We start from the raw sequence: 72,089 nt of genomic DNA, 5'->3' as shown, positions 1-72,089 counted from the left end.
CTTTTTTGCTCTGGGCTTCACCATTTATATAGCTGGCCCTGTTTACACGATTGTATGGTGGGCCAATTCTCTAAAAAGACTGCAACCAGAGGATATCCTGGGAATATCCTCAAAGGTTTGATTTTTCTTCAGCTTTTAGAGATTACTATAAGATGGTCACTAGATTACTGACTTAAACTATAGAATCTTTTAAATTTACTACTGTAAATAGTCTTTTTACTGTAAATAGTCTTTTACTGTAACTGTTGGTTTACAGTTTAAATTTGTGCTTAATTGTTTGGAATGAAGTAGAGAGTGAGCCAGTTGGGTACATCTGGTGGTTGGTTGCATGGAGAAAGGAAGCACTGCTCTTTCTATTAGGAATGTCTTGTCAGGGAGCTGCCCTGTGGCAGGAATTGTAACCTTTTCTCTTGTATGAAATGATGAGATGGACTTTAGAAGACCCACCAGCTGCCATGACCAATTTTTCCCATCTTTTGCTCTTGTCAGATTAGAAGAAATTTTTCCTTTGTGCAAGGTTCTTCTAGCTGGACTGAGAATTTACATGACATGTATTAACAGGAGAAAATAAAATTTAATTTTGTATTTACAGAGAATCCAAACAGACATGAAATTCCAAAGTCCAACAAAAAGGTGGCTTTCAGAACATTCTGAGCAAAAGAGAGGGGTGGGGTCTGAGGACAAAAAAGGAGAGAAAGGTCATTAGCAGGAAGGCAAGAAATGTTTGGAAAACATAGTTTGTCTTGTTATACAGATAAATTTCTTAGGTAAAAAAGAGACTGTTGAAGGATCTCTTCCTGGTACAGGCTCCCCTTTGCAATGTCAATATAGGCAGTTGAGGGGGTGCTGAAGACCAAGATAGAATGCCAGAAACAGCTTTGTAATCTGAGCCACAATCAGACGGAGCACAAGGGCCTAAATATCAGGCTGTTCAACAGGATATATCATCTGAGGTGAGGCAAGGCAAGGCTATTTTTTTCCCCTTCACCAAAATGTGTAATGGTATCCATGTTTCTTCCAAAGCAGAAGTAGGCAATGACTTTCTGAATGCAATCAGATAATGTCCTATCACTTCAGTACCCATAGAACACAGACAAGAATGAAGAAAACAGAAGACAGGAGCTGGTCAGCAACACAGAAAAACTTCTAGGGTTAATAATGATTAGAAAGTGCAGAGCATTTTGGGTGGTGGGTAGATTCTCCTTAAGAATATAATTAGGGGCCCCTGGGTGGTTCAGTTGGTTAAGCGTCCAATTCTTGATTTTGGCTTAGGTTGTGATCTTAGGGTTGTGAAATGGAGTCCTGTTGGGCTTGGCACTCAGCTGGGAGTCTGCTTGAGTTTCTTTTCCTCTGCTCCCCCCCACAACTCCACTCCCCACACCCCTGGCTTGCTGGCACTGTGTGCACTCTCTCTCTCTCTCAAATAAATGAATAAAAGAAAAAGTATTATTAGTAGAGGTGCCTGGCTGGCTCAGTCAGAAAAGCATGTGACTCTTAATCTCAGGGCTGTAAATTTGAGCCCCACTTTGGGTATAGAGATTACTAAAATATATATATATATAAAATATAATTATATTTAATAAAATTTAAATTTAATTAATATATTATATAATTATATATAATATATTATATATAATTATACATATAAAAATATATATAATTAGTAAAATCTTTGTATCTAAAGCAAAGTTAGAGTGATTACAGATTATTGAGTCTGAGAAAATGTCAAACAATGATAAAGGACCTGACACAAAAAAATGACCTTTAGGCCCAGAGCAATGTGTAACAAGAACAGTAAAAGGATCCCTGAGAGGGTCAGCTACACTGGGAGACTCAAGCTGGAAGTTCAGGCTATAGCCAAAGATGACCATTCCCAAAGCCGCACCTGACTCCAAGTCCTTGCTCATCCCTTAGAGGAGGTAATTTGTATTGCATGTGAAAAATGCTGTAAGTCATTTGCAATTTGTTTTTAATTATCTTATTAACTACATAATAAGTACTATGTGATTCACATTCTACTTCGAGTGTTTATTATTTAAAAAATTCCTCCATGAAGTCTTGTCAAAGACAAATGAACTGCAAGGATCACACTTGACTACTGTCACTGAAAATTTTGTGCCCAGGGAGGTAAGGAGATTCTCGTGGAATGTTGAACATCACCTTTACCAGACTCATTCTGAGGTATTGTGTTAAGCACTGCACAATGCCACTCTGTCAGCAGGTCTTTTAATTTATTTATTGAAATGGGCCCCATGGTATTGGTCTATGTGAGCACAATTATAGAACTGAGTTATTGAAATTCTACCTCTGGATCAGTTGGCCTCTCAAAGTCCAACAAAAATGGGTGGAGCAATTGCTGCAAAAGGCCAGTGGGGAAAATGAGGACCCTCTAGGAACCCTACCTTCAGGGACCCCCATCCTTATATTTCTGTAATAAACTGTACATATTTTTTCTTGCTATATGACTTTATCACACTATATTCATATAATATACTGTTTACATTATTAGTATTTTAGAAATTGAATGTTATTGGGATTTTTGTATCCTTTTAAGTAATTAGCTATTATGTAGTCATTTAAACAAGTCCTGGCATTAGAATTATGCTGGCTTCATGAATAAAGTAAGGTCTTTATTCTCTCTAGCCAGGAATAAGTTAAACATTATGAAATTATAGGTTCTGTATCTGCGAACTCATTGGCTATTGATACTTTTTAAAGGGTAGTTCTGAAAATCTCATTTCTCATAATTTTTGACACATCTCTTTAAATTTTCCATTTTTTCATAGGTCAATTTAATTTAATTTTTTATTGAGGTATAATTGACATATAACATTATATTAGTTTCCAGCGTATAACCTAATGATTTGATATTTGTATATCTTGCAAAATGATCATCACTAAGTCTAGTTACCATCTATCACCCTACAGAGCTACATTTTTTTCCTTTTTCTTTCTTTTTTTTTTTGTGATGACTTCTCAGAGATCAATGTTAGTAAATCATTTTTCTCTACATTTTCAAATTTGTTATCTAATATTATATGTGATGTTCTTATTATCCTAACTTTTCTTACATCCATAGTTTTGTTTCCTTTCTCCTCCTTAATCTTGTGTATTTTTGACCTCTCTTCTTAATCAGGCACAGCAGTTTTTCTGTTTTGTCTTTTCAAAAAGTTTTATAATCTATTATTTCTACTATATATTTTTCTTTTTCTTTTCCATTAATTTTGTGATTTACCATTATCTAGTCTCTCTTCCAGGCTTTTTTTGGGTTTATCTTATTGTTCTTTTATTATTTTTTATTTTATTTTTTAAAAGATTTTATTTATTTATTTATTTATTTATTTTTTATGATAGTCACACACAGAGAGAGAGGCAGAGACACAGGCAGAGGGAGAAGCAGGCTCCATGCACCGGGAGCCCGACGTGGGATTCGATCCCGGGTCTCCAGGATTGCGCCCCGGGCCAAAGGCAGGCGCCAGACCGCTGCGCCACCCAGGGATCCCGATTTTATTTATTTATTCATGAGAGACACACAGAGAGAGAGAGAGAGTCAGAGACACAGGCAGAGGTAGAAGCAGGCTCCATGCAGGGAGCCCAATGTGGGACTCGAACCTGGATCCCAGGATCACATCCTGAGCTGAAGGCAGACGCTCAATCCCTGAGCCACCCAGGCATCCCTATTGTTCTTTTAATTAATTTCTTGATTAATTTCACTACACTTTTGTCTTTGTTAGTATTTAAAGCTATACCTTTCCTTTGAATATAGTTTTTGTTGTATTTGTTACTATATATTTTGTAATTTTCTCTTTGATCCATGAATATTGAAGGTGTTAATCTTTTTGGTAATATATTTATAATGCACTTTTGATTTGATTTGATTGTTACTAGGAAACATGACTATAAAATCTCCACTTTTAAAATATAGCTGCTTTTTCAACCAAATGCCTGATATTCTTTTATAAATAGATATAAGAAAAATGGATAATATATGTGTATGTTTATGCATATATATATAAACATATGTATGTGAATACACACATATTTCATCACTGTTATGTATTTTCTCAATTTTCTTACTTGATTTTGGCCTTTAACCCTCAAATAAAATAATTTTATTAACTTTACACTGTAATTGGATTTTTATCACTATCTTCTTACATTTCTTATAAGGATATATGTACACCTCTTTTGCTACTAGGTACTACATAATGGGTTATGATTGATACAATAACATGAATTATACTTATAATTTTGAAACATCCCTCTCTACACTAAGTGCTTAAATTTTATATTTAAGCTTTTCTAATGACATACTGTCATTCTTATCTTTTCTTATGTTTGCATTTGCCTAATATCTCTTGATTTATCCCATTATTTTCAACTGTTCTCTATCACTTGGTCTGAAGCAAATTTCTTGTGAATGGCATGTTGCTCGATTTTGTTTTTGAAGCTAATTTGACAGCCTTTGTCTTTTTATGGAAGACATTCAGTCAGAGAATTTGGTTTTTAAAATGAACCAGAGCATAGAAGAGAGACTGCCTCTGCATATGTAAGTAGATTGTGTTCCAAAGATGTGGAAATTGTTGAGGCTTGAGAACTAACTAGCCTCTTATATAGCAAGGGGTATCTATAGGAAATGCCCTAGGAATTCCAATTAATTGTTTCACGATTAAGAGTTTCACCAAGATTCCCTTGTGTTCTGTGAGGAAGAAATAAAAAGCTAAACAGGCCAGGAAGCTGAGACAAGAATCAGAAAAAAAGAAGAAGAAGAAGAAGAAGAAGAAGAAGAAGAAGAAGAAGAAGAAGTAGAAGAAGAAGAAGAAGAAGAAGAAGAAGAAGAAGAAGAAGAAGAAGAAGAAGAAGAAGAAGAATGAGCAGCCAGAAAATATAAGTCACCACTGAGCCAATTAAGGATTAGGAGATGCAGCAGGATGTCCCAGACAAAATCTATTGGAGGTCAAGTGTAGACAACTAGTGTGAGTTCTTGCACAGCTAATGTATCCCTGGTTGCCAACTGACTAACACACAGGGGGGCATCCTCCTAACACTCACCCCCCTGTTAATAGGCAGGAACATTGCAGGCTGCAAAAATAATAAGCAATGCCAAAAGCAGGGTTGGATCCAGGTTTTGTGAGGACTAAACTTAAGATAATTGGCAGTGGGGGGCACTCTTCAAGAAAAAAGAATACAAAATTAGGTACAAATTTGAATATTTATAGAGATAAGAAAAGGAATCACAAGAAACCATCGTGCCCTTAAGGTTCAGGTCTCTCTTCTTAGATCTTTTTGGATAAGCAACCAGAAACCCTCACATAAGAATGTTGTCTGATTGTCTCTGAATGTTCCTTCTCTGTGTGGAACACTAAACAACTCTTGCTCTGGCAGGGACTTACATAAGTGAGAAGCCCTGAAGATTAAGCTCAATTAGCCTCAAGGTAAATCTGCCTCTGGCCAAGAAGTTGGCTTCTATAGGAGTAGAAATTATAGGATATATGTGCTCAACTCAGGCTGATGCTGGCAGCCAGGCTGGGAATATAGAAGGCAGGTCTAGAACAAAAGACTCCTAGCAGGATGCAGCCAAAAATCAGTGAACTCAGATTTACCCATACAAAATGTCAAGTGATTTGAGGATTCAGGTATCAATACCTAATTTCTGAATTTACAGTTGGTAAGGTAAACCCTATTGATTATCAGAGAAACAGAGAGGTAGAAGCTTAAGTGTTAGAAGAAAATACATTGGGTAGCAAGATGTTATGAATGCCGAACATTTGGCAGCATCACTCACTTTTCCAAAAATGGTGAGACTGGATACCATAAAGAGCGAGGAGTTGAATTAAAGGACAATTTGGTAGACCTACACTAGAGCAATCCTAAGTTTAATCAGCTGTATTTTTTATTTTATAATTAACTAATTATAAACTTTTTATCAAAGTTCTGAAGAGAGTGCAATACAAGATTGTTGACCCTGGAAAATGGACAGTCAGTGAGGCTGGTGTAAGAAGGGTGGGTCATATGGGAAATCAGGTCATGTTATCAGTGTCCCAGCAAAATATAATGTGAAGTCATTTTGAGGAAGTTGATTAAATCCTTCACTTCAGGGGTGCCTGGGTGACTCAGTCAGTTGAGCATCTGCCTTCAGCTTGCGTCATGATCTCAGGATCTTGGGATCAAGCCCCACGTTAGGCTCTGCACTCAGTGGAGAGTCTATTTCTCCCTCTTTCCCTGCTCATTGCCTCTCTCTCTCTCTGAAAAAAAAAAAAAAAGGAAAGAAAGAAAGAAAAAAGAAAAAAGAAAAAGAAATCCCTCACTTCAAAAGAGGTTGGGGGGAATCAAAAACTTTTGATGGGTTTACCCTGGATTTAAAGCCATGGAAAAATCAAACTCATAATTTTCTGGTGAGGCACCTTGCCAGGCATTCAGGCTCTACCAGGCCTTGCTTCTGAGTCTATTACTGTCAACACCTTCCTCTGATCAGCAGGAGAGATTAGAGACCCTTCACCTATAAGTGTGGCCTGCATTTGCTAAGGAATTGAGTGAGTTTGAATCTGGTACTATATTAAGAGCTGAACCTCATCTGGAATGGTGGGAAAATGATGTCAGGTGTATTGTCAATACCCAGAATTAGGCATACTGAGCTAAGTCTAAATTTTGCATATTTGGCATGAATCCTTGGGAAGCTTATGTTTGTGCATAGTATCTCCCATGCATGTTTAGTCTGTATAAATAAGGGCACCAGACTCTACAGAAGTAACATACAGAATTTGATATATTTTTCTGTGGTTATTTATGTTATAATCATCATAAACTATAAAACTAGATAAAGGTTAGGGACACTTGCAAAATAAATTGACAACTGTAAATTTGCCATCATGTTTTAAATTGTGTCACTTTTGCCTAGGAATTTACTTTAACAGTATTTATTTTTATTTTTTAAAAGATTTTATTTATTTATTCATGAGAGAACACACACACAGAGAGAAGCAGAGACACAGGTAGAGGGAGAAGCAGGCTCCATGCGGGGATCCCAATGTGGGACTCAATCCCAGGACTCCAGGATCACGCCTTGGGCCGAAGGCGGTGCCAAACCGCTGAGCCACCCAGGCATCCCTACTTTAGCAGTATTAAGTAATGTCTGGAATATGATGTGCATACAAATGTGATAATCAAAATTCAGGTACCACTGATGTCATATACATCACTATTCTAAAATAACAAAGTGGGTACAAAGTCTAATACTAATTTATGCCCAATGAATGCACAAGAGAGAAAAAAATACCTCCAAGTCAAATTTGAAAACCAATATTCACACATTTCAAAGAACACTATATCCAAGCTCTGATTGTAGAAACATTTTTTAGAGTATTTTCTCCTCCATTAATTATGTCAATTGCTTCCCCAGCAATTTACATTCATGAACCTTGGTTTCTAAGGCATTTTATAATGACAACATAAATGAATGAACAGAGCCTTTTCAGCCTTCCCTTTATATGAAAATGGTTAAGGGCACCTTTTAAGTGTTCCCATTGTTCTATCACTGTGTACTTCCTCTGAGAATAATTGCATTACCTTTGCCTTCTCTAGGATATCCTTGAAAATAAAAACCAAGGTTTTATCTCAGAGGTAAATGTTCTGCAAATCTGAGACTGTCATCACTGTACTTCCTAATTCTCTTGCTGAAGCCCATGACCTTCATTGTCATCAATCTTGGAGAATAGCTCTCAAGCAGTTCCATTTTAGTGACTGAAAGCGAAATGTTTTTTTTCAAATCACCACAAACAAGTCACACAACAACTCTATTTATGCGTTAATGAAAAAGCAGAACTGAGATGCTTAAGGCAACCAGAGGTTACCATCAAGATCCCTCATGGGGTTTGTATTACTTCAGGTGGTATGTTACAGATGGCTCCTAAAATAATCAAATGCATTAATGATACTCTATTTTAACCTTACCTAATTCACTTACATAAGTGGCTACAGCATATTAAATATCAGCCCTGCTCCCTGGTACTAAGCCAGAATTCTCTCGTGGTCAGGGCATTCTCCTCTTGGAATGAGGTAGATGATGATAGATGTGATATAAATTACTACTCCCAGACCATAAATTACTGATGCTGGGTCCCTGCCAAGGCTCTTATCCAAGGAAACTCCAATAGGTCAGGTTGAGTACCAAGTACCCTTCAAATAGAAAGAATATGCAAATTTTAGCAATCTTATTTGTAACCATAATTCATTCCTTTCATGGATTCATTCTCACATAATTTTTCAATTAGAACACAGCCACTTCCCCACAGGACCATCTGACCCAAAATAATGTATCAGATGTAGAGATTTATCTCTCATTGAGTGCTTCATTCATTGGACCTCCTCAGAGACCTGGAAGAGATTAGTTTCATCATTATTCTCTCTTTTGTGTTATCTAGCTTGGAAAGATAAAGTTTAATATTGAGGCTCAAGGCGTTTTGGGACTTTTATCAGTTCTAAGTTTTCATTTATTTAAGTAAAACAATGTATTAAACTTCTAGTTAAACATAATACTTCTCTGTGAAGAGTACACTAACTGATATTACCAGAATGAAAACAAGGTTTTAAGTCCATAGACAATTATAGAGGAAAATAAGACAGTAGCATAAAAGACTTTCATTTAGGGAGAACATGAAAAGATAGAACTGATATATCAAGGCAGGGAGAACCCAACCTATCTAACTTCAGACAGAAATACTAATAAGTAAATTCATCCCTGAGACATTGTGCCTCGGACTTAGAGACACAAGGTTCTCCAGTGGGGAGGTATCAAACAAGGGAATTGGTTGAAAATAACAGAGGAAGGAGTTAGAACCCCTGATCTTCTTTTACTTCTGAAAGCCAGGTAACTACTTTTCTCCATGCATACCCACTCTTGGCAGGGAGTCAAATTTTTAGCTGGAGAAATTGACGCAGACACATTCTGGACAACCAATATCAAAAAGGCAGGAATAAAGGCCCACATCTAAAAAATAGAGGGTATGTGTGAGAATGTGCAGGACTTGGGATGCCTGGGTGGCTGGGACATCTGGGTGGCTGAGTGGCTGAGTGCCTGCCTTTAGCTCAGGGCGTGATTCTGGAGTTCTGTGATCGAGTCCCGTATTAGTCTCCTCGCAGGAAACCTGCATCTCCCTCCTCTGCCTCTCTCTCTATGTCTCTCATGAATAAATAAAATCTTTAAAAAAAGAAAAAAGAAAGAAAATGTGCAGGACCACAATGCATAGTACATGGTGAAATTCCTAACTGGGGAATATCCTCACTGAACGGCAGTGCCTTCTGTTCCTCTCAGCCACCCAGCTTCCAGAAGACTAGCATATTTTACCACCACGCCACCTCTATGCCTGAAAATAAGACTGAGAGGTTTAAAAGATTTTCACATTTTTATATTTGAAAGTTCACCCAGGGAGCCAACTTCCTCCCTAAGTACCCTATAATAAAAAAATGTGAGGCAAGGGACCCACTTCACTTCCTTGCATTTGAATATCCAGTTGCTCCAGTCCCATTTACTGAAAAGATGCCTATTGCTTTTTGTTTCTCTCTATCCTCATATTGCTTGGTTCTGGGGGCATATTTGGCTATGGAAGTGCATGGCTAAAAGGGAAGCTAAAGCCCTGGGTTTCTTTGCCATCAGACTTAGAAGAAGGGCCCATGGGAAACGGAGAGTCAGAAATATTGAGACTGACTCAATATTCTGAGTCAGGCCGCATGGATCTCAGGCCGCATGGATCTGACTACAAACAAATACCAAAATTTTGATAACAGAAATACAAAGTGGACCACTGCATAGCTTCCAGATTTGGGCAATCATAACAGATCTGAATAACACTGCAAAGACTTAAAAAATGAACTGACATTGGAAACACAGATCACAAAATATGGGTTAGAACTTGTGGTCTGAAGTTAATTTAATTGATTGCCTGCTAAAACAAATGACAACATTAACATTTTCCATAGGATTTAAATAAGATGTAAGAATCTAATAACATTATATTCAAAATATCCAAGATATAAGTGCAAAATTACTTGACATGGAGAATGGAGAAAGTCTCAACAACTCACAAGGGAAAAGACAAGCAATGGACACCAATCCCACGATTATCCAAATGTGGGAATTATGATACAAAGACCATGCTCCAAGAACTAAGGGCAACTTTGGAAACAAATGGAAATATAGGCCATCTCAGCAGGGAAGTAAAAGATACAAAACAGAGCAAAATGGAAATTTTAGAACTGGAAAACACAAGAACCAAAATTTAAAATATACCTGATGGACTCAATAGCAGGATATAGATAACTGATGGAAGAGTCAGTGAATTTGAACCTAGATCAACAGAAACTAATTTGAACAACAGAAAAAAAATTAGGAAAAAAAAAAAAAAAAAAAACAAAACGACTGTTCTTCTTATAGAATTGTATAAATGCCAAAAGGTCTAATTTTCATACCATCAGGATCCAGAAGGAGAAATCAGGGTCATTCAGAAAAAAAAATATTTAAAGAAGTAATGTCTGAAAATTTTGCATAATACATAAACTTATAGGTTTGTAAAACTCAGCAAAACCCTAACATGATAAACTCAAAGAAGTTCATGCCCAGATATATTAAAATCAAAGTGCTGAAAACCAAATTCCTCCACCCTCAACCCATTCACAAAAGCAGTCAAAGAAAAAAAAGCATATTATATGTAGGGAATAATGATTTAAATCACAATAGACCTCTCATCAGAAACCAAAGAGGCCAGAAAGTAGTAAGACAACAATTTTAAGAACTTAAAAAACTGTCCACCCAGAATTTTGTACCCAGTAAAAATAATTTTTTAGGAATGAAAGTGGAATTAAGACACATTTAGGTAAAGAAAAATAAGGAGAATTCATCACTGGCACACCTGCTCTAAAACAAATACAAAAGGAAGTTTTTAATAAAGAGAGAAATCATATCAGAAGGAAATGAAGAAAGAGCAACAGAATTGGTAAATATATGACTGAATCTATTTTTTTCTTTTAAGTTCTTTAAAATCTATATAGTGGTTAAAGCATAAATTATACTGCTTGGTGGGTTATTTAATGTATATGAATTATAATGCACATGACAACATAAAGGGAGGATATTCAGGCACCTATATTGTAGTACATTTCTACATTTAATTTGAAGCAGTAAAATATTAATTTTAAATTGATTGTGAAAATATAGTTGATACTAATGCTTTAGAAAAATTGCTAAAAATATACTGAGATACAAAGATAAAAGGAAAATTAAAAATAATAAAAAAATACTAGAAATCTTCAAATAATCTAAAAACATCATGAAGGAGAAGTAAATTTTAAAACCGGAGGGACAATCCAATAACCAAAAGTCAATGGTTAGACATATGAAAATATCTTAAAAATTACATTAAATGCAAGATGTCTAAGCATATCAACTAAAAGAGATTATGATAAATGATTAAAAATAAAACATTATGTGTTATCCCTAAGAAATCACTTCATACGTAATGCATAAGTATTTTAAAAGAAAAAAAAGTAGAAAAACATATCATGCAACCAGAGATGAAAAGAATGTTAAAGCAACTATAGTAATATCAGAAAAGGGCATATTTTAAAGCAAAGGAAATTAATGATGAAAAAAAAGAGTAAAATTTCAAAATGATAAAATTAGGCTTGTCATCTTTAATGACAAGCCTAAATGTGTATCCAAGTAACAAGAGAGCTTCAAACTCTATGAAGCAAAAGCTGACAAAAACAGAAGGAGAAATAATAAATAAAATTATGGTTTGAAGAGTTCTGGCCCAAAATGGCCACATAGGAAGCCCCTGAACTCATCTTCTCCATGGACACTCAAAATCTACACATACTTATAAAGCAATTCCTCCCAAAGAACTGAGGGCTGACTGAACAACTCTGTACAAGGACATAGAAAGATCACATAGAGAACATCAAGAGATACGGAGATAGTTCAATTAAAAAACCTATTTATGGGGCAGCCCCGGTGGCTCAGTGTTTAGTGCCGCCTTTGGCCCAGGGTGTGATCCTGGAGACCCGGGATCAAGTCTCACATCGGGCTCCCTGCATGGAGCCTGCTTCTCCCTCTGTGTCCGTGTCTCTGCCTTTCTCTCTCTCTCTGTCTCTCTCTCTGTCTCTCTGTCTCTCATGAATGGATGGGTAAAATCTTTAAAAAAAAAACTGTTTATGTATTTAAAAAAATTATAGTTCGATATGTCAACATTCCGCTTTCAGAAACAGGTGAAATGAGTAGACAGAAAATCAGCAAAAATACGAAAGAACTAACACCATCTGTCAACTGAGTCTAAAAGAATAGGACAAAGAGGCAGTTTCAGGGGACATTAGAAAGCATTTTGAACTGAACAAAAACGAAAATACAGCATATTAAAATTTGTGGGATGCAGCTAAAGACATTCTTAGAATGAAATATATAGCATTAATTGCTTATATTAGAAAATAAGAAAAAAATCAATAATCTAAGATTTCATTTAAAGAAATTGAGAAAAAGAAGAACAAAATAATCCTAAAGCAAGCAGAAGGAAGGAGATAATAAGAACACATCATTGATATTGGACACCAAAAAAAAAAAAAAAGATCAATGAACATAAAATTCTTTTTTTGAAAAAATCAATTATATTGACAAGTATTAGTAAAACTGACAGGAAAAAAAGAAATACAAAATACCAATGTGAGAAACAAAGCAGAAGATATCACTACAAACCACATTAAAAAGTTAGTAAAGGAATAGTACAAATAACTCTATATACATTTGCAACAACATGGATGGACCTGGAGGGGATATATAAACTGCTAAGTGAAACAAGTCTTTCAGAGAAAGATAAATACCAAATGATTTCGCTAATATGTGGAATTTAAGAAATAAAACAAATGAGCAAAGGAAAGAGACAACAAAAAAAACCCCAAACACATTTAAATACAAAGAGCAGACTGGTGTTTGCTAGAAGGGGCGTGGGTGGGGGATTGGGTGAAGTTGATAAAGGGTATTAAGAATATACTTGATAAACACTGAGAAATATAAAGAATTGTTGAATCATTATCTTGTACACTTGAAACTAGTATCATACTGTAAGTTAATTATACTTGAATAAGAAACATAAAGATTGTGAGAGGAACATCTTTCATCATGGATTTAACAGAACCAGAATTCTCAATGTTATTCTCTGGTTGCATTTTATTTAGCTCTGGTAACTTTATGGTTGGAGATTTTCACTCAACTCTAGTTGAGTACCAATATCAGTTGGTATCTGATACCAAGATATTAAAAATGGAGTCCTAACAACTCATATTCAAGTTATTCATAGTACTTGGGTTTGCAAGTGAAAGGTGAAGCCTGAGCAGACTTAGAGTGCCACTGGCTGAATAGTAATTGGTTGCAAGTCAAGAGATGAAAATGTAACCAATTATGCTGAATTAAGGTTGATTAACTTTCCTGTCAATCGTGTCATAATTCTGAGATTGTTATGATTCTAGACACTGGGTAAATAGATTCATCTGATTAAGAATTTTTGAATCGTTAAGCCTAGGGAGGACATGCATGCACATATATAGTTTTGTTTATATGAGTTCAGTAGATAAGTACGTAAAGGAATAATATTTTATCCAAGAGAGGTAGTCATTCTCACGTCTTTGAGTAAAATGGGATTTGTAGTAAGACAAATATGGATTTGAAAATTAACTCTGCCATAACTATTTAACCTCTTGAAACTTCTGTTTTAGGATTTGTAAAATCTCAAAGGGTTATTAGGAAGATGAACAGCTTTATTTTTTAAAAAGATTTTATTTGTTTATTCATGAGAGACAGAGAGTGGGGCAGAGACTTACGCAGAGGGAGAAGCAGGTTCCCTGTGGGGAGCCGGATGTGGGACTCCATCCCAGGATCCCAGGATCACGCCCTGAGCCAAAAGCAGACACTCAACCACTGAGCCACCCTGGCATCCCGATGAATAGCTTTAATAGAGAAAGTACACGTAAAGCACATGTTCATATTCTCTCAGGCTCCTCTGTGTGAGAGCAAAGAGGGCTACCAGTGGGTCTGACCTCCCACATTCTGGGCTCCATGGTCAGACCTGGAAGAGTCTTACCCATTTTGTTCACTTCTCATAGTTACTTGAGAGCATTTTAATTTGATCTCCTGATTTAGTGGGCAAGTGGGGTCCAGATCCACCAGGCTTAATTCCAAGAAGTTTTATTTCTGACATCTTCATGGATCCTTTAACCAATCTCAAAGCACTTGTTACTTGGGCATGAATTTCATCTATGAGTAGAAATAATAACGGTGCAGTTTGTAGGGAGTATTTATGTTGTTTTGACTGGTCTTTCTTGCATTTTACATTTTGCTCATGTAAACCACACTTGTGCAATCATTAGCTCTCAGCTCAGGAGTGAGCACCTACTGGTGGATTTAATTGAAGATATTTACTGGCATTTTGTGGATTTTTCAGAATTTCTGGCATCACTCTGTGAGCGTCTCTTATTGGATTAGCAGGTCCATAAGTGACTCTGCAGCCTGGATTTTTGTAACGCTAGTTTTAAATTTCTCAGATCTTGCTGAGACTGTGTGTATAGTGGATATTTTCATGGATATAAAGATGGAAAATCAGTACAAGGCTCTGCTTCTCTTGGAAATAGCAGGGGAGGACAAAGAAACAGACATTTTTGAGGGGGTAGAGGGCAGAATTCTAAAATATTTCTTCAAAATTTCTCAATTTAATACCTGGGACTGTGAATATGATGTGAACTCACAATTGTTATTATGTTACCTTACATGGCAAAGGGATTTTGTGAAGATAATTAAGGTTACGAATCAGCTGACTTTGAGTTCATCAAAAGGTAGTTTATCAGGGCAGGCCTCTACTACTTCCACAGGCTGTTTAACAGCACATCTTCTCTGGCTAACCTAGAAAGGAAAATCAGAACCAAAGTATTGAGGACGGGAACTCAGACAAAGGACTTCTAGGAGCTGAGAGTGACCTCCAGCCAAAGGTAAGTGGGACAACTGGGCAAGGAACTGCATTTTGGCCCTAACAGGAATGAGCTCAAAAGAGGACTCAGGGCTCCAGATGAACATATGGCCGGCTGACACTTTGAGTTTAGTCTTGTGAGACCCTAAGCAGAGAGCCCAGCTAAGCCCACCTGGACTTCTGATCTATAGAACTGTGTGCTAATAAATGAATGTTGTTTTAAGCCACCTAATTTGTTATGTAACAATATTAAACTGGGGATCACTGGGCGGTTCAGGGGGTTTAGCGCCGGCCTTCGGCCCAGGGCATGATCCTGGAGTCCCGGGATCGAGTCCCACATCAGGGTCCCTGCAGGGAGCCTGCTTCTCCCTCTGTCTGTGTCTCTCTCTCTGTGTCTCTCATGAATAAATAAATAAAATCTTAAAAAAAAAACCCAATAGAAAACTAATACAGATGCCCATCTAGCAGCCAAGTGTTATTCTTCTCTTTTAATGTGGCATTTAATTTAATTATTAAAGTAGTCTATAAAAAACAATCCTGTGAGTATTTTATAGATGGAAAACAGGTTCAGGTAATTTATATGACAAGTCTAAGGTCTTATAAGTTGAAAGTGACAGAACCCAGACTGGGAGTTGGGGGCTGGCTGTAAGGATGAGCAGCTTTCATTACGCTACTCTCAAAAGTCCCGTGGACTAACTAGCAGGGATATCTTCCATCCAGTGAAACTCACTCCAGAGGAGTGCTCCAAAGCGACACATTTTCCTTGAACTGTCCTGTAGTAGTAGTCTGAAGACAGATCAGCCCCAAAGGCTAAGATCATTAATTTTCTGCAATTCCTCTCTGTCTCCTTTAGTGTGACATGGCCTCTTCTTAATCACATTATTCCATTTCTGAACCATGAGTAGAGTGCTGCCTTTTCGCGTCTGTTAGGTTTTCGTTTTCTGCAAGGACTTGTCCTAAAGTGTTTCAGATTTCACTTTACCTGTATGGAATAGTACTGATTTCAGCTGACAGCTTGACTATTTATATTTAAATGTACTTCACACCCTGCCTCCATCAATAAGTTCCAACTTCTTATACCACATAAAATTCATATAATTTTTAAAATGTAATTTGTCAGAAGAAAGTCTAGCATAATTTACTTAAGACTAATCAGATTCATCTTCTGAATCTACTATTTGATCACCTGGGCCATAGGCATAATTAATTGACTGAGTTATAACAATTCTCAGAAACAAAATATATCCCAAAGTTATTATCTAAGTCCAATTAAAGTTCCTCAGTTAGTTTTATAGATTTTCATGCAGTAATATTATTTTATTTTCTAGTGTTCGATTTGTTATAAAATACAGTTGCTCTGTGAATTCTACTTTGATCTTAAATATATCTAGAGAGAATTCCTATGCTATTCTTTTAAGAATATAAGAATGTACTTTTTTAAAGAATTAAACATTTAGTATAAATAATTTGAGACAACTCACAGGGTGTTTGCATGAGCCACATGGCCTGAGTTAATCTTTCTTTGTAAATGGAGTATTTTCTGAGTTTAATTATATTTTTCACACCAAAAGAGCTCTAGTTGATGCGCTAGAAAGAAATACTTAATTGAATTCCACAGTATAAGACATTTCCCACTGCATCAGACGGAGTACTGAAAATTCATTCTGAATTATCAACTATAAAGAATAAATCAAGTAGTATGTTCTTCTTAAAAATATACAATATAAATAATTAAAAGCAAAATATTCTTAGTTCCGAGTAAAAGAAAATAAGTAAATATATTAACCTATTTCTTGGCTATGTATTGTTTATTTATAGAATTATAATTATAGCATTTGCAATGTTAATTATAATTTTTTTCTAATATTTAAACAAAAGTACTTTCTCCTGTTATCTTAGTCTCTGTAAGTATCACTCTATGGCTGACTAATTTCCAAGATGTACCTATAACTGAATTCATTAATCATTTCATTATGTTTTGGGTATTTAGATGTGGTCAGTTCTCCTGTAGTCCCAGATACTTTGATGAATTTTTATTTTTGTGTAAGTCTTTTTTGCGATTCTTCTATTTTGAGAAAATGCTACTTTATTTACATCAGTTGTGGCTGATACTTTCCAGCTTAAAGTCTCCATTTATGCAAATAAACATAATTCATTATACATTTCATCCTCTAGGATCTGACTCATGTACTCCCTTAATTTTCACTTTCTCCTAAGCCAAATTTCTTATCCACTGATATAGACACCTCAGCATCCAGTGATTAAACTTTGGCATTCCCTTCTCTGTCCCTCTCCATCACTATGTTTCCTGCTCTGCAGTATAACTAGTGATTAACTTTAATTACGGTCATGACCACCTCATATAGCAGAGGCCAAAGGATGATTACAAATCATGTTTCATAATATTATTCAGAAGGATGAGGCTTCAACACAGCTACTGGGCTCAAATAACTAATTTGCATATCATTACATAGAATTTAAATAGACTTATTTCATCCACTCTTACCCATTAGTCATCTTATTATAGTCCAGAAAATTTATTGAGTCTCTACCATGAGCATGCAGGTGAAAGAAAAGGGTGGTATCTCATCACTAACACGGGTATAATGATGAAAAAAAAATTTCCCCAGGTGATTTTGTAATGCTACCTGACTTGATTGATTATATTGCTCATAGGTCATCGATATACCATTAGAAAGTTTTATAAGATTTAATTAGGTGCGACAGTAGCAATTATTATGATTTACTGATGGTGTGCTATAAAACTGTTACTATGCCATGTTTCACACATTATCTCATTTAATCCTACAAAAACACTCAGGTGTCTATTTTAAATATGTGGGCATTGAGTCTTAGAGAAGATAGGCAACTAAGATCATTTTGTTGGAAAGTAGCAGAACCCAGATTCAATCTCTGGTTGATATCATTCCTTGAGCCAAAGCTTTAAACCTACCGTGTTCTGTAGAAATTTCCTTGAGGGGTGCTGTGCAGAGATAGTTGTATCTTGTACATGGTGTGTGAAGAGACTGTGTATTTACTCACTAATTTTTTAAAACACTATTTATGGAGGGCCAATATGTGACAAGTACTAAGCATCACTTGTGACTCCATTCGGTGTTGACATTCTTGCTTTACTGTTGCATAAGGAAGAGATTATAATTACCGGAAAAGGGAACATGCAGAGTCTCTTTGGGAGTGGTCTCTGAGTCTTCTGAACAAAGTTTCAGAATGAAGGGCTGTTTTAATTGGGGGAGAAGTTGAATGGATATGAGTTTAGACTAAGATTTTTATTAAAAGTGTGCACTATGCTAATGTTTGAGCCCTACTAACTGCAAGTTCTAATCCCAGAAGGCAGGAGCTTTCTTGTTTCTGGTGACTTAGGATAAAGCAATGCCCACATAAGAAGGTAGGAGTTCTGTGGCTGTGATATGATAATTCGCAGAAATGTGGGTGTGGCAATTTAAGACATTGCAGAAGTGGTGGCTGTTCACTCCCCTCATAGGTCAAATGCTACCTTTATGGAATCAGGGAAGGTGATCACATGGGTAAGAAAGAAATGAAAATCTGAGACCAGACTGCCTGGCCGGATTCACACTCCAGATCTCTGATCTCTACTCATGCCCTTCACGGGAGAATGTTCATCTATTTACTATGTCATTATTAGAAGAAAACCAAAAAAGGTTATAAATCACCTTTTTCCTTTTCTTTTCTTTCAGAAAAACTCAACCTTCCATAGATTTTTTATGGACTCCTTATCAAGGTGTTAGCTGTGTGATTATCTAAGAACTCTAAGGAAACAAAAATGAAGAGGTAAAAGAAAGTAATAAAATTAGAGAAAATGAGGGAACTCAGGATTGGGACAGAAGCAGCATAGAGAGAAGGACAAAGTGCACATGTGTGTTTAATACTGTATGCCCCTGTCTAATACTTCACTGATATAGAGTGTCCACACCTGTAAACTCTTAAATCAAAATGGATAGATCCAAATATTTTTAACTCTGTAAAGGCACAATGCCATTATCTTTTAAAATTATCTCAAAAATAACTTCAATTATATTAAAAAAGGTCATATATGCCCATTGTGGGAAAATTAAGGTCAAGGGCAAATTTTTAAAAGACAAGATTTTTTTCCACATTTCTAGCCAATACTTATCAAAAAAAAAAAAAAAACCCCAAACATTTTTCCAATTGATGAATGATAATTAAATTTGTCATCTGTTCTTGAGGTTGAGTCTTTTCATTTATTTTCAGTACTTTTGTGTTTCTTATAGGTGGGTAAGCAAGGGTATCAAGTATCTCGGGACCTATGTTAGAGATGAAGTGTGAAATCAATACCATATATAGAAAGAGTATTTGGTTAAATCATGAAAGTCTGCTATTTAACCTTTTTTGACTCCAAATTTAGCAGTTTCATCTGACACAAACTAATAACAATACAAACACAGGGGTTGCATAAACAGTCTGTAACAGAATTCTAAATATATTCTCAACTCAGTGAAGTAGGAGACAGTTACCCTTCCCAAGTAAGATGAGGCATATTGAAATGTTTTCCCCATTGGGGGAATGCAGTGAGTAGATCACTACTTTGTCTTGGAGATATATTCAAATTTCACCTAAGATTGGAAACATGAGGAACCTCAACTTCCCAGGATGGCAAGAAAGTAGGTCACTTTAAGATACAATTAGATAGTAGACTGGTGTATATTTATACACACAAACACACACACATTTGCACATGCACATGCACACACTGAGTACATTGGTAGTATTTATATACTTAGAATATAGAGTAAACAAGAGGGTTGTTTTTTTTTTTTAAGATTTTATTTATTTATTCGTGAGAGACACAGAGAGAGAGAGAGGCAGAAATACAGGCAGAAGGAGAAGCAGGCCCCCCTCAGGGAGCCTGATGTGGGACTTGATCCCAGGACACTAAGATGACCCCCTGAGCCAAAGGTGGGCAGTTAACCACTGAGCTACTCAGATGCCCAAGTGGGTTGTCTTTGAACAAAGACTGTATTCAAGACATGACAGAGATAGGGATGCCTGGGTGGCTCAGTGGTTGAGTGTCTGCCTTCGGCTGAGGATGTGATCCCGGAGTCCTGAGATCGAGTCCTTCATCGGGCTTCCTGCTTGGAGCCTGCTTCTCTCTCTGCCTATGTCTCTTTGTGTGTCTCTCATGAATAAATAAATAAAATCTTTAAAAAAAAAACATGACAGAGGCAGATAAACTATCAGTCCATTTCCATTTTGGCTTAAGTGATCATAAACTCTTCAAAGTTTTTCTTTTGAAAAACTTTGGGTTCACCTGTTTTATCCAACTTACAGGTGGGTAAAACTAGTTTTATCCAAGTCATCAACTTGGGATACAAATATTATGACACCTTTTATAACTTACAATTGTTTAAAAACTAATGGCTATTTTTACTATTACTTGCTAAATATACTGCTTGCTATTTTACAGTTGTTTGCTAAATCCTTGCCCTCTGCCCTAATTTTCAAGCTATTCAGCATATCCTTCTTAACCTGTATTCTCAATCCCATTAAGAATCATCTGAGAATTGGGGGCTGCCTCATTTTAAACACGATTAGTCCTATTTGCATTGACAGTAGGTGGAAAACTGGGAAGTCTGGTGAGTACCCCAACATCAAGGTTCCTATCACATCTACCAGTTAAACACTGCTAAACACTGTCGAAGGACAGGACAGGACAGAGTGTGCATGTCCACTGATGCAGTGATGTCCACATGCATGCCATCACTCCATTAGAACCAGATGTGAGCTCCGTGGTTCTATCTCTTTTAGTTCATATACATATGATCATTCATTGTCCCAAAGGCATGACCCAGTGCTCCAACAACTTATCCCAGAGGGCCCTTTATTCTTAACCATGTAAACACTTGGTTATTCTGTGGAATATACATTTTTAGCCACAAGACCACAAACACATGAGAAAAGTGTTCAAAAGGCTGAGTAATCACATAATCTGACAAATACCTACTAAGATGAATAATTAATATATCACATTTAACCTGGTCAAAACTGAAACATCAACTTTCTATTTTTTCCTTTTTAAAATTTATTTATTTATTTATTTATTTATTTATTTATTTATTTGGGAGAGAGAGCCACAAGCAGAGGGAGTGGCAGAGGGAGAGGGAGAAGCAGGCTCCCTGCTGAGTGGGGAGCCAGACTCGGGGCTCTATCCCGGACCCTGGGATCATGACCTGAGCTAAAGACAGATGCTTAACCAATTGAACCACCGGGCACCCCTAAACCATCAACTTTCTCTTAAAAAATCCCCACATTACCTTCTTTCTTTTCCATGTGTTCCCCCATTCATTCTATCAGTAAATCCTCTTAGTTCTTAGAACAAAATCTATCCCAAACCTAACTGGGTCTCCTATATCTACTAGTTAAAGCACAGCCCAAATACACTATCATCTTTTGCTTGGACTATTACAAAAGCCTCACAACAGATCATCCTGCCTCACTCTTGTCCATTTGGTGATGGACCAACCACAGAAAGGGCAATGATAAATCTCACAAGAGAAATGATCCCGATCTTTACCTCGTTGGGTTTATTTGTTTTTTGGTCCCTGTGTAAATGTATGCACTTTAAAAGCCTTGCTCATCCAGGAAAATGGAGAGAAAAGTGGAAGTGCTCATAAAAGGTCCTACCACGCCCTTTCAGCAGGGTAGCACATCTCTGTGAGCTTTACATTTATTTGAAAAGGCCTTGTCCAGTGACTCTCCCCCAAGAAATTTTGCCCCAGATTGAAGGACTCAGTTAACTCACACAGGGGAGTACTGGCCAAGTTTCTCACACAAAACTTCTTTAGGTTATACTAGAAAACATGTTTAATAGTGATAATCATTTATAAGGAGACTGAAGAATTACAGATGTTCCCATCGATGATAAATAGCACTAATTAAAATACTTTTCTCCTTCCACAAAAAATATAATAAATTACATCTCAATAAAGTGAGAATACTCAGTTCCCAGTGACCATTACAGTGAGGATATTTAAAAAATCTTTCATGCCTAATCTGCTTGCTCTATTTACCAACCTTTCCGACTTGTTTTTTTCCCAATTTATTCAGAGAAGTTTATCTCTTTTTATTTCTTTTTTTTTTCTCTTTTTATTTCTAAAGATTTTATTTATTTATTCATGACAGACACACAGAGAGAGGCAGAGACATAGGCAGAGGGAGAAGCAGGCTCCATGCAGGGTGATGTGAGACTCAATTCCGGGATTACGCCCTGAGCCAAAGGCCGACGCTCAACCACTGAGCCACCCAGGCGCCCCTATTCAGAGAAGTTTATACTCAAAGAAGTTTTCACCTTGAAGAACCTACTTTGTTTTTTTCCAACTCACCACGATGTTACTCTGTGGGTTGCTGAAACGAATTCTGTGGGGTCAGAATGACTGCAATGTTAAAAATTACTGCATTTGAACATATCTATGATGCAAGAATTCACAAATAAATAGAAGGTGGCCTGTTACATATCATTTAGGTCACTAGGGCAGCCTTCCCACGTTCCTCAATATTCTCTTCCTGAATGCAGGTGATTACAGATAATTACATATATTCCATTCATTCTTACTTTCTATTCTAATGTTTCTTTTCTGTAGGTGCCAAGTTTAGATGTTACATTTTTTTATACTAAGGCATCTTAAATAACAAATACCTTTCTTTTTAGCATCTGCACAATTCTCTAATAGTCTTCTTAACTATAAATTCAAAAGTTCTCACCTTCCAGAAGGTAAAGTAAAATTCGCAGTCTGGTACTTAAAATAAAATGGTGTATCTCTCGGCTTTTCACAGCATAGTCCATTGAGACAGAATCTCTTCACTTGATGTTGCAAAATTCATATTTGCTAAAAATGAAGCAGCTCCCAGGAGTTGTTAAAAAGACTCAGACAGTTTGCCTGTGCTTATTAGTATGTGCATTTGTTGAAAACAGGGTGGCTAGGCTTGAAGAGACAGGGTTAAACCAAGTTGAATACAAATAATGTTACAAGACTTATCAAATTTTGCTCTTTCGTGTGAGGAAAAATTTATAAATTGGGCATCTAGGCAGCCAAATAAACTACACTAATCATAACCATCGTACTATATTTGTATTATCATTGGAGACTTCAGGTTTAGTTTCACAAATTTGGAGGCCTAGGATCTTTTTAGTGAAGCTTGTGAACACAACAATGCTTATCTGACAGTGAGTCATCAGAGATCTACCGGTCATTTAAGAGCAAAGTTATTTTTTGTTTGCACAGCTGTCTAGGTGTGCAACTCCAGTAACACACTGCCTGGCTGATTGCATTCACAGACGTGTTGGAGTATTGAGGTAATGTATGAGAGAAAAAGCCCAGGTTGGTTGGTTTGTTCATTTGTTTGTTTTTCTTTTTTAGGAGAGGGAGGGACAGAAGGAGAAGGAAAGAGAAAATCCTAAGCAGGCACTCCACCCGGCACAGAGCTGACACGGGCTTAACTCACAATCCTGAAATCATGACCTGAGCCTAAATCAAGAGTTGGATGTACAATCAAGTAAGCCACCCAGACACCCCAAGCCCAGGCTGTTTTTAAACTTAATAGATTCTGGGAACCTGGAATAGAATTTGAAACTCAAACTCCTTAGGCATGGGAGTTCTGCTGTAACCATTTGCAGAAAATTTTCTATAGCAGAAATCTTTCACAAGAATGACTATAGCCCACATACTGGGAAGTCAAAGACTATGTCAAGATGTGATTTCTTTTTTTTTTTTTTTTTTTAAGATTTTATTTATATATTCATGAGAGACACACAGAGAGAGGCAGAGACACAGGCAGAGAGAGAAGCAGGCTCCCCTCAGGGAGTCCCCGATGTGGGACTCGATCCCAAGATGCCAAAGGCAGATACTCAACCACTGAGCCATCCAGATGCCCCAAGAAGTGATTTCAAGGTAGCAAAGTATAAGGGTTAAGTGTGAGGCTTGGAATTTGGCCAGAGTTGATTTTCTTTTCTTTTTTAAAAATTTTAAAATTTTTAATTTTTTAAAGATTGTATTTTTTTATTTGAGAGAGAGAGAGAGAGAGAGAGAGAAAGAGAGAGCATGAACAGAGGGGCAGGGAGGAGGCAGAGGGAAAGGGAGAAGCAGACTCCCCACTGAGCAGGGAGCCTGATATGATGGAGTTTGATCCCAGGACCTTGAGATCCTAACCTGAACTGAAGGCAGGCACTTAACAGACTGAGTCACCCAGGAGCCCCTAGAGTTGATGTTCAAACTGGGATCTATTGCTTATCAGCTGGGCACATTTTTAACCTTGCTGAGTCTCCGTGTTCTTATATGTAAAATGGGAATGATAGCACCACTCTCATAATGTTGTTTGGTAGATTAAAGAAGATAATGCAAGCACAGCACAGAGTGTTGTGCTCAGTAAATGTTTCTACAGCAATCAGTTATTGCTGTGGTGGAAGTCACCTGGGCGCCCTTGAAGATAACACATCAAAAAATTATCTTCTGAGGTCTCTGAGGGGAATTTTTCTGTATGTTGAAAAAGTGTTGTCTGTGATTATGAGTCTACCTGTGTAGCAGAGTTTTACCTACCAGGAGGGAGCACTGTCCCTAGGGTCAGGGTCCTACTCAAAGCCATAGATTAGGACCTGAGCTCCAGTCTTTCCTCTCCACAAGAACCAGTGCACATTCCTGTCCTGACATAGGAGCTCTTAGAGAGAGGACAGTCTGTTCCTTAGCAGAGAAAATTCTATGCCAAGATGGCTGGTGCTCTGGAGTGAAAGCTAAAGTCCCTCATACAGCCCCTTCTCCAAGGTGCAAGTCTGTCCCAGGAATGCTGGACTGATTGGCTTTCGCTTTTCTCTCAACTTCCAGTATGCTGCCCCCTTCTCAGATTGAGTGTCTGAGTTTTCAGCCTTTCCCTCTCCATGTCGATGTCTTTTATTTATTATTTATTTATATTTTAAAAATATTTTATTTACTTATTCATGAGAGACACACAGAGAGGCAGAGACATAGGCAGGGAGAGAAGCAGGCTCCCTGAGGGAAGCCCCATGTGGGACTCGATCCCAGGACTTTCAATGTCATTTTAGTTCAGGGTCTCCATTCCCCTTCCCTGCTGCTGAGGATTGGTCTGCATCATCCCGGCCTATGCCACACACTTCCCTAACTCTGAATCGTAGCATCCTAGTTTCTTCCCTAGCAGGAGGCCCCTGGGCTCCAGATGTGATTTAGCACACCTCCTCCCCAAATCTCTATGTATCAGGAGACAGGGGGAGAGTTTTATGAAGCTCAGAAAATTGGCTCCAAGTCGACATTCTGATTTGACCTCTATACACAGAAACGTACAGCAACCTTTTCATGCTCCAATTCATCAATCACTCTTTTACATTATTTCACTTAATTTCCAAATAAATATTATGTGTGGGAAATATTATTATCTCCATTTTATAGCCGAGGGAGTGGGAGTACAGTTCAGTCACATGCCCAAGGTCATCCAGCTAATAACTGAGGGAGTTGGGACAGAGGTGTTGTAATAAATCCAGCAATTATGCTTCATAAATATAGAAGCCCATTTTTCTTTCAGTAATATTCAAAGTAATATTTTCTATGTAAGAAATATAGTTGCCTGTTTTTCTATTTTTATTACATCATATTGAGATAATAAATTTTTTTTGAAAAAAAAAAAAAGCAGACTCCTTGGCTAAAACAGCCAAGTCCCAATAATTGAGTATAAAATATAATGATTTGTATTAACAGAGACAAACTGAAGAAATAACGGCAGAATACTCTGGTTAAGCACTACTTAATGTAAGTCTAGTGTTCTTTTCTCTGCTTAGGAAAAAATTACTTGCTCTCGATACCCTCCTGGGGCTTCTTACTCCAGAGTGTAGGACTTGCTTTACTTAGATGTCAGACAGTCTTCTACATGCTTGCTCTGTCTGGCCTCAGACTCCTCCATCTCAAGTCATAAACTTGTAAAGGGCAGATTTATGGCTTGAGAACTAATAAACTGTCATTTTTAGCTTTCTTATTTTTCTGGTTAGTATAACATAAGGGAAAGAATATGGATTTGAAGCCCATCAGATATGGATTTATAATTTACTCTTTGCAAATTTTGACAAAATTTTCCAATAAACATACACTACAGCTAAGAATAATAAACGGAGTTGGATAGAATGTTTTATAATTGGCATGTTTAAAAGCATATAAAGTGTGCATTAAATTGAACATGATATTCACTTATGTTTTTCCTTTTACAGTATCTGCCAGTTTATTAGTGGCAAACGTAGACACCAAGATGCTAAGCAGAACTTTGGGGAGTCTCACAGAACAGGGGAAGCAAAAACTGGAGTTTGGGGAAGGCGAGGCAGAACGGATCATGGAAAACAGTATATATCTGCTTTCAGCTGAGCAAACAAAGAGCTACATTTAAGAGTCCAGTTAGACTGGAAATAAACTAGCCCTCACCCAGAATGAAACCAACTAACTTTGAGTCAGCTGAATCTCAGGCTAGATTATCTGTAACTAGTCAAATTGCCTGCCTGAAATAATATAAATTCTCTATAAGCAAAAATGATAACATTTAGAACCTTAAATTATCTCTATAGTTTTTTAAAGCATAAAGTCCAGAATTTACTGGAAAATTACCTGGCATGCCAGAAGAAAAGAACAGTTGACCAAAACAATGAGAGAACAAAATACAATAGAAATATATCCACAGAAGATCCTGACTGGCTTTTAAATAGCTTTGATTCCAATCTCTAAGAAATTATATGGCACAGTTTAGAATTTCAGCAGAGAACTGAATCATATGGAAAAGAATCTAACTGAAGCTCTAAAAGTGAAAAATATAATAAAAACTTGAGTTCAGTATATTTTTGAGATGGAAGGGAGCAAACCTCATGGTACCATGCTCTTTTCAAGTCCAACTTTCCCATATGATTAAGAAAAGCTTATCATAAAGAAAGTTCTCAAAATCTTGGGGTAAGACCTTGTGGATCTGCCCGCCCCACAACTCCATTATCCACACTCTTCGCTCACTCAATTTGACTACTCTGACTCATCAGGTCTGAAATTCTCTGTGAGATTGGTTCTGCCATCACAAATCTGAGTCACATGTCCCTCTTTTACGGTCCTATAGCACTGGAAAGTTCCTCCACCTTCTCACTCATTACCTAGACTTCATGTATTAGTTATTTATATTTCCCACTGGACTCTTAGGCCCAATGAGAGAAGAGAGCTACCATGTTGAAGGTTTTATTTTTAGAATGTACCACAATGTCTGGCATAGATTCTCCCCTTGGCTCAAACAAAGCATTTCTGCCTACAGCCTGATACTTCATGATAAGGCTTCATGATTAGGCTCCATATTATTGCAAAGAAATACATATTCATTTCTAGAGGAAATCTTGGAACAATGCTTTTACCTTTCTCAAATAATTTTTCTCTTAAATATAAGGACAATTTAATAATTTGAGGAGGTTTATTTTCTAAGAATGTGTGTTGGATAATGACACAGATTTATGAAGAGGATAGCAAAACCACGTTAAACATTTTCTAATTAGCAGAGAGCTAAAGAGCAAGATGATTTGTGAGTCACATGAGCCACTGGAATACTTTTACTAAAGAGTTCTTTCACTATTCCAAGTCATCTCTATTTGCTCTCCCATGGCAAGAATTGTCACATCAAGAAAATGCATGTAGGCATCCAAAGTCCAGCTTGACACAGATAATTAGTGGGAGGAAGGAGGGCAAACTTAGTCCCAACTTGTCCCTTTAGCTGTGATCAGATTATGGAAAACAGGTGGTAAAAACCCTCTTTTGGACTGCAGCTTCATCACAACCAGAGCAGAAAGTCTAAAATAACCAAGTTTTGTTATTGATCCATCCACACACACCCCAGCTTCCTGCAGGGTGCTTGATCCTTCATGTGGTAATCTTACCTTACAGGAGCAAAATCACACACATAAGATCCAAGAGAATCCTGGCAGCATCTGGGAGGAAAGTGAGCATGGCTGAGGAGAGTCCTCCTGCATGGTTTCCCCATAAATACAAAGCCTGACCAGACATCTTGTGCAAGAATGAGTGAAAGAAGTAGATATAGCATGTGGCTTATAGCCCCTGGGAAATGGCTGTATTAAAAAATAAAGGAGAGTGCTGCATTTTGCATAAATGTTCTTCCTCTTGAGAAGTTTCACAGTAAATAAAACAAAACACACCTAAAATGAATGGATTCTGCTCTGTGCAATCAGTAAAATCATAAAGTTCAATATGTATTATTAACTCAAGGAAGATTGAAAAAGAATTCACAGCAATGGCAATGGACTACAGAGGAATTTGAGGTTCTAAAGGAAGAGAAATTAATCACTAAATAATAGAAGAGTACATGACATAGAAAACAGTAAAGAGAAAGCTACACTAAAATTCAGAAATGATGTGGAATATAAAGTTGAGACATTTCCCAAATATAGCAAAATAGACCAAGGAGGTGAAAGTAATCAGCAAGAAGATAATACAAGGGAGCAGCAAGATATTTGACGTTAGGAATCATGAAGAAGAAATAACAAAAGGGATACAATAAAATGATCTAGATGTATTAGAAGATAAATTTTCTGATGTGAAGATAAAATTGACAGAATCACAATGGCTTATAGTGGGCCCAGGAAAATTAAAGGCCAATACCTATAAATATGCTGGGAAAAATTATAATAATTATTCTTGTTTTATTCTAAAAAGCCAGCTTATGAGTATGTGGGAGCCTTCAGTCCCATGTGCTCTCCCACTGCCACCCCACACCCAGTGGTTTTATTACAAAGAAATACTAGGCTATCTTTGGTCAGATTATTATGCTAACTTCATAAAAACCTGCAATTCCTTCATAAAATGAAAATACTGATTTATAAGTAAATATTATTAAAAGACACACAAAACTGGAAAAATAATGGCTGGTTATATGGTGGACTAAAAGCTGATTTTTTTTTATTAGGAATTTTTACAAAGCACTGGGGAAATAACAAATGTCTTACTAAAACACTTAGAAGTAAAATGGTGGAAATCACAACAGGAAAAATACAAATGGCAGTTATTTAGCAAGCCCTCAATAAATGCTTTTAAACAAATGGATGAATAAACAAAATATTGGCAATAAATTTGGCACGAAATAGGCACTCAACATATACTTTAAGTACCTAAATGAAATATTCACTGGCAATAGATTGAAAAACTGCAAAATAAAGCAGCAAATAAAGTTCTGCCTTTAAATGGTGAGACAAAAATGTTTATATGTTAATAGCCAATGCTAGTAGAAGTGAGAAAAAAATGACATCCTTATGCTTTACTGTTGAGTCTATAATTTATTCAAATATATATAGAAAAATAAAAATACATATAGAAATAAATTTGTATTTATGAAAATCTTGTATTTCTTTAAAAACCATTAATTCCACTTACTTTATTGAGATGTGCATGAAAACACATTCAGTGGAAGATAAGTTATAACATTAAAATTACGAAGGATATAAATGTCAAACATGGGCAATTTTTTAAACAAACTCTTGTGTAGTCAGAATTTTAGAAGGTTATGTAAAGATACTGAAAAATATTGGGGGGCCTGGGTGACTCAGTTGGTTAGGCTTCTGACTCTTGGTTTTGCTTCAGGTGGTGATCTCAGGATCATAGGATCAAGCCCCAAGTTGGGCTCCACATTCAGCACGGACTCTGCTCTTTCTCAAATAAATAAATAAATCTTTTTTAAAAAAGATATTGACAAATCTTCACAAAGTAATATTAAATGAAAAATAAAAGTAGAAGGATAAATTCCTTCATGTTATCTGTACTTCTTATATTTGGATCATGGGATTTCTGTTGATTGTGTGCACATGTAAGATTCTTTGTGTTTTCCAGTAATGAACATATTTTACTTGGGTAATAAAAAGAAATACCTCTATACATGTTATAAATGTGTAGTAAAACCGAGAATGGTGAGGTAAATGGAATTTGAATTCATATTTGTTTGTATTCCCCCAGGATTGCCTGGGGCTCTGCTGGGATGTGGACACATTGTGTCTTACTCCGAAGTGTTGATAGCCTTGCCTGTGAAATGAGTTCTGCAAATGACTGTTGAAGTTATTATTCCCAGTTGCCACAAGGTGAAGAAGTCTTTTTTGGAAAAGTCAGAGCTGACATTGCGAAGCCTGCACTGGGACTAGACAACATGCTAGAAACTCTGCATGGGTGTGTGTGTGTGTGTGTGTGTGTGTGTGGAGGGGGGGGGGTTCTCATTTTATCCACACAACAGATCTAAGAGGTAGATATTATTCTCATGTCTGCTTTTCCCATGAAGATCCTTGGACTTAAAGAATATAAGTGCATGGTTTGAGTTCAGTAGCTAGTTCCTAGAAAAGGTGGAGTTTAGATTCAAGTAACCTGATGCTCCCATGAGGAATGCTTATGAAAACCCTTTTCCTTTTTGAAATTTAGCAAAGTAAATTCATTTCCTTTACTTTGTAAAACCTGAGGCTAATCGGACAGCATGTCTGCAGAGAGTTGACAGAGAACCCACGTTGTCTTTGGAGGCTGGAGGAGAATAATCTAAGCTGACGTGGCTGCCTCAAATCACTCTGACTTGGAATTCCATTAAGGGAGATTCTGAAGCCAATTTGCTCAGGAACTGCACGTATGAGACACTGTCCTGTCAAAATGCTGTCAAATCATGCCAGGCCTCTCGATGGTTCATTCCAAGAGACACCTGCCAAAATAGCAGACCAGCAATCTGGCATTCTCACGGCCACATGAGGAAGAAAAGTGTTTATCTCTCAGACACAGCTACTGTAGTTTTATTTTTAACCTTTCATGTGATGACTAATTCTACCCTCTAAGTCAGAGGGGTGGAGGATGGGAGTTTCAATCCTTTCTTATAAATGGGTGCTTGTTTGGGGACAACATTATCTTCCTGGAGTATAAATATCACAGTTTCTCAACTCAAGCATCCATAACATCTTTGTTTCTCTTTTCTGACTGAGTTAAGATAATTAGCAGTTGTTCACTTACTAGTAGTTCTAACAGTACTACGGTGTCGAGGGCATTGGAGTTTAGAATCTTGAAGCTATATAATTATTTTCCTTTCTTTTTTAAAATTAATATGCTCAGGTCTATTAACATCTCCAAAAACTTCAAAAGAAAAAAGAAAGAGAAAAAAAAAAAGACCTAATAGCTAAATACAAACAAACAAAAGCAGTCCTTTATTTCCTCCTGAATTCATTTAACAAGCATTTACTGAAAATTGACTGTATTTAGTGCTGGGAATACAAAGATAAACAATCCAGAGACCTTGCCAGGCAGGAGCTGAGTCTAGATAAAGACACAAAAATGCAAATTAATCATTAAACACACCATATAGCCTCAAACCTTCTTCAGAATGAGGGGGATTATAAAAACAATGAGAAAAAAAAATGTATGATGCAGAAGAGCCGAAGCAGGGTCACCTAATCATTTTGGGAGTATAATGAAGGCTTCTAGGAGGAAGCAAAGGCTGGAGCTGTGCAGCAATTGGATGAAAAATGGAAGAAGAAGGAAAGTAAGGAAGAGCAGAAAGAGGAAGAGCAGGAGGATAGGATGTGGCTTTCCTGTAGGGCCCTTAGGCCTGAGGCAGTCAAAGCCTTTACAAGGATATGTACCTCCTTTGACTCAGAAACTCTGCCTTCAGGAATTTATATCGGATATTCACAAAAATTTAGCTACATATCACTGCTTATTTGCAGTAGCATAGAATTATATATTTATTTTATTTATTTTTTAGGATTTTATTTATTTATTCATGAGAGACACACAGAGAGAGGCAGAGACATAGGCAGAGGGAGGAGCAGGCTCCCTGTGGAGAGCCTGATATAGGACTCCATCCCAGGAGCCTGGGATCATGACCTGAGCCAAAGGCGGACGCTCAACCACTGAGCCACCCAGGTATCCCTAGTAGCATAGAATTATAAACAACTAATATGACCCAAATTATATTTTTAATATGGCATAACTATAAAATGAATAGTATTCTATTATTAAGAATGAAAAAAATAGATAATGGTGTGGAAAAACTGCCCCAATCAAGAGCTTTAAAATGTAAAAACACATCCTATTACAATATCACTTTTGTAAAAAAAAATAAAGTGCACATACATGCTATTTCTGAATGTTCTCCACTCAAAGATGCATGTTTTATCCAATTTTCTGAAATCATGCTGTGTTTCACAATTAACCTCAAGAGATTTTGGGGAGCCACCAAGCAAGGGAGTAAGTTGAGACATGGTTATTATCTGCCCAAGTGGTAACCTCATGATGTCCCAGGGCAACTTGTTGATTATCATTTAGTTATGCTCATTGGTAGCATCTCAAGTATTTAAAAGGTAAACATGGATTCTTAATTGTTGCTAAAAATATCTTACAAAATATTACAGTGGATGAAACATTGAAATTAAAAGTTATTGCTCATGCAGCAGACATCGTGTCACACGGGCAGTAATATAATTAAAGACAGTAGAAACCGTCACCTCAAAAAGCATCCTTGAAATTTGCTGAGAGTAAATCTTGTGTTCTCACCACAAGGGCACATGACACACCATCCCCTAGAAGGTAACTATGTGAAGTGATGGATGTGCTAATTAACCTGATTGAAGTAATCATTTCACTAAGCATATGTATATCCAATTGTCACTTTGGAGACTTTAAATATATACAATTTTATTTGTCAGTTATACTCAATAAAGCAAGGGGGAAAGAAAGGATCCTGGAATTTTCAAAGATGTCACTCAGGTGCCAAATATAATATGTCAAAATTTTCTATCAGACTTGCAAGGAATGTTTTTTAATATTCTTTATTCAATTAAAAAAAAAAAACTCTAGGCCTTAAATAAACTTGAGAATGGAATTGAAACTCCAGTATTCTGTGATTTTCCTTGAAATTAGTTAGTTATCATAAAGGGCCTCAAACTTCAAACACCAGATCAGGAATTAGGAAAAACACTGATTTTGTGATGCCTGTACCACAGGCTGTGGCTAAAGTGACTCACAGGATTTTTAGTCTCTGAGTGTGAAGGAGGTTTCAATTCAGATGCAAAAGAACAATATCACAGATGTGTATTGATGTATTCAATACTTTCTCAGCATAAATTTTTCTACATTAAATGTTTGTTTTTTCCCCCAAAAGCTGTTATTGAATCATTAAGTGGTATGTAAAATGGAATATAGAATATATATATGAGAATCAAGAAAATATGTTTTTATATTCATTATATATACAGTGCTATCTTCTACACTCCTACATAGCAAAGATATTGCTATATATCAAAAACACAATTACATCTCTTAAATGAATTTTAAATTAATTCTTCATTTTCTCTTTTTCTTCAGTGTTCTAAATTATTTTTACAACTTAAAGTATTTACAATAATATTTATTAACCTAATCTTTTAAAAAATTTATATTCTCCTGTAAGCCACTCTTCATTTTTATCTCATACTTTTACCTTATAACATCATCATTTTCAATCTTTTATTTCCTAGAGTTCATATTTTTTGAAATTATAAAACTATGATTTTCTTCCCTCGCTTGATTGTTGCATTTGTCTCCTCTTTCTCACAGAGGATAGTGTTTTGCATTTTCTGCTTACTCATTCTTAAATAAAAAGAGATAAGTTAGATATGGTATTTATTTAAAACTATTCTCCTTGGGGTCTCTCTTTGTTCTAACTGCCTTATAAATGTCAATCCTATCAATTCTGGAGTCCATTACTTGGCAGAGAAAGCTGAGAGGAGACGGGGTTAAGGGCATGGAACATGGTCTTGGTCAGCTCCTAGCTGTTTCTTGATGCCTCTGCTGGCTTCCTGTTCATCATTCTGTAGCCCTGATGTAGACTCTGAGCTTGGCAGATCTGGTCTCTCTTCTCAGTCTCCTTATTTGACTATTTGACTTAATGGAGTTGGAAAATATATTTAGAAGTGTTCTAATTCTAAGTCATCCTTACATATCTGAGGCTGACTCTCCTTGAGCATGGTAGATTGGCCATCCAATATTTTATTTATTTATTTATTTATTTATTTATTTATTTATTTATTTATTTATTATTTATTTGAGAGAACATGTGCACAAGTGGGGGGAGATGTAGAGGCAGACTGCGAGGCAGACTCCCCACTTAGTAATGGGGGGAGGGAGTGCAGCTTGATCCCAGGACCCTGAGATCTTGACCTGAGCCAAAGACAGACCAGTAACTGACTGAGCCCCCCAGGCGTCTCCTAATATACAATTTAAATCTGTTTTCTGTTATTTCATTTACAGATTTTCCTTTTACATTCCTAAATGAGTTTTACCTCTGTTTACTTCTGCTGATTGTCATATTATGGCATCTAGGTTTTTCAAGTTTTGGAAAATGAATTGAACAGTTTTTCATCTTTTCCTGTGCTCCAAAGAAAATTATACAGAATTGAAACTGCCTACTGTTTGAGAATATGACACTGTCCTTAAAACTGTCAAAAGATCTCTAGTGCCATTTCTTGAAATAATTCTTTTAATATGATTTTAAGATAAATCTTAATTTATCTTAAAATTAAGATCTCAGAGGCCTTGAGGTCATGATCTCAGACATATCAAAGAAGAGATATGTGGCTGAATGTAAAATCAAGAAAGAAATTGAGTTCAGAGTAACATTAACAGTTGTTAATTTTGTTGAAAACATTTTGGGTGAGTTTTGATTTGTTATTTCTCTATTCTTTCCGGATTAAATGTTATGAGTGTATTATAACAAAAAGTTAAAATATATTAATGAAGGTTATAGATTCCTACATTACTCACATTGAACTCTAATGTGCTTTTTAAGTGTTCAAAATAACTGCTCCCATCAATTCTCAGTTTCATGCAATACTGAAATATACATACATACATTCATCAGGGGACTTAATTTATTCTGCAGAGCTTGGCTCATAAGAGTTTCTTTTCACAGAATCAGCAATCAAGAATACTTCACTAAAACCTTATTACATAAAAATAATTAATTCTAAACATGTTAAAGTGCCAATGTTAGGATAGCTGTGTAAAACCCAATCTGTTTGTCTTATGGATCATAAGTCTAAGAAACACAGACTTGCAATTTATCAAGAAGAAAATTGGCATACCTTTTTGATGGAGAGTAAAGTATAAGATTAAATAGCAATTTTTTTCTCATGAAACCTCAGAAATGAGGTACATTTTAGATGCAAGTTAATTAAGTGTCTCATTTCACAAATTGATTTATAAGTTTATTGCCATCTTTATCAAAATCTCAATTTATATGGAAGTGTAAAGCTTCAAAAAAGCCTAGACAGGGTATGGGGACTCTACTTATCACTTCTCAAGATTTATTATAATGTTACATTGATTAAGACAATGTGGTATTATGCAGAGCTAGATACATATGAAAATAAAGGAACAAGTAAGAGATTGATGCATAATATACATATATGGATCCATGTACACTTAGCAATACAAGAGTCTTTCAATAAATGATGCTGGAGCAATGAGATAACTATGTGGAAAAAATGGTATTGGACATCATACCAGACACAAAATCAATGGGCGCATGTAGACATGAAAGGAAAATGTAAAATATAAACTTTCCAAAGCCAAACTATAGGCTTTGGAAAGAATATAGAAAAGTTAATATGGCAGATAATATCTTTATTAACTTGAATATATAGAAAGATATTTTAGGCAAGATAAAAATGTCTACATATTAAGGAAAATAAATCCAACTGCAGTAAAATTAGGTGTTTTGATCATCAGAGGATACCATGAAGAGATACAAGCCAAAGAATGGAAGAGAATATTTACAAAACCTATGACCAATAAAAGACTTGTATATGGAACATTTATGAATTAAGAGTCTTTAAAAAGAAATATCAATAGAAATATGGACCAAATATTTGAATGGGTACTTCATAAAAGAGTAGATCTAAATGATCAGTAAACATAGGTTAAAGTATTCAACTTAAATGGTAAATCAAATTTAAAAACATGGCCACCAGATTGTCAAATTAAAAAAATTAAAATAAGGAGGTATAGCAATAGGAATTTTCATACACTGCTAGTAAAATGCATATTGGTGTAAAATGCATATTGGTGAAATGGTTCAGCAGTTTCTAGTATTTAACGACATACATACTTCATAACTTAGCAATTTTATTCCTGGGAGTGCATGCTAGAGGAATTGTTGTCTATATGTCAGAAACATGCAAAATTGTTCCAGCATCATTGTTTTCAGTAGATTAAACCCTCAAAACAACTCAAAATCCATCAATAGTAAACTGGAAATTGACTCGCAGACTTTTCACGCAATGACATTTATACAGTAATCAATAAAAGTTAATGCACTATACCAACATGCAACAACCATATAAATGAATTTTACAAACAAGTATGGGATAAAAGAATCCAGACAGTAAGAAAAACATACATTCATATAAAGTTTAGAAACATGAAAAATTCAACCATATCATTTGGGGACGATGCTTTTGTAGGTTAACCCCAAAAAGAAAAGCAAGGAAATTATTAAGGAGAGTTGTGATGCCGGTTACCTCATCACTGGGAGAGTGAAGGGACCATGATGGCATCAGGAATGAAGATGTTCCTTCTGTAACTGCGTGGTGGTTACACAGGTGCTTACTTTTTTTTTTTTTTAAATTTTATTTATTTATTCATGAGAGAGAGAGAGAGAGAGAGAGAGACATAGGCAGAGGGAGAAGCAGGCTCCAAGCAGGATCAGGCCTTGGGCTGAAGGCAGCGCTAAACGGCTGAGCCACTCGGGCTGCTCTAGGTGCTCACTTAAAAAGTAGTTACCACCTAGGCTTTATGTACTCTTCTGAATGTGTGTATTTTTCACAAAAAACAAGTAAAAGAAAAAAATGGGGAAAAAAATCTCATTGTTTATTAGTTCTCTGGAACCGTTTACATCCCAGGGGAAGTACCTATCCCTGAAGATTTGATAAAATTCGTCCATGCAAATCTCTGGACTGAGGTATGTTTTTGAAAGTGATTATCTGATAATGCCATTTTTCCTTTTTTTTCTCCTTATTTATTGATCTGCTCAGGTATCTACTTCCTGAGATGATTATTTTCATTTTCCAAGAGAGTTATCTTTTGGGGTACAATTTTCAATTGTATTACCATAAAGTTGTTCAGCAACAATCATAAAGTTTAGATTTTGTATATATATGTGTCATTGTTGTCTTCTGGCACCTCCTCAGAGTTACTGCTTATTTATCTAACATTCTCTCTACTGGTAGGAATTGCCAGCTTTTGTTACTAAAAACATTCCTGTAAAAAACTTCCTAGCACATATATCTTCACTTACTTGTGTCCTAATCTCTCTGTGTTTTGCTAGATATTCCAATTCACACTGTGAGAGGAAATGCCTGAGTATCCATTTCCCTGCATCCGTGCTGTCTCAATATCACCACACATTTTAATTTTGCCGATTTGATGGGTAAGAATTGAATTCTTATTTATAGTTTACATATTTCTAATTATCAACAAACCTAAAAATATTTTTCACACATGTACCGTCCATCTTCACCATTTATATTTCCCCTCACATGGATTTGCTTTCTATATTCTTTATTTTTTTTCTTGATCTTTATTCTTTGTTCGTCCTTTTCTTGATGTTTATCCTTTTACTATGAATTTGTAGTTTGGTGAACAGGAATATTAAGTCTTTGTGTATATACATTTTACAAAAATTTGCCCCCCATATCAGCTTTTTTTTTTTAGCTGCCATGTTCAAAATCTTTTGCCATAGAAGACTTTTCATATTTATATAATAACACATTTCTGTTTTTTCATTTAAGACTTTTGGATTTTCTTCCCTTCTTAAGAAAGTTTCACTCATTTCAAAGCATACAGTTTATTTTCTACAATATCTACGAAATTTATGTCTGTATATGTTATATGGAAGGTATCGTCTTTTAATCGCTATTTTTCTTTATTCAACTTTTTCAAGAGTGTTTCTGTATACATGCTGCCTTTCTTATGCTGATTGACTGAAGTGTAATAAAACTTTTAAAGGATGATCTTTGAAGTCATTTTGGGCCTGCTACTTGTTAGGAATGAGAATGGAAGAAATCAACTATATTAATTTTCTGTTTTATAGTTCATCAGCCATATGTTATCTTTAATAATGTTTTATTTCTACTCACATTTTTAACTGAATATCTAGATAATTTTTCCTGTCAATCATTAATGCATTTAATGATCTGTTTTTTTCCACTAATTTTTGCCTTTATTGGAATCATGATGCTTGATATGCAGTATTATCCTTATTTCTAAGAATTTTATGATTGCCCTTTTGATTTCTTTTAACAGAGAGTTTTATAGGAGAGCTTTTTTATACAAATGGTTGAGTATTTTTAAATTATAAATAAATGTTTACTCATTGCACTGACCTCAGTACCTGCTTTAGGGCAATCAATGAGGGGGCTCCTCTCTTGCCTATATGTGATTAATTTTTATAAATGCTGTATAAGCATTAGAAAATAGGTTACTTTCAAATCTTATGATTTATAATGTTTAATACAGTTAATCTGCTAGATTTGTATTTTTGTATTTATCATCTATATCCTCCGTAGCTTTTTTATTTATCATATTTTATTTCTCAAAGTGTTAGATATTTTAAATTATCTGACTACTATTGTGGGAAAGGACAGTAAGATTTATACTGTCCTTGTCATAATTATAGCATAGAGATATCTTATAGCCAAGAGAACATTTCTTTCTGATTATGAGAATTCTAAAGCCTGGGCTTCCAAATGCTGTTTTACTCTATGATAGGGCAACAACAAAACGGTTAAACTTTTAAAAAATTTTAACCTTTGGCCCTATAAAGAAGTCGACTATTACAAATTACAAACTACACAAGGCTGCACTTCCAAGAAAGGCATTGGTCCATGAAATTAAATTATGCATTTAGAAGGTAGTCTGTCTAATACTGACAGATATTAATTAAAGAAATAATTGTCTGGATTTTTAAAAAGACTCTTTATCTCTTTTGTTCAACAGGCTGGTTCAAATTTCCTAAACTGGCTTCTACAATGACTTGAAAATACATTTATTTTCTCTCTCAAATGAAGACTAGCATGCAAACAACTAGAACCTTGTCCATTTCAATTAAGTTTGGAATTCTATAAAGATTCAATTATATATTTCAATAGGATGTGCTTGAATTAGGGAACTGTCATATTGAACTTAAATTAGAGCTATGTTTCTCAAATTTTGATTTTCATTCCCTAGGGAACCATGATACTATACTGTGGGGTAGGTAACCCATAGTAGAATTATTTTAGAATATCTTCTCGAAGCATCGTCATGTTTAGAAATATAGTGGAAATGAATAGAGAGTGGTAGGCAACTGGGAATTACTTAATTCATTTAGTGAATAATGTAAAATATTTTATATTAAATATGCTTGTGTGAATAGAAAACAAAAGTTGAATAAAAGTGTTCTCAGTGTTTATACATAGTAAACATTCAAATAATAGGAAGGTGTATGTGAAATGTAACTATACTTCCTGCCCCTAAATTCTTTATATCTAGTTCTTTTCCCCAGTGCAATGGGTTTTTAATTCTACTGCTTACTCCCACCTAAGGGTTTTCTATAATTCCCAGTGTAGGACTGCCTGGCAAAGTTGGCATAGAAAAAGTAGATTCACTGTACATAAGAGAGCTATCTGTAGATTTCTTTTGGGCCAGATATGCATGAAAAATTCTCTTTAGTTCTAATAGCCTTTGTTTTTAGTGATTTCTTTTGAATTTTCTAGGAAGTCATATCATCTGCAAATAAATATAATATCTCATTTTGTTTCCAAATTTGTGCCTTTCTTTCTTTTTTCTTGTCATTTTTTTTGTTTGTTTAGGTTACTATTATCAGAATTATATTTGCCAAAAATTTTGGTGATGGTTTTTGTTTTGTTTTCCTAAATTTAGTTAAAATACTTTAAGAATTTCTTCATTACATGTAACGATAGATAGCATTTATTGTGTTAAGGAAATGTTCTTTTATTTTCATTACAGAATGGGAATTAAATTTCTTAGAATGATATTGACATTGGTTTAGATAAAATAATTTTTTTGACTTGTTTAAACTAATTAGTTCTGTTTTGTGTGACAGCATTTACCCCTCAACTTTTTTTCTAAGATTTATTTATTTTTAGAGAGAGAGCATGAGTGGAGGGAGGGGCAGAGGGAGAGACTCCTCAGGCAGACTCCCACGCTGAGCATACACCCCCTGCAGGGCTTGATCTCAGGATCCTGAGATCATGACCTAAGCTAAAATCAAGAGTCAGATGCTCAGACACCCCACCCTCAACCTCTTAACTATCACAAGATATGACCATTATGAACAAGTAGACACTTTTCCTCATTTTAATATTCCTTTGTTCATTTCAGTCATTTGTAGGGGTTGCAGTCTTGTTCTCCTAATGCCATTTTTCCACAAGTTAACATATATGTATTTTAATAATATAAGAAAAACTTGGTAGACAGTATATATTTCAATGGTTTTTATAATTAGGATATAGATGCAGAAGGATTTTTTTCTGATACATTCTTTCAGGATCTCACAAAGCTCACTAAAATGCAGGACTTTTTGGTGAAATATTCAAGTATCAATGTTAAATATTTGTTTATGCAAATGGAATTCACAGGACAAACAACTCTTTCTATCCCTAGAGATAAGGGCTGTGTGTACTAAGGCTGTGACAGAACTTTTTTCCCAGTTTTAAACATTTTATTACTGTTGACATTAGCAACACAGTAAAAAGCTAACTTGATTTCTTATGCAATTTTATTTTTTTATTTTTTAAGATTTAATTTATTTATTTGACAGAGAGATTGAGAGATAGAATGAGCTCAAGCAGAGGGAGCAGCAGGCAGATGGAGAGGGAGAGACAGAAACAGGATCTGGGGAACCTGATGCAGGGCTCAATCCCAGGACCCCAGGATCATGACCCGAGCTGAGGGCAGATGCTTAACCAACTGAGCCACCCAGGCACCCTCTTACGCACTTTTAAAGCTAAAAATAGCAGTCTTTAAGTCCATGTTATAATTCCTTTTTTGATGTTCACTTCAACATCAACAATGCTGTATAATGTCAGCGGACTTTAAGAAACAGAACTTCATTGAGTTCCATTCTCTTGTAAAGTCAATAAAACTAGCTTTCAAGCTATTTTTTCCTCCTCTTCCTACTCAGTTTTTACATAGGATCTTTCTGAAGGGATTCTTATCACCTTTCAAGACCAAATGTGTCTTTTTTAAGAGTGGCTTTTGGGGGATCTAATTATTAAAAAATTAATTAATTATATGTTTAGATATTAATGTGCAAAAGGGACTGCCCTTGAATCTCCTAGTAATATTTTAAAATGAAATTACCTTTGCATAGGATGTTCAAGATCCACAGTGGTTTTGAATATGCTATAATAAACTGGTCTTGAGGCCCTCTTTGCTCTTGGACGAGCCATCTGTGGTTAGAACTATAAAGGAAGGGAACAACACCAGCAGTCTAATTTGACAAGAATTCCTAAAATACCTACTGGCTCCTTTCCACTGCTAAGTGAGAGGACTGTAACTGAATAAGAAACCCGTGGTTTACCACACTCAAACTGAAAAAGAGAACTCATCTCTGAGGAAGAGATGCAAGGAGCACATTATTTGAGTGAATTTTCTATGAAAACCAGTGCACTTTAAAGCAAAACTAGAAAAAAAATTTTGGCTAAGCTAAGCATTTATGGTGTGAAAAAGAACTATCAATGAACCCAGTAGAGACTAAAAAGTTAAATTTAGAAATAAAGAACTGACCCATTACAAATGAAGGTGGGCAGAAACAGCACCTATCCTTCTGTGGAACCATATAATTAACATACAACATTCACCTTACAAAATTAATGAGCACTGACTGTACTCCTTACCACTTAGCCAGAGGGTCACACGGAGATTTCTGGCAAGCCACCCTAGCTCTTCCATACAATGAACATTCAGTGATTATATTGCATACCAGGGTTATTCACCTTAATGTTTAAAAAATTAATTCTCTTCACATTGAAAATGAAACCATTACTGTGAAAAAGTATAATTAATTGGAATGGGTAAGCTCCAGAGTGTGATGTGGTGATTTTAATTCTTGGAATGTATACAGCTTGGTGAAATGGAAAGAAATAGCTCACTGCAAATATTCATGAGTGCCAGTTGGCCTCCCAACCCCCAACATTTCCTGGACTACTCATTAGAACATCTGGTTTCAAGTCAGAGAGATGTTATGTGCTGTTTGTATGATTTTATCCAGTCACTTCTCTCCTGTCTCATTCATTTTCTTTGTACCTAAAAGAAGGACACTCAAATTGCACAGAGGTTAAAAAATAAAAAGTGTCTGACAGAAATGATTTCACTCACTGCCACCAAAAAAAAAAAAGAAAGAAAGAAAAGAAAGGGAAAAAGAAATGGTTTCACTCACTTTTCCTCTGCTCATGGCGGAAAATAATGTTCAAATATGACATCTTGTACTGAGTCCCAGTGAGGCTTCCCAGAATCCTTCATACTTCCATAACCTGTCAAAAGGTTGTAGTGTGAAAGCAAAATTGACCCCTTCATAGATTTCCGTTACAGGTAAAATTTACATCACATCCCATAATTAGGAAAATTAAACAAAAACAAAGTAACAGAACATTGCATTCTGACACAAACCAAATTAAGTCACTATATTTAGTTTGTCCCAAAATAAATAAAATCATGAGTTTTCTCATATGCTACTGACTTTCTAACAGAAGTATCTTTTTTTTTTTTTTAAAGATATTTGTTTATTTTAGAGAGAGACAGCATGATCTGGAGGGGCAGAGGAGAGAGAGAGAGAGAGAAAGAATCTCAAGCAGACTGACGCAAGGCTCCATCCCAGAACCTGGAGATCATGACCTGACTTGAAACCAAGAGTCAGATGCTTCACCGACTGCACCACCAGGCACCCCTCTAACAAAGGCATGTTTATCTCTGGTTTTTATGATGCTGACATTATGTCAGAATTTTCTTGGATACGGTAACTATGAAAACATTACTCTTTTTTCTACCATGAACAGAAAACTGCAAATTTGATAAACTGATAATTTTGCAGATTTTTTCCTTAAATGTTTGCTGTGTTTTATCTGATGGACCAGTTTTTCTGAAATGTGGCTCTCTTGCAAACTGCCTTTGTGAGTAAATGTCTTTTCTTCCCTAACTCTTTTTTGCTCTGCATCTTCTTTCCAGGAGTTAAAACATAGAATATCTAGCTGTTATATTTCAACCAGAGGCTCTGGAAGATCTTTTTCTATTCAAAAAAGCCTAGGTCAATGCTCTTATCTAGTAGGAAAATAAGATGATCCAGGCCTCCCTCCCTTGGTTTCATCCATCTCATTACTATTAGACACAGCATCAAGGATAGACAAAGTTTTACTGATAGAATCTTGAATATTTGGGTTTCATAAATGATATAGTTTTAGAGAATCAATACTTATAACGGAAACCTGTTCTTCAAAGTCCAAATAAAGGCAACATAGTCACAGCTATCCCTAATGGCTAAAATACTTTAGAACAATATATCTTGTATTCAGAACCAGTATACCCTCCTTTATTCAGAAGTGATGCATTTATGAAAACCAAAGCAAATTGTATGGTATTTTCCCCCTCTTTTTGCTATTAGAAATGACTAATAGGCAAAACTATTTCTTGAAATGTAATGGAGCATTGTTTCTTCCACAAAGCTCTAACTCATATTAAATATTATGTTCATGAAAACTTACTTGTATCAATTACATGCCCATGTGAGAATTTCCTTTATGATACAGAAATATTTACTCGTTGAATATGGGGGTAAGATATTTACACTTTGGTTTGCTTTAGATATTTAAAACGGACGGTGATCCCTGGCACAGCAGAGGAACAGATAAGGGAATCCCAGGGCTTGAGTTCTATTAGGAGTTAAGATTTAAATTCATTTTAAGGTTTTTAGCCTGCCAGAGCCAATCTGAAGAGGAAGAGCTAGAGGCACCTATTTCAAATTGGAAAAGAAAAACTCAGTGTATCATGGTATGGATGTATTTAATTCACAAATCCTGAGAAGTCAGAGTAAGTGAGGATGCCATGCAAGAATGGCTGAAGTTTAATGGAGTTTCTGACATGAAAGCTAGTGGAATGAGGGAGTTCTAGAAGAGAGAAACCAACAGTAATGTGTTGCCAGAGCCTGTTGTTCTTAATATTTAAGTTGAGAATGGGAGAGCCCTAACAGAAACCATTTGTTCCCAGTTGCTATAGACACAAAATAATTTGAACAACAAGGGTTGGAGTATGTATGGGTTTCAATTATTACTCAGTGATTAACCTCAGGGAATAAGGCTCATGAATCTCTCCAATGAGGATATGGAGAAAGACTTCTGGTGTGAGTCAAAAAGAGAGAGAATATTGGATGGAAATACAAATCATTATAGTAAGCCAGATTTGGAGCTCCACTTTAAGATGGAAGAAAAGACAATTCTCCATGGAATCTGGCTAAGATCATGGAAGTGCTGAGTACAAATTCTGGTGTATCAAAGATTTTTTCCCAAATCAAGTTTTTGGTTTCCTCCACACAGAGCATCCCATAACATGATGTTCCAAGATTCTAGCTTCTTTGGAGGAGCTTCACAGGGAGTTTAGCAGAATGGAGTGTGGAGGTGAGGTGAATAAAGCACAGGTGAGTGAAGTCCACAATGTTGCTGGGTTCAGTACTGCGGGTATATACAGAGTGTGTATATCAAGGCCTCAGATACCTTCTTCATGTAATACATATTGGTGGGATTCGATGTTGCCTCTTGCTCTTGGTCACATTAATCTCAGATGTGAGAATTCTCAAAATTGAAGCAAATGTTATTTTAATGCGATATTCAGAGTTTGATACCTCTACTCACTCACCAGTCACCAGCTCAAATCTTTTTGATGTAAGCTTGTCACTTTTTGTGCCCTTGGACTGTCTGGGAGAGCAGATCAGTTCTCTAAGTTGGACATCTACATGGAAGGCTGCTCCTCCAAGTTGTCACCAGATTCTGTGGGTGTGGAGGGCACTTTCAGATTCAGTTTGCTTGTGATTTGGGCTGGGATGTGAGGAGAGTGATGGTTGGGGTGTTAAGTCAAGTTTCTAGTGTGCAGAATGACTGGGGCCCTGTGCACAATCAGCTTAATCAGATTTTGAAGATGTAGACAATGCTTAGATTTAGCCTCTTCAACCTCTGAGCTGGCTAGTCCTTTATTATTCTGATCTGGTCTATTATCTTGCTACCACTGCCAAACTGAAAGCAAACATGGCATTAGACATATAATTAGATACAGATATGACTTATGCTGCATGCCTTTGCAGAACTGTCAGTAAGGCACACTCGATGATCCTTGGATTGAGATTCTGGACAAGAATCCTGGACTGAGAGGAGTGAGGATTGAAAGTGAATGACCCAACAACAACAGATGCACTGGAGAATCATCTGCACCCACTTTTCCTGGCCCACCAATTAACTCTTGATGGTTGCCTGAACTTGTGACCCATGAGCGGGAATCATGGCTCAATTGTTATTATCTAACTGTCAGTCAAATTTCCCTAATTCCCTCAGACGACCCACTCTTCATGCAACATGTAGTCTGGCTGTGTGCTTTTCCTGTTATGATGATGGAGGATGCTCGGGGAACAGAGAAGCCAACAGTGATGTGTTACTTTTGAAAATAATAGCTTTGGGAGCAAGTTTTTAAAATAACTGCTTTGCATATGTGAGGAGAGAAAATCCATAAACGGAAAAAGTTTTCTGAAAGGTTTATACTTAGCTTAAAACTCTCAGAAAGAAATTTAGAATGGTCACATAATCCCACATCCCCTTGAAGTCATCAGGCTTTCTGCTCAGATGGAAGTATCCATGGAGCTGCTGAGTCCCTAATTTCTAGAGGATGAATCTAGCTTCTCATATCCTCCAAGGAGCCAGGAATGTGGGGCTTCTTTCTAACTACGTGCATGAAGAGGTGGATGATGTCCACAGTGACCATATTCTGCACAGTCTACACTGGAAGACTCTTGAAAGCAAAAGTGAGTGCTGTTCATCATTGTACTGAAACAGTAGGAGTAAACCACGATTGGGGTCCAGACAAATTCAGATGTATGATCTCCCTCGAGTTGCACCTTGTCCAAGCGGGCAGCCTGATTTTTTTTAGTGCTTTCTGTGTCTGCTGGCTTCAGCAGGGGACAGGTTACATGGTCCCAAAGAGCACTGCATGGGAAATGGCCTATCCCATTCAGCAGTGAGTCTGCTGAATCACTGACTCCTCTGCTGTAATATGCTCTGATCCTATTTGCAATTAAATAGGCCAGAACAATTTATGAGTGCATCCAAAGGTAGGAGTGGTCTGAGTAATGAATAGATACGTTGAGTCTTTCAGATTAATGGATTTTCTCAAAAGTCTTCTGAAGTTCATCTGGGGAAGCAACTCATCTTTTTGTAGCCTCCCACTAGCTCCTACCAAGTACCTAGGATAGCAGTTGGGAAATTTGCTAATGGCAAGCCTTTTATACAGTACTTGCTGCTAGCATATAGCTTAACAGTTTGGGACAAGTGTCCTAAGAGTTCCAAGCATGCCTTTGGAGTTAGACTACCTGGGTGTTAATCCCAGCTCGATCACTTGCTGTCTGTGGGGGCAAGGCACTAAATTGCCCCGTGCTTCAGTTTTCTCAACTGTGAGATGACTATAATAATACTTATAGCAGAGCCTTGTTTTAAAGATTTTAGATTTATAACTGTGCCAGGAAATGAATGTTAGCTATAACCGATAAATGATCCCTATGGTACTGAAACCCTCAGATCATTACAAGGAGCAGAGCTGGAACAGCTGCAGCCCATTAGACAGCCCTCATCTTTGAATATTTGTGTTTTCACCATCTCCTGGTGCAATTTATCATAACCATTTTTCTGCCCCATTACCAGAGGTTTACTAAGGCACCCATTCTGAGCTGGAAATTGAGGGTAGGGAACATATATATACCCCTAGTAGACTCATTAGGAGTTTGCTGAAATCATGGGTAAATCCCTTGTCTTGACTAGGCTTAGTTTTTGTTCTTTTGAGATCAGCCATGAGACAGAAATTTTAAGATATCAAGAGGTCTAGAAGTCATTCAAAAAATTATTCTGTGGCCTTTTCATTCTCTATTCATAAAATAGAATGACTCAACACTCAGATATCATCACATTGATTTTAGCCTACTACTGTGAAGTGAATTCTTCTAAAAGCACTAGCAGGTTTTTCTCCCCACATTTGTGGGATTATACCCACATATGAACTTGTCTTAGAAGAGTAATTCTTTTTTTTTTTTTTTTTTTTTTTAAATATATATTTTTTTATTTTTTTTTTATTTATTTATGATAGTCACAGAGAGAGAGAGAGAGAGAGGCAGAGACATAGGCAGAGGGAGAAGCAGGCTCCATGCACCGGGAGCCCGACGTGGGATTCGATCCCGGGTCTCCAGGATCGCGCCCTGGGCCAAAGGCAGGCGCCAAACCGCTGCGCCACCCAGGGATCCCTAGAAGAGTAATTCTAAGTAAATTCCTTTCTGGATCCTTTTATTATCCTTGAGGATGGAAGTAAGTTGAGTTCAATAAGCAGCTCCAGTTTTTGAGACTGACATTAAGAAATAAGCTGGCAGGTTTTTGAGCTAAGATTCTCAGAGGAACTTAGCAAACATATATTCCATATGCTACAACAATGGAAAATTTAGCTTTCTGAGAACAGGTATCTACAAATCTTGGTGTGATTTTCATGAGAAAAAAAAAAGCTGTCACAATTGATTGTTTTCTTAAAAAAAAAAAAAAGAAAAAGAAAAAGAAGTATATGGGGAGAGTTAAGAGGACTTTGAAGCCTGTAAAATGGAATTTAACTATGATTTTAGTGGAACTTTGCCATGCCAGAATGTCTGTGGATATGCATGAGATGGAGGCATCTATAGTTGTTTTTTCCCTTCTCCTTTCTTATAATATTGATACACCAGAGATCAGCAGAAGTGGCCCCATTTGGTAAATGCCCAAAGCGGAATACATTTTAGCACCAGCTCCAGATACCTTCGACCAGCATGCTCTGACCTCAGCATGAGGATCTCAGTGACATCCAGGTTAACCCAGGGGCTGCCTTAGAGGTGTGGGATCCTGGGAAGGCTTACCAAGGAAAATGACATGTCTGTAAATATCATCTGGGAAGTCCCTCACCTAACTGCACTGTGCACCACGATACCACTCTGGCCCATCCCCTGATTTTGTCTTAAAGAGAAGGTGAAGCTGCTGATTAGCCCCCAAATTCCTGGAAGTTTAGCCTTACCCCTGCCTTTCACCACTGCTCTGCCTTCAAGTCCCTCTTTGGATGCTCCATACCTAGGTATAGCCTTCCTTCCTTCCTCACCTTAGTCTTTGATATTGGCTTCTAGTTAGCATTCCTGACCCCTTCTACAGTCTCTCTAGTATTGCAAAGCCTGGAAGCCTGGAAACTACTTTTCTTATACTTCCTTACCAGAAGGGCTGTGGTTTACATTCTAATCTGTGAGAAGGTCTCACATGGCATTTGGAAGGTGGAAGAAGAAAAGGCATCACTTCTTCAGCAGTGGTGAGCAGGTATACGGGCTTCAGCAGACAGCAGCTGTGGGGTTTTGACAATGGCTTTGGGGAGTCCACCTGTGATTCAGCAATGGTGTGTTCTTGCAACTCTTACACATTCATCTGGGTGAAAGCTAGCGAAAGCTATCACGGCGTTTAGTCTCCTGATTCCATCAGCCTCTCCAATTATTGTGTAAGTCTCTGATGAGTGGTTTTAAATTATTTTTCTGCATAAAATGCATGAGTGGCTTCTGTTTTCCAAACCAAACCTGTATTGATACAGTAGCTAAGTTTTAGGTAACCTATGTCAAGACTAAATAGGGAACCTCTTTGGAGATTAACTTTAGCAATTATCCTCACATGCTATAATTTATGCTCAATGAGAGACATCCTCTCAATCTCCAGTATTGGGACCCAGAATTCCACCAGGCAAGCATGTTCAGCCTTTTCTCTACATGGAAACGAAGGAAATGAATTTTTCTACTTTTCCTAATAGTGTCCCTCTGAGAAGTATTATTTTCCCACATTCAACAGAAAAGGAAACTGAGGGTGAGAGAGAATCAGTAACAGAAAAGCTGTTGAGAAGCAGAAGTCTGATTTAAAAAAAAATTTTTTTTTATGATAGTCACACACAGAGAGAGAGAGAGAGAGAGAGGCAGAGACATAGGCAGAGGGAGAAGCAGGCTCCATGCAGGGAGCCCGACGTGGGATTCGATCTCGGGTCTCCAGGATCGTGCCTTGCGCCAAAGGCAGGCGCTAAACCGCTGCGCCACCCAGGGATCCCAGAAGTCTGATTTAAACTAGGTTTTTCAAAAAAAAAAAAAAAAAAAAAATAAACTAGGTTTTTCATGCTACTGCCACCCATACCTCTAAATTCTCATCTAGAATAGACCTTCTAGAAAGTCCATTGATATAATTCTAATCCTCTGTTTCCCTTTGGTATTTCGACTGTAACTACAGTGATTTTTGTTGTCAGATTTAAAAATATGCCTTCTAGAAGACTTTCTAACTATGAAAGGGGAAAAAAAACTGGAATGGTAGTAGTAATACTAAAAGATATCACTCACTAAGAATTACAAATGTCAGATACTGTGCTGAAATTTTTAAGTGTTCATTTAATCGTTAGAAGAATCCATTTTCATTATCTATGTTTTATAAGAATAAAAATTGAGACTCACAGATGTTAAGTCCAAGGTCATAGTGTTGGTTTAGAGGAAAGCCAGATGGAAATTCAGGTCTCTTCAACCCCAATGGTTCAGTTGATTCATTTAATAAATACTTTTTAAGCACTCACTTTGTGCCAGGCACTCTTTTAGGAGCATAAGAGGAAACAACCAGGTACCACCCAAAAGTCAATGTACAACAAGAAATGAGGAGATGAGTGATGGGGTCCAATTTGCAAAATTTGTGGTGAATAACAAGAACACACATCCCATCAATAAGTTGCTATGGTTATTTGAGAATGAAATAAAAATAGTTTTCTTTGAATCTACTTGTATTAGCTTTTCAAAGAGCTACAAATTTGCCAGGATATACAAATCTATTAAGCAGTTTGAAACTATTTAATAACAGAACTGTTTGCCCTAGGGCTGCTATGAAAAAAATTGCTTGATACAAAGGATGCCATGAACTGAGAAAGTTTGAGAACCTCTGGCCCACAGGAGAGAAGTGAGCTAGGTTTCAACTTTAAATTTACTGCTGTGGTCTTAAAACTTAATCAGTTGATCTGAATTTTAGGTTTTCTAAAAGCACATCTCAGTCCTTATTAAATGTATGTGCCCTGTGCTTTTCCTTAAAATTTTCCTGAAAGCAAAGAGATACAGAGAAACACAGGCAGGGTTTTCTTGTTAATAAAATGATGCGTCTTCTGATGGCTATTACTAGTCTTACATAGCTTTTTCATTTTTCAAACCTTTATTAAAGTGCCACTTTGTAGGCACTTTAAAATTAATTATGAAAAGAGAAATTAGGTGTTCAGAGCCATAATTTGGAAACAGACAAGGAACTGCTTCCTTAGAGAATGCTCTGAATCTTAATCCATAGTTTTGTGCTGATGAGCCCCCCTGCCCCTGCCCACTGGGACTGCCCAGGAGGGATACTGCTAAGTCATCTGGAGCTTGTTCTCACCCTTTTCCCACAAAGATCCTAGCTGAATAAAGGCTTAAATCCATGTGCCACGTATGATTTTATAAAATTGGTTCCCTAAAAATTCAGAGTCTATTTATTTCTATAAGGAACTTGTACAGTATAGTATTTGACACTATTTTTTTTTTCTAAAAGGTAAGTTAACTTGTGTTTACCTGAATTTATTCTCTTGCTGGTCAATTATTTCTGTGTTCAGGTCCACTGTGAGTTTTCTGATATTATTCTCACAGAGATTCCTTAGTGTTCATGAACTAATGAAATCTTCTTATAAGCAACCTCTGGACACTCAGTTTAAACTATGTATTTGCTTAAAAACAACAACAACAAAACATTGTTAGTGTTATCCTTCCCAAACTCTTGAATTCCACCCCCACCTTAGTCTTAAAGTATTCTAACAAGCACATGAGATGATAAAGGGTAGAGGCTTTTTTTTTTTATCCCAAAAGGTAGAAATGGAGGTGCCAAGAGACTTAATAAAGTAATATGGGGAAAGTGTTAGTTAGCCCTGACTCAACTTACGCATAAATTATGGCACGTTAATCTTTCCGTTTTTTTTTTTTCCAAAAAAAATCTTTTGGGTCTCAGTTTAAATTTCATTTCTTTAAGAAAGGCTCTTATTTATCCACAGACCTGTTTAGTAACTTCTATTTCACACTCTAATTGAGTCATCCTTTTGATACACTCAACTTTGTTGTTTTTTTTAAGATTTTATTTACTTATTCATGAGAGACACAGTGAGAGGTAGAGACAGGCAGAGAGAGAAGCAGACTCCATGCAGGGAGCCGGATGTGGGACTCGATCCCAGGTCCCCAGGATCACACCCTGGGCTGAAGGCAGGCGCTAAACTGCTGAGCCACCCAGGTGTCCCGAGACACTCAACTTTGAACAGGGAATCACAAGTGTAATGGCTTCTTCCCAGCCAACTTCTCATCCCCTAAGTGTAAGTAAGTGTATACCCCTAGAGTACAGAGAAAGTGTTCCCTATATCTTTGTATCTCCAGCATTTAGCACCCTAGGCAAATCATGCTCATTAACATTTGTGGAAGAAAGAGAGGAAGGAAAGGGGGAAAGAAAGAAGGGTGGAATGAACAAAAAGTATGGGGAAGAATGGGTCCAAAAATTATTTCTGAAACCTGTGATGACTACAGCAACTAGAAACAATAAGGACTCTGCTTTTATTTATTTTTCATTTTCTTATCTTTAAAGTATAGTTGACATACAATATTATATTAGCTTCAGGTGTATAACATAGGGATTTAACATTTATATACCTTATGGAATAGTCACCACCATAAGTGTAGTCATCATCCGTCACCACACAGTGATTACAGTATTGTAGACTATATTCCCTATGCTTACATTTCACCCTCCTGACTTACTATTTTATAACTGGAAGTTTGTACCTCTTTTTAAGATTTTATTTATTTATTTACTTCTTTATTTATTTAGAGAGAGCCAGCAAGCAAGGGTGGGGGGAGAGGCAGAGGGAGAGGGAGAGAGAGAATCTCAAACAGATTTCACCCTGAGCGCAGAGCCCATCAAGGGCTTGATCTCATGACCTGAGCCTAAATCAAGAGTGAGACACTAAATAGACTGAGCCCCCCAGGCACCCCTAGAAGTTTGTACTTGTTAATCCCCTTCACCTATTTTGCCCATCCTGCCCCACCACTCCCCTCTGACAACCTCCAGTTTGTTCTCCATTCAGGACTCTGCTTTTAATGTGTTTTCTAGTGATGGTAGCAATAGACTTTGAATGGCAAAGGAATAACTGATAATGCTGTCTGTCTGCTTGCCAGCTCTGTAGATATTAAAAAAATAAGGGAAGTAGCATACTCAGCAATTAAGTAAATCCATCAGTCTTGATATAAAATCTACTACTATTCTCTCACAATAAAATAAGTATAGAAGGAAATCATTCCCAAAAGCACTGAAAAGGAAGAGTGAAGCGCAGACATCATGACTCACACTGAATCATTCTTTCCCACAATTGCTGTCAACTGACAGGATTTGCCTCACTGGCCTTTCTTCCTTAGGCTGTAAGCCCCAAAGAAACCAGGGAACTTGGTTTTAACCTTGTATGACTTTTACTTCTCCCAGTTAAATGCTCTCCACAATTCTTTTTAACAATAGCTGCTTTAATCAGAGGAGCTATAATGTCTGTTCCTGTTTCTCTTACGTGTGAGTTGCAACAGTATTTTGAGTTTAACACCTTGATCATCCATGGGGTGTCCTGAATGAATATCTCCCTGAGTGTCGATGTCCAATAGGCTAGTGGCATCCCTTTGATTTATTGACCCAAGTTTAGCTATCACCCTATCATCTCTTAAGTGCAAATCATTGACTATAGGAGTCCTGGAGGGAGAGTGGGATTGGCCTCCTGTGAAATCATTGCTGCCTCTGAGAAAAGCAAATGAGCCTCCTGTCAGACACTGTCACATCACCTCACAGGAATTGGCAGGGCCATTAAGTTCACTTTCACCACAGTGTAAATAATTCAGACCAGAGAGATTAATTGGCTGATTTCTAAAAGAAAGAAACCATAGATTTATAGTCTTTGCTTGTTAATTTAAGGTGTCATAGCAACCCAGCATGTTCAAAACACTGGACTTTTCCTTTTGCTTGGCCCAAACCATAGCAATTAGTGAAAGAGCTGGCATAGAAATTCTGTAAGCGCAGACAGTGATGAAGAGTTAGAAGACCACTAGAGAATCTTGAAGAGGGTCCCCTAAGTGTATTCTGTATTGAGGGGAAAATGGAGGACCTTAAAATCTGACACCAAGGGGGCCACTGAATAATAAACAGTACCTACTAAGCCGGTTTCCAAGGGATTTAGCAGATTGTAAACTCCTTGAGGATAAGAGTTGGATTTCAATTGCCTCTGTTTTTCACTACTCCCTCCCCACTCAGAGCAGTTTCCCCACTAAATGTGTGTTGGTCACATTCTTCACTGTCAGGTACTTAGGAGTGTAGTTTATATCTGATAACCCTTATTCTTGACCACTCACTAACTTACACCATAGCCCTTGTGAAATCGCCCTCGGTGAAACGGTCCTGAAAACTGACAATCTCTTTACAACTAAATATATTAGTTACTATTTTATTTAATAACTGAATTTAATGGTCTGAATTGAGTCTTCGTTCCTTTCGGCCCTACTGCAGCGTTTAACATCTGATCACTGTGATTTCTTAGAACTTTCTCCTGCATTGACTTCCAAAGCATTGCATTATCTGAGGTCCTCTGTCCGACCCTCTTCTTGGTTCCTCTTCCCTCTTGTGTATCCTGGAGTTGTACGTTTTACAAACTTCTCTCCTTTGTCTTCTCCTTATACTCTCTCAGAGAGAGGGCCCTTAAATCTTCCCTCGTCTGTTTATTCCTTAGGAATGATTCATGGAAGGGCAAGTTACTTGGAAGGGTCCAAGAGTATGCCTGTCTCAAAATCTCTCCATTCACATGGCAAATTGCTTTCTAGGAAAGTTATAACAAGTTTACATTCCCACTTGGCAGTACTTCAGAACACCTACCTTGCTGTACTCACATCACTGTAGAATGCTAGCTAGCTTTAACACAGATGATACTTTCTTAGGTGAAATTAATAATACCGTGCTTTTTATGTGGTTCAGCAACGTTTAAAAAAGATTTTATTTATTTATTCGAAAGACAGAGTGAGTAAGAGAGAGAGCACACGAGTGGGGGTAGAGGGAGAGGAAGAAGCAGGCCCAATGAGCAGGGAGCCCAATGGGGGGCTCGATCCCAGGACCCTGGGAACATGACCTGAGCTGAAGGCAGACACTCAACTGATTGAGTCACCCAGTTGCCCCTATGTAGTTAAGCATCTTAAAATGCTACATGCTCTAGGACATTTTTATGCTGCACATCTCTGAGGAGAGAAAGTGTCAGAGGACCAAGAGGTCAGGGGGCCAAAAAAGGACAATTAAGTAGATTTGGTTTTAAGATAGTTTTATGCTGCTGGGGACTATGAGCCCCTTTTATGCTCCATATACCCCTGTGAATCCTGAAATAAGGTGGGAGAGAATGGGAGTGTCAGTGCTCCACCCACCTTTTGTAGTGGGCTACTGACATTCTGTAGTCCCGAGAGAGTTTAGGCAGGTATTACTCATTCTGTCCTCACTAATAATGCAGTGGGTAGAAATTCTGCTCAGGTTTTGGCAGGTCTTCCCTATACTTAGCACACAGGGCTACTGTCATCATTAATGATTTTATACAACATCATAAAAGCTGGGACTAGTCATACCAAGCACATCTAGTCTCCTGCTGTGTAAGCCTGGAAATAAGTCTTAAAGTCCTTCAATGTACTTCAGAAATATCACTAGCACAAATATTTTTAGGGAATATACAATCTTCTTGCAGAGAATTTACAAATATAAATAAGACCCATACTCTGCTTTCCAGTAGCCCATTTAACCAAGGAAAGAGATAAAACAGATGTCAAAGTGACTAAAGCATATACGTGACTCTAAGCCAAGTGCCATTAGCTTAGGCACAAATGAACAGGGTGAATGAAAATATAAGGATCACCAGGAAGAAAAATTCATAATCTCATGGAAATGGGTGAAGTTTCACAAATAACATGGTGTTTGCTATAAATATAAAAGGACAGACAAGATGTTCACAAGTGGAATGAAGGTTTGATTTTGGGGGAAGGCAGCATTTCAAATCGAAGATATTGCACGTGGGCAAAGGTTATGTATGGAGGAGAGCAGCTTCTCCAAGACTGGCAGATTCATCTTCAAATTGTGGATGTTAAATGTCAAGATGATGAGATTGTATTACATTCAGTAGCCAGCCACTGGGAGCCATTGAGAGACCCCGACTATGGATAAGATTTGGTATTGGGTTTTATTGAGAAGTGTTATTGTGACAGCATTGTGAAGTCTAGATTAGAATAAAGAATGGGAGTAGGATGCTCAATTAGAAGGCTATTATTCCATTAGTCCAGGAAGAAAGTAAAGTATCCTTATATTAGGGAGGCAGGAATGAAAGAAAAATGAGGAAGGAGATACAGAAAGGCCTGGTGGAAACAAAGCTAATGACTTAGCACCTAATTAAATTTGAGACAAGGGGACAGATTTCAAGTCCAGGTGCCCAGGAGACTATTAAAGTTATGGTGTTATTAATAGATAATGAGTGCAGAAGAAGGAAATAATGCAGAAAGAGAAATGAGTTTGAATTTGAACATACTGCTTTTAATCTATTAGTTTTTATTCATTTACTTGCTAAGCAGGCAATTGAAAATGAAGATTTGGGAATTAGGAGAGAAAAAAACAATTAGAAATATTTAGGGCCAATTAGCATGATTAATCTGGAGATGAGCACATGACCCACGATGGGTGAATCAGATCCCTTTCTTAGGAACAAAACAAAGTGGAGAATAGCAAGCTGCTTTGCTGACAGGCAGGTGCTCTGCAATGTGAAGAAGCTAGTCTGAAAGAATGAAGCCAACAAAGAGGGAGGAATGGGGATGAGAGAGGGAGAGTCTTGGTGGCACTTGAGTCCTGAAGAAATGACTGCATTCCTTTCCATGGTTACTTGACCTTTACAATAAATTTATCCCTTTACCTAAACTAGTTTGAGGAGAATCCCTGTAATTTGTAACTTAAGGAATCCTGACTATTAGCATTATTAAAAAGTCAGACTTAGTCTTGAGATATTTCATTTCAATTTTAAATGTGCTGTAGGATTTATTGTCTCATTCATTGAACATTTATTAAGTGTCTGCTCTGTTCTGGGAATCATGACCGTCTCTGAAGATAAATTGAGTATTGAATTGCAGAGAGGACTCTGCAGCGGGAAGGTTTTTAAGTAAGTCTGGTCTCGTAATAAAGACAAACCCCAATTTATGAATGGGCAGGATTCCAAATGCCCTTTCATAAATTGGCTGTTTGACAGTTGGAAGACATTACTCCACAGAAAGCTCAGTGTGAGTGGTGGTGATGGCCTAGCAGAGCTTGGGAAATTCCATTTCATACTTAATGCAACAAAATTAGACATAAAAAACGATAGTGTGGGAGATCCCTGGGTGGCTCAGCGGTTTGGCGCCTGCCTTTGGCCCAGGGCGCAATCCTGGAGTCCGGGGATCGAGTCCCGCATCGGGGTCCCGGCATGGAGTCTGCTTCTCCCTCTGCCTGTGTCTCTGCCTCTCTCTCTCTCTCTGTGTATGTGTCTATCATAAATAAATAAATAAATAAATAAATAAATAAATAAATAAATAAATCTTAAAAAACAAAACAAAACAAAACAAAAAAACGATAGTATGACCACGTGTAGCATATTTGTCTAAAAAGCTCACCCCAGGCAGCATCTCAGGACCAGGTACCAATCGGACTTGGGTGGATTCTCCTGGGTCGAATGAAGTCCTTATTACCACCTCTTGAAATGACAGTGAAAACTATATGTGTGGAATGGGATTTTAAAAATTCTTCATGTGTGAGAAAGGTCAAGGGCATCGTCGTGGTGGTAGCGAGCCTCCTGAGTATTGCAATTATGGTGAGAAAGGAGGATCTATTTGCTTTGATATGCAGTCAAGTTCCTAGTTACAGTTCTGTGCAGGATATTTGCAAGTCAGGCATTTGAGAGTGAAGCCTATGCATCAAATAGGTGACCTTAAATTTCTACTGTCTGTGCAATGATAATGTAACAAGTCTCTATCAAGTACCCCCCCATACCTTTCATGTGTTCAGCAAAATGGGACGCTATGGGGTATGGAGATAAGTAGACGTGGGAACTCTAAGTCTGATAATTGAACAAAATAACTCATCAAAAAAACCAATGAACATAGCATTATTGGGGCACAGAGGCCCTTAACAGAGTTGTGATTCTTCCAAGAAGACCTTATTTTTCTCCATAGTACTGATTATCCCCACACATAAAGTATATCTACCTCTTGTTTATTTCTTTTTCCTCACTTGAATATAAGTCCTGTGGGGGCAGGGAAAAAATGAATTCAGGCTTTCCCAGACATGTACAGAAAAAAGTGGGAAGAATGAGTGCTGTTTACCAGTATGTTAAGGAGAAGAGCATGGCAAAGGTAGGACTGAAAGAAGACCATGGCAAGAAGTTTGATTCATACAATTCTCATGGAAGGTGATAATATAGTAACAATAAAAAAGACAGGGATGCCTGGGTGGCTCAGTGGTTGAGTGTCTGCCTTTGGTGCAGGTCATGATCCTGGGGTCCCGGGATCGAGTTGCGCATCAGGGTCCCTGTAGGGAGCCTGCTTCTCCTTCTGCCTATGTCTCTGCCTCTCTGTGTGTCTCTCATGAATATATAAATAAAATCTTTAAAAAATATATAATAATTAAAAAGACAATAACAGCAAATATTTCTATAGGGCCAGTGATGTGCAAGGCACCGCTATGAGCAGTTTGGATATATTAACACATGCAATATTCACAAGCCCGGGATTGGCTCCATTATGGTTCTTATGTTACAGGGGAGGACACGGGAGCCAGGGGGACTCCCCAAACTTGCGAAAGACCATGTGGCTGGTAGGGACAGGAGCCACAGTTTGAAGCCAGGTTGTCTGGTGGGAGAAGGTGGGAAAGGTCAGACAGTGGCCACATCAGAAAGGCCTTGAATGTCATGCTAAGGAAACTGGCTTTTGCTTGGAGACAGTGGGGGGCTTTGGAACAGGTTGCTGCAGACGACCTACCCAATTAGACTTGGGTTTTATAAAGAGGACTGTGGGGTAATGTGTATAGGATAGACTTGAGGGAGGAGAGGGCTGGAAGAGGGAAAGCAGAGAAGAGGTGATGGCAGCGGTTCTTGGGAGAAATAATGATTGAATTAGAATGCTGGCAAGGGGCACAGAAACGAAAAGGGAAGAGTCAACATTATTGAGGAGATATATGCCACAAGAAAGATGGACTGTTTTCCCAATTTACGCTCCTGGTAGCAAAATTTAAATCTGTCCGTTTCACTGCCACAAATAATTTAAGTTATTTTATAACTTTCATTTATTTCCTGTTCAATAGACAAATAAATACATCACTGTTGTTTTTGTTTTCTTGACTTGTTGAAGATGTTTTTTTTTTTTTTTTGCACAATTAGAGACCATTTGTATCTCTCCATACGTAACATGTTCTTGCCCTACTTTTCCTAGTATAACATATTTTCTTCTCGATCCCTAAAAATTCCTGGTATTCTTTTATATTAATCTCCACACCACTTAGGTAGAGGCACTCTGCCCCCCTCTCCTGTCTCCGAGCCCCATGAGGACAATGAATCTGATCAGCTCGGAATCAGATTAGAACCCTTCCTGGGATGCCTGGGTGGCTCAGTCAGTTAAGCGTCTGCCTTCAGCTCAGGTTGTGATCTTGGGGATCCTGGGATTGAGCCCCACATCGGGCTCTCTGCTCAGTGGGGAGTCTGCTTCTCCCTCTCCCTCTGCTGCTCTCCCTGCTTGTGCACTTGCTCTGTCTCAAATGAATAAAATCTTAAAAAAAAAAAAAAAAAAAGAATCTCTCCTCATCCCAGACCCTTCCTAACTGAGGTAGGATGTTGGATCTGCCCATATGATAACTTCTACAGTTACCACATTGGATTAAATATACGTGGATTCTGATTATGGTTTGACCAACAACCAAGTATTTTTTTGATTTTATTTATTTATTCATGAGAGAGAGAGAGAGAGAGAGGCAGAGACACAGGCAGAGGGAGAAGCAGGCTCCATGCAAGGAGCCCGATGTGGGACTTGATCCTGGATCCCTGATCCCGGGATGACACCCTGAGCCAAACGCAGATGCTCAACCACTGAGCCACCCAGGCATCCCACAACCGAGTATTTTGATTTGGAGATTAGTTAAATCCTATTTAGCTACAGGATTTCTAGCATAAAATTATAGAAATAAAGAGGCTCCTTGAAACATTTTACCTGATAATTCTTGCTTTGATTTAAAAAGAATCTTAACACAGGTGAGGGTTGTTTAAGAAAAAAAACTTTTAAATAAAACAGATGGGAGGCAAACACCTGGGAACTTTTTGGCTCAACACATTTGCAGCCTTAAAACAGCCGACATTCTTTACTGTGAGAGTCCTCCAGGAATTAGCCTATTTTCTGTTCTCCTGATTCCACACATAAATATTAACTAACTCTTAAATACAGCTCATTTACTACTATCATTAATGAAAAGTTTTAAATGCCAAGATAGTGTGAGACAAACTTGAGTCTAAATAATTGTTACATTGTGCTATTTGTTTCCTACCATGGTGGTTCTCTAGCAGTTCTTGACAGAGGGGAAACTGAGCATGCTTGCTCAGTTTGCTTGTATGATAATTACAAAATGCCAGAAGGAGAGTCTTGCATTTTGCAAGAGGTTTTAATGACTCCCATGATACTGGGGTTAGTAGCATGGATCTTGTTGAGGGAATATAAACTCCGTGTTACAGAAAAATGATTGTCTGGTTAGAATGTGGAGAGGGGATAGATACTAAACATTCCATCTGAATTGTTTGGACAGGAATGGGGAATTTAATTTTATAAAATGTATTTTTTCATCTTTTCAGCCTGAAAAGGACACAATGGAAACTAAAAGGGTGGAGGAGAAAGGGAGGTACAGAATTATATTATTGAAATTTTATTTATAAAGACCACTGACTTCATCCCTCTTTTTCTCTGAGGGTAAAAAACCCCACAGAAATAATGCCCTAGAGGCACATGAGATCAGTTGGAAAAAATTGAGCATCGAAGACAAAAGAATGTAACAGAAAAATGTAATCTGCATTATTTAAATTATTCAAAGAATGTTAAAAAAAATCTGTTACTAATGCCATTGATGCACAGTGACAATGTGTGAAATGTCAAAAATATGTAGTCTTGGGATCCCTGGGTGGCGCAGTGGTTTAGCGCCTGCCTTTGGCCCAGGGCGCAATCCTGGAGACCTGGGATTGAATCCCGCGTCGGGCTCCCGGTGCATGGAGCCTGCTTCTCCCTCTGCCTATGTCTTTGCCTCTCTCTCTCTCTCTCTGTGACTATCATAAATAAATAAAAATTTAAAAAAAATATGTAGTCTTTAAAACATAAATTGATATAAAAGTAATAAAAAGACTATATAAACTTTGGGAAAGATCTAAAAATATAAAGACCAAAATAAGAGCTGGAATTCAGAAAATTGTTTCCCAGTATAAAAGCAATGAGAATTCCTCATATGGCGTTTGTAAGGTATCAAAATATAATATAGTCTAAATATCATCAATGTTAGATTCATCTGCTTCATGAAATGCTACATCTTTTCAAGGTTTAGAAATTTAATTTTGCATTCTTTTTGAATAACATTCAAATTAACAAAGTTGAGTCAGTAATTAGGGATGCTCGTGCAAAGCAGGGAAGGGTGTAAAGAGAGTAGCCTGACTTTGTACATTATTAGTTCATATCAAACAATCTTCATCTTATGACAACTTTTGAATTATTTGACATGAAACCACAGAGGTTTAAGGAATTGAATTTTCATAAAATGTGAAAAAAATCAATGTTATGCAAACATAAATGTTCCTGACTTGTATTTTTATTGAGTATATAATTTTTCTATTCAATGGTTTTTAAATCAAATTCTGTGTTCTCTCGCATCAACACAGCAACCATCGCAAGAAAGTAAGCAAAGAAGCTTCTCTTTTTTCCTCTTCTTAATTTATCAAGTGTATTTTTGCTTATCATTCTACATTTGACATTTTTGAGTCACAGCGATAGGTGGGTTTCTTACATTCATCAACATTTATAAGTTATTTTGATGCATAGGAGTGTGTCATTTAAAAAGGATAAAACAACTTAGTTACTTCATTTAGCACCATGGCTCCTATATTTCATCTTATTTCTATTATTTCATGTGATATTTCCTTATTCCATGTATTTTTGTTTTATTATGTTCTTCACATTTTCTTTGCTTTGAACTTCTGTTTCTGATAGGTACATTCTGTCAATGTTCCATGTAGAAAGGAAGTGGACATTTGATATAAAATAAGTAGAATTTCTAGAGAAGCAACTCTAGCCTGGAACTCCAGGAATGATTTTCTGACCTCTGAAGAACAGACCTATCAAATGAGCTGCTGTCTTTGAAATCACTTTGGAAATACTGAATTTAAGACTATGGTGTGTAAGCTGATATCCAAAGTGTGGGAAGCTGGAATATGGAGTCTACTTTTGCCCTGCGGCTGCTGGCATCACTACATTTTCGGGGGAGACAGAGACCATGTGGGACAGCCGAGGCAGGAAAGCTTAATGTCTCTACAATCCTGTTTGCTAATAGCAATAATAATAATAGATAATAGAAAATAGACAATAATAATAATAATAGAAAAAGAGGTCAGAGATAACCTCAATTTCACTTCCACTTTCCAAAAGTTCTGTGCTTTTACTTGATTGTTGAGAGCTAAATTTTCATTCCAAACCCTAGTTGTGTAGGAGACTGGGGAATGCATTGCTTTGTTCTCTAGACTCTGTATAGGAAGGTCTCCTAGGAGGACAGTAGAATAGAAATGAAGCTGACCGATCCACAGTGTCTGTCTTAAGTTGGTTATGTTTTATTTCTAAACCTCTTTGAATTATTTGAATCTTCTCTGTATTCTTTAAAATTATTGTTTTACAAAATCAATCTTAAACCCTAAGTTGACAATTGTGAGAGGTAAATAATTCTCAAGTTTTGTTTATACATAAATTGTTGCTTTTGAACCTGCCTTTTATATTTTGAACATATATAGGAGACAATGTAATATCATATATACAAAGTATATAAAATTATAAATATTGTAAAATAATTTTTGACATTTGCTTATAAGTTAATGGCCTATTACCAGAACCATCCTCTTTGTACACTGATATTTTGAATTTTTTCCCTAGGTGCTTCAATGAAAAATTTTGAAGAAATGTATCTGAGACATTCTGTGAGTATCTAAAATTGACTTAAGGATGTGTAATGCACTAGAACAACATATCCTTTCATCAGCATATCATTCTTAAATCTCAATGTTACTTCTTAATTTTAGAAGTTTTTAAAAATTTTTGTTACTAAAGTGTAGTTGACATACAATATTACATTAGGTTTAGTTGTACAAAAAAAAGATTTAGTTGTACAACATAGTGATCGACAGTTCTATACATTATACAAAGCTCACCATGATAAGTAGAGCTACCATTTGTCACTGTACAATGTAATTACAATATTGTTGACTGTATTCCCTATGCCGTACTTTCAATACTTAAGGAGCATTTTTGTAGGCTTTTATTATAAGTTGTTAAAATATGGACAGTTTCCCAAAGTAGCTTAAAACAGAGTGATATAGCCCTCGTGGAGTTTTTCTCAGAATTATCATGATCTGAAATCATGATAAACAATCTCTTTTATGTCAGTGACTATGCTCTATAAACATTCCAATTGCTTGATATTTAAATCAACTCAGTAAACGTTAATTGTGCACTTTATATATTCCAGAACCATAAAAGATCATGAAGCTGTGAGAATGAATGCCTCATCCCATCGCCATGGGGTCATGGTCTAGCATAAATATAAATCAATAAACACTTGAACAAAAATACAAAAAAAAAACCATAAAAGAATGCCATTAACTCTGGGGGTTAAACATCAGGGCAGATTTCATAAAGGGGGTAAATCTTACCAAATCTCCCAATTTGCTAGTCAAAAAATTGACAAATGACAAAACAAAGCAGAAGATGGTTAGAACTGTCACTTTAATTAAAAAAAGAACAAATGTGAAGCATCTTACACCTGTGATTTTTATTTGTGTTAAGATCTGTAGAAAAATAAAGGTGATGATGTTAATGGCTCTAACTGGTTGCCTACCCAGGAGCTTGCTGGGTACTTATTCCCTTTCCAGGTGAACACCTTAATTTTCCTTCTGGTGTCTACTCCTTTTCTGATTTGTAGCAAGTGTGTGGTTTTAGAGGTTGGCTCCAGCTCAGCTGTGAGCTCTAATTAGTCTGTGTCAATTAATAAAATTCCCTTTCCCAGCCAGTGATTGGTTTAAGAACCCAAGCCTGTGATAAAAGGTGTAAGGGCATGCCTTGGCCAGAGGTAGGTTCAGGAAAGAGCACAAGACTACATTTGGGCCAATGAAATATAAGGGGGATTTTGAAAACGGGATTCTGGGAACCTTTTCATTATTCTTAAAGGAAAACTTAAGATAGTTCTCTCCTGCTGGCTTTTGGTAGATATGTTAGGAATACTGTAGCCGTCTGCTTATCAGCCTAAAGATGAGTCTAGTACACAGGTAATTCCTACTTCTTCCTGCCTCTCCAAGAATCACAGGGGAATGGAGTCAAAACCACTGAATTAAGTAAATCCTAAAACCTACTTGACCTATGGCAGTTCCAGATATGTGATTCTCTAAATGTGTTTGTTGTTTAAGCCAGTTTGACTTGACTTTTCCATTGCTTGCTGTCAAAGGCATTCCAATTAATTTAATAACTAACAATTGAAAATGAAAAGAGCCAGCCTAAGACTTAAGATAAAGAAAATACAACTATATATATTTTTTAAAATTTTATTCATTTATTCACAAAAGACCCAGAGAGAGAGAGGCAGAGACATAGGCAGAGGGAGAAGCAGGTTCCTTGCAGGGAGCCCGATGTGGGACTCCACCCTGGACCCTGGGATCATGCCTTTAGCTGAAGGCAGACACTCAATCGCTGAGCCACCCAGGCATCCCGAAAATATAACAATATTTTTAAATAATATAAATAAAACTAATAAAAGTAGATAAGGGTGAAACCAGAGAACCCAACATATGAGAAAGCTAAAATAAATCAGAATACAAAAGTAGACAATAATTACAAGTTACAAATCAATTTGGCAAAACAAAGTTGCTAAAATTGGGTACAAGTGACAAATTAGACCATTGGAAAACCACAAAAAATTTTTAGTGTACCGGTAAGGCTCTTTGGGTACAAAAAGGAATGACTAATAATTGCACATTACTTTACAATTGATGAAAATTTAATCTAAGAGATGTTTCTCACCAAAGGTACACAATAGGAATAGCTGTGTGGTTTTTAAAAAACTCACTCCTGGGATTAGCCCTGGCAATTCTGATAAGACCGGTGCGACTGAGGCCCTGGTAAGCACAGCTTTAAGGACTGTTGGGAGCAACACAAGTTTCGATTTCAGTGGGATGCCCCCTGCCTGTATCTCTTCCTGTTGTATCTTTCCATACGTGTCTCTCTACACCTGTGCCACCTAGACCTCTCTCTGTGCACACCTATCTCTGCACACTATTCTTCCTGTGTGCTTGTTTCTCTCTGAAACTCTGTGTATCTCTTTTGTGTCTCTCTCTGCATGTGTAGTATGTGTGTGTTTCTAAGACTCTGTGTCTACGTGTTGATGCCTGTTGAGTGTCTCTTTCTGTCTCCCTGTATGTGTTCATTCTTTGGGTCTCAACATCTCTGTATAGCTTTTGCTTGGTTTCCTTGCATGTGTGGGTGAATCCCTCTTGATGTGTATCTCTTTCTTTTCTATGTCTCTTCCTGACACTGTTCATTGAGAGCAGAAACAAACTCAGTCTGTACGTAAAGACAGACAAGAAAGTGTAAAAGCCACGTCCAAATTCCAGGCACTTGAAGTGACTGATCTTCAGGGAGCTGGGTTGGGGAGTAGAGAAATCCTACCTCTCTGCCCACCACTTCCATGGTGCTTCAGACCAGTAAAATCACTGGACATCGGGAGAACCTGTGTCTTGGAGTGCTTAATGCTAATCTCCAGGAATCAGACACCCCTGTTCAGCCCTTGTCTCAGTGCAGGGTGGACAACTCCCAACACCGAGAGCAAATTTGTTATTCATTTTGATGATCTTAATCATAAAATAATCCTGCTTGCATGTAAATATCATTACATAATCCTGTTACTTCTAACTCCTTAATGACTCTGGTAATCACACGACTTTTTTTTTAGGGCATGGCCATCAAGCAAACCGCACCACACATCCATCAAGGACACCTGCAGCTCCTTGGACCGTAGAGCACTTTTGTGCCATACTCTGCACTTAGGCAGGCAGCACTCTCTTCTGCCCTATTTCCACCCTTGCTTCTGAAGATGCTCTGTGCCTTTTCTTTCATGAATTCCTGACTTTTAAGTCTGTCATGTCCTGATCTGGATGCTATGTAGGTCTTCCTCCTCATTTTCTCAGGAGTGCTCTCAGCTTGGCCTTTCCTTAATTATCTTCCCCTTCTCTGGATCAGATCTTTAGGACTTCCCTAATACTGGTTTTTTCCAGTCTCTGTGGTTTCCAACACTAATGCCTTGTCTCCATTTCTTTTTCTTTTTTTCTTTCTCCTTCATTTCTTTATGAATAGTTCTCGTAGCATTTTTATACTAAAATACAGTTCCAACATTTCCAAAGATGGCTTTAAAATATATTAGCCCAAAATATGGTTAACGAGCCACGTAATACGAGATTACAAAGATCTGTAGATCTCTGTAAAGAAAAGGATTGCATGCTAATGCCCAGGTTCCAATCTCTGTGCTGGTTGTGTGGCCTCAGGGGAGGTCACTTCTTTAGGCTGCTGTTATCCATGTGGAAAACGAGGAATTAGACTTTATGATTGTTAAAATACAATTGTACCTTAAAAAGTTCTACTTGGAGACACAGATTTTTAGTGAGATAAAAACATGTATTACCATTCAATTTATGATACTTAAGGAATTAAAAATCACCATCCTCTATGCTCATGTTCCCAATCAATTTAACATTAGTTTACTTTCTCAAAATAAATTTGCATTGATATTTTGCACATAATTTCGAATTTGGCTTCATTTGTTTTCTAATTTAGACTTTTGTAAAACTTTTACCGAAAAATAATCTGATTGACTAGAACTCATTTCACTGCTAAAAGGCAGAATAAGTCCTTAATTTCATCTCTCATTATAAATTCCAACCACTTCGTTTATATTCATTCATTTACAGTACATTAGCTGCCTTTTTTTTTCACACATGAGGAGTTTAAATCTAACAGACTAGAGCAAATTTACTGAGATAAAATGCAGTCTTTGGCTTTTAGATCACAACACAACAATGCTATTTAAGACAATAGGGCATTAATGCACTTAATGCCCTTTGGCTCTTTAACTAGTTACCCTGAAAATGAACTTTTAATCTTCCTGGAAGTAGGGGATGCCACATCTTCAGGCTTTTAGATCTCTTCTAAGAAATCAGTTCAGTCCAGCATCATAACCAAATAATTTAGTAAGCAAGTTGTAAAAATCAGAAAGAATAATGAATATGAGACACTTGGTTAATTAACGTACAAATAGGGAGAGAACTAGAATGTTGAATAAACAACATTAAAATCATTTCAGTGGGCATATCCAAGAGCATACCTTTGGATTTTGAGATTATTTTTATTTTTTAAAAAGATCTAGTTATTTATTTGGGAGAGAGGGAGAGACAGTGGGCAGGCACTCGTAGGGGAGGGAGAGAATCTTGGGCAGACTCCGGGGTAACCAAGGAGCCTGACACAGGGGTTATGAGATGGAGCAGAAATCAAGAGTGGGATGCTTTACTGACCAAGCCACAAATGCGCCTCTTTGACATAATTTTTAAAAGATTTTTAGCTTCAGAGATTTCTGCCTTACAGAAAAGGGCACTGATAACTTTAGTAGCTGAGTCTTAAGCTGTGGCGCATGACAAAGCTCTGCTACAGCACAAAACACTCATTGAACTTAAGCTTGTTAGCTGAAGCAAAGGAAAATGATAAAAGAGAAAACATACAAATGGAATCAAATCCCATAATTTATATATTTCTGATTTCCTGTCTTTGCTTTTAACTATTTTTAACTGTCAAATAACAATAGCAATGAATCAAAACATTGCTGCTATTATGTTTCTCTTGTATTCCTAGTATTTGGAACAGAATTTTTGCTTTATTTACTAGAATGCCTGGCTGTTTGTTGGATGTGAATAGATTGGATATTGTCATGTCTGCCTGTGCCTGTCATAACCATTTAAGTCTGCTTTTTTGTTTCATTTGATAATATTTCCCATACATTTTACTGGTTTATATAGGACAAGGAGAAAAACAATGCTGACAATATATCGGACAGATGGCTTGGTCCACTCCTGTATCCTAGCCTTTAAATTTTACACATGTTTGTTGTAGATAGAAAAATATAAATATGCTTATTTTTGAAAATCATAACATTTGATCTGCATCTTGCCTTTCAACTCTGTAACTCACTTTTTATCTAAACAAATAAGATGTATTTTAAATTCCCAATGTTACCAAGAATTGTACTAAGCATAATTATATAAAAGGTGCCGGCAGGAGGTTTTATTCAGCTCCTTACTTTTACTGAATTAAGCATGATTTTAAGTTTAGAAACTAAATCAATTTAGGGACTAAATCATTAATGCTGTATGTGTGTGTTATTGATTATCTTAAAACATGTCTAGCTATTATCATTTCTTTACATAACTCGAATAGCCCACAATATCTGTGGATTCAATTATACAGGAAAGAGAAGTGCTGTATTTTGTGGTTTTATAGTTTCAGTCTTCCACCAACCTATTAATCTAATTGGAGCTGTGGAAACATTGCTGTGGGTTTTATACAGTGTGTTTTTTTGTAATGTATATGTTTCAACACTTAGATAATTCTAACCAGCTGTGGTTATTGCTTTCAATGTTGTTACTCACCTACCTCTTTGATAAATGGATCTGCCAGTACTCATTTTTATCAACAACATCCCTGTTGAAAAATTCTTTCTGAAAATCAGCCTTCAGTACCTGGAGGTATTTCCCGAAAAAAATTTTGGTGAGAGGGTTTATTTCATAAATATCCAAAAACATCTGATAATTCTTTTGCTTCCATATGTAGAGATCAGTATAACTGCATAGGCAATTCTTGAAGTTTGCCCTTCTCTCCTAGAATTTCTCATTTAATTCTATTTTTAAATTTATTTCCAAGTACTATGATTTTTCTCCCTGGTAGTTTATACATCTATTTATTTTATATTTATAATTCTATGACATTATATGGCATTCATGAGGGCCCTCACAAATATCCTGCTTCATTATTTTTTCTAACCACTTAATAGGATTGTACTTCTCTGCCCCTTTTTAATTTAGACATGGCCACGTAATTTGTTTTGGCCAACATAAAGCAAGTGGAAATGACACACGATGTGTTTGCATGACAGTGATAAAGGCATGTGCAAATTGCCTAATGGCTGATGGAATCTTTGTCAGCTGCTATCCCTGAAGACCTGAAAAAGCAGAGGCATCCTCTCCCTCAAATAGTCTTCACTGGACTTGTAGCATGAGAAAGAATTTATTTTTTTCTATGCTCAGATCGGGGAGTTGTTTGTTTGCTTCATCATAACTGGTTTTTCTTGACTGACAAGGACTATAACTTTATGATATTCTTTTTTGTTCATTATAGCTACAACTCAGTGAGTCCTACTTATTTGCAGATATTTTTTTCCTTTGCAATCAAGAGGAGCTATCTATCCTCAACTATATGTGTGATTATCAGTCTTGTGCTCCTTAGTCTTCTCTGATAATATCTGGTATTCAAAGGTCAGATCTTTGATATTGGTTCTTCAGATCCATCATCTCTTCTGTGGGGAGCTAAGTAATATTCTCAATTGCCCACATTTTGATGATGTATAAGGAGACATGGTTTAGAGAGAGACATGGAGTGGGTATTCCCCTCAACTCTTTACTTAACTCTTTAAGGCTCTAGGAAACATTTACATTTCCTCTTCTCCTCCTCCTCCTCCTCCTCCTCCTCCTCCTTCTTCTTCTTTTTCTTCTTCTTCTTCTTCTTCTTCTTCTTCTTCTTCTTCTTCTTCTTCTTCTTCTTCTTCTTCTTCTTCTTCTTCTTCCTTTTTGTTCTCTGCAATATAGATTCCACCCTTTGCTGATTTCAACGGAATCTTTAGCGTATTTCATGCAACATTCATTATGCCACAATATTTTAAAAATCGGCTGTCTTGTATCACATAAGGGACACAGTCACTTCAAGCAATAATTACTTACATTCAAGGTACTTAGTCAAGAAAACCCTTGAAAAAATCCCTAAAGAATATCTGGGTCAAGGAAATAAAGCTCAACATAAAGAAAGAAGGTAGCAGATTGATGTTTCAAACTCATAAAGATGTCAGAAAAACACTGGAGAACAAGTAGAGGTTGGTAATCAGTTTTCCAGGGATAGAACATGTCAACTATTTTTTATGTTTTATTTATCTTCAGAAAATTCTCCCCATACAATTTTATAGATGAGAAAACAGTTCAGAGATATTGAAGAATATGATGGAGATCTCACATAGTAAGTAACCTGCAGAGTTTATAAATTAAACTTATCATTTCTATACCACTCTGTCTTCTGGGAAGAAGAAAGTTTTATACTTGAGACTAAGGATGCTGGCTTGTAGGAACCCTGGTAATGCTTTTGTCCTTTATGTCCATATAACTCCTCTGTGTTAATTTCCTTATACTGTCAGAGAAAGGATAGGGTGTACACAGGCGACAGCCTAGGGCACACACATCAGGTCTAGGCTTCAAACCTGAGATTACTTTGCTGCTTCCATAGTTTCATTGGGTGATGTATTCATGGCCTCTGCTTTCACTCAGCCTTTCCTACAAAGGCTTACCCAGAACAGGTCAATGACCATTCAGGAGACCTGGCTCCTTTTGCTGGAAGGTGACTTCTGAGCAGGTACCATTGAAGTTCTCCAGTTCTTTTTACTCCATAAAATATTTTAGTACCAAGATTAATTCTCACTAACTTTTTTATGAAAGTGATTATTTTGGGGGAAGTTAAATGGAGAAAAGGCAGTCTATATCTAAGTTGATATAGTGTGTAAAAATATTACACAGGAAAGCCTCCACAAAGGAGGCTCTGAGGGTAAGTGCCTAGAGAGTAGCAAAAACTCCTGGAAGAAATTTAGGCTTTCAAAGATGTTGAAATTATTGAATCCACACCAAAATCCAACGGTAGAGGGGCAACCATAGGGCAATCTGCATAAGGCAATCTGTTGTTAATAACCACCCAGTCTGTGGTGTTTTGTTATAATAAGCTGAACAGACCAAGACAGCTGGTATTCTGGAATGTTTTATTAATGCGCTTTTCTGTGAACCTTTTCCATTCTCTGATCATGGTACTTGTGAACTCTTTCAGTTACATAGCATAGTCCTCTGACTCTGAGCAATACTATTAAAGATGTCTTAAAATAACTTATGCTCTATATTGTCCTAGCATTTTATAATCTTAATACTGTATCAAATTCTCTTGTATATCTGTTTTCTTCTCCTGTTTGCTTCTGACCCGTGTGTGTGGGCGTGTGTTTAAAAAAGCAACATTTTTTCCTTTAGGGTTCTTATATTATGCTTTATTTTCATGAAGCTTGTTGTTAGCTTTATTCTTTTAAAAGATTTTTTAAAATTTATTCATGAGAGACACAGAGAGAGAGGCAGAGACATAGGCAGAGGGAGAAGCAGGCTGCCTGTGGGAAGCCTGATGTGGATTCTATTCTGGGACCCCGAGATAATGACCTGAGCCAAAGGCAGATAGATGCTCAACCACTGAGCTCACCCAGCTAACAAGAGTCCCTTGTTGTTAACTTTAATTCAAAATATTTTTTGCGCATTTAATATGGAGAAGTATGACTAATTGAATAATTATCTATAATCCCATACCCCTAAAAAAACTTCCTTTAATATAAAAATATTATACAAATAATGACAAAAATTCAAATCACACATAAACAAAAGTAAATTTCTCTATTCCAATAATTTTTTCCCTCAAATCTCTGTTACAGATTTGTTTGCCTAAAGTATCCTTTCATAAGAGAGAAAGTGTATGTTTGTGTTTGTGTATGTATGTACAGATGTAATCATAAGTCATACATAATGATATTATGATATGTATGTATGTAAGATAACAAAATGGTCTTTAATGTTAATAATGTTAAGTATTATCTGTATATAAAAAGTATCACATCAAAGAGATCACACTCTGTGCAGTATTCTGTTCTTTGCTTTTTTTGACTTGATATACCTGAGAGATTTTCCACCTTAGCATGTAATTTATTTTAAGTCTTTAATTTTAATTTTTAATATTCCATTTATAGATGAACCATAATTTATTTGACCAGTCATTGGTGTATAGGTACTTTAGGTTGATTTATCACAAATGAGGCTGCTACAAGCAAGATTATACATTTCTTTGCAGAATTTCAAACATATGTCCTAGCAGGGGAATTCCCAGGTTAGAAGGTCTCAAAAGGGTGTTTCTTGATGGCCTGAGTTG

This window comes from Canis lupus, chromosome 11 (genome assembly GCF_011100685.1).
Source record: "Canis lupus familiaris isolate Mischka breed German Shepherd chromosome 11, alternate assembly UU_Cfam_GSD_1.0, whole genome shotgun sequence".
Classification (NCBI taxonomy): Eukaryota; Metazoa; Chordata; class Mammalia; order Carnivora; family Canidae; genus Canis; species Canis lupus.
The sequence above is the reverse complement of the archived record's forward strand: the minus strand, read 5'-3'. Positions refer to the sequence as shown.